Source organism: Diadema antillarum, unplaced genomic scaffold, assembly GCF_040938485.1.
Source record: "Diadema antillarum isolate AM-2024a unplaced genomic scaffold, OU_Dant_1.0 seq00000083_RagTag, whole genome shotgun sequence".
Lineage (NCBI taxonomy): Eukaryota > Metazoa > Echinodermata > Echinoidea > Diadematoida > Diadematidae > Diadema > Diadema antillarum.
In genome coordinates this window covers 35988-108076 of record NW_027271176.1, presented here as the reverse complement: position 1 = coordinate 108076, position 72089 = coordinate 35988, and the positions used below count along the sequence as shown (strand labels likewise).

Below are 72089 nucleotides of genomic sequence, written 5' to 3'. Positions count from 1 at the left end.
ATGTTTGCAATATGTTAATGTACGTTTGTGCCAAATTTGGTGCTTGTATCAGAAAATGCACAAAAGGTTTGCTAAGCTGCCCCACTAATACCATGTTAAAGGTAATTTAATTGGATATCAACCTGGTAGGTCAATAAAACGGCAAAGTTTACGCATGAGTGAACGTAAATGTTCTTCTATTCCAAAGCACAAAAATAAGAAATGTGATAAAATTTGTGATTCATGCGTATGTGCTTTTCCATTATAACAATAACAAAAGACAACACGATTAAAAATACAGATTAATTTGCAAAAATCATCCTATGGTCCCTTTACTGACTTTGTAGCTCCCAAAGATAAAAACGGCGAAAAAGATAATGGAGAAAAAGGAAAAATCTTATGTCAATTTCGAATTCAAATGACATTAAAGAGGCAATATTAAGAACTATGGTAAAATTTTCAAGTGTTATTTCAAATGAAGTGAAGTAAAAATGATATTTTGTTCTCGACTTTGTCTCATGAATTCTTAAATTCCTAAATCAAAAGGAGGAAATAAAGAAACTCTTTCCATTGTATTACCTTTGGGACTTACCCCCTGAGTCATTTGAGGATTGAACCAACAGAAAACTTATTTTTCCACATTAGTTGGCTACTTTGTTTTTGAAGATACAAAGAGATACAAGGGAACGAAAACTCATTTTTGCTATCTCATTCATGTCTCTCATTGTGTTAAATTGGTCTTTAGTTATCATTGCTGTCTTGAAGGGCATTTGCAAATGAATGGCGAAATGCCAGTTTTTGCAATGTTTACTTTTGTGTCTTGGAGGACAAAGATCAATGTGTTCACTCATGCGTAAAATTTCCCTTTAAAATCACCTACCAAGCCGATAGCCAATTAAATAATCTTCAATATGCCATACGGTACACTAATTTTTTTCAAAATCTTCTGTGTCAAATATGTATTTGAAAGAGTGTTTACATTCTTTCTTTTTTTCTTTTTTTTTTTGCTGAGTGTACAATACTTTTCTGATATAAGCATATCTCAGATTACATTATGTTCGTAAAAGACAAGCTTTTGAAAGACCGCGCAACCGCTTTCCAGTGAGAAATACCTTTTGGTGTGTACAAATAATATAAAACAATATGTACACATTACGGTACACACGAGACACTTCGCGCATTAACCCTATTCCCAAGGGGGTGGGGGCATTTTGCCCCCCCCCCCCCCCCGGCGTTTCGCGTAATTATTCCGCAACGCTCTCGCCGCGACATTCTTCTTTATTACTTTTTTCTTTCAAGTATTGCGCAACTTTTGAGAGCAAATTTGTCGCTCGCAGGCATACCGTTTTGAAGCCACGCCCCTTTGAAAAAAAAAAATTAGTCGACCCCAAAATTGCTCAAAAACATGATTTTGTGTGCAAATCCAATGTAAATTGTGTTTTTGCAATTCATTCATATATTTTTTTTTTTACTTTCAATGGCTGATAATGATTTATTTTAGCCTGAATATGCTTTAAAAAGTTTCTGCGACAAAAGCAACAAAAACAATAAGTAAAAAAAAAACAGAAATACATGGGAAATTCAGTAAACAATAAAATACATATAAGTAATTATGAAGCCGAATTTTTGCTTCAATATTATTGTCGAGGATATTGAAAAGAATATTTCTTCATCAAAAATTAGAAGTCTTGGAGCTTTATTTTTTTATTGTTTTCATTTATACAAATAAGAATAAATTGATTAATATAAAATACATAAAGTAATATTTGACAATCTAACTATACTGTCTTGTGGATTACATTGGCCTCTACCTTAGTTTATAGTGAACATTTTCGCGAGGATCGCACGATCCACGATCGAGATCCACCATCTCTCAAAAAACCCGATGGGGTTAGGATTAAAGGACAAAACTTGGGCTTGTGTTATATGCTTCCTTTTATGGCAAACAATCTCATTTTCCTTTCTAGACTATTAAGGTATTTTTCTTTCTTCTTTTTCTGAAAAATATTTTTTTCATGTATAGACGACACAGCCCGTTCAGAGCTGAATTTTGCTTATATGGACCCATTATAGATCTCGCGACTGTTTTCATTCCAGTAACGACTTTGATTATGTCTTGATAAGATAAATTCCCATTACGACGTAATATGGATATGTTATGTATCTTAATTGAATAGGGAACATGACTGTGTGAATTGTAAAGTCTTTTCCAAAGTTGACAAATTTTATTTGTAGCAGTGTAGCGTACGTTAGGATTTTCTGAAAATTCATGAAAGGGAGTTTTGTGTTTGATTCATGTTTACATATTCACATACACCTCCTAACCATTCTATGTACTTAAAATACTATTGACATAAGTATTATAAGTAACACACATTCTCTCAGTTACAATAGAAAGCATTAAGTTAATTCCGATATAAAGCTTTAAATATCAGATTCCAGAGAGAAAGGACAAAGCTATAATATATACCTAACGAAAAGAATACGCCAGTTCCCTGTTATCCAACACATGCACACTTCTGCTAAATATGCATGTAACTGCTTGTCGTTTGTACTTGTCATAGCGTTCATCACTATCGAGGAAGAAATACTCAAACAGCTCCCTTGTAATCAAAGTGATGATCATGATTACATAATAGGATGTACTACAGTTTACTCCTTCGTTAGAGATGCTACATTTGTTTCAAAGAACTGAATAATGAGAGCAAAAATCAAACACAAGTTGACACTGACTATAGAATTCGATTTTGCTTGGAGATATCAAAATATGATGTTTGATTGTACATATATTCCTTTTTTGTTCACGGTGAGCTCCGGAGTACTTGAATTTATTTCCTTGTGGTACAGATGGAAGTAACAGTCAAGTCGGCAGCCGATATTTGAATTGACTTAAATTACACAAATGTTGAATCTTATTCTTTTGAACACGAGCTACACAAAGTCCAAGAATATAGTGTATTTCAGAATAAAAAATAAAAAATATGTGGATATCATAAAGTCAAGTTGACTAAAGTGCACTCTATTCTTGCTTTCTTTTTCATGCCTTGATCAGATGCCCTCGCCATTTCTCGTAAGTTCAATAATAACTATTACCTGAGAGTGAAGTTGTATGTGATTGCTGGGTTTTGTGTTGTGTGAGTGTATGTGTGTGTGTGTATATGTGTGTGGCAATCATGAGGGCATATTTTTTCAGATATTTTTAAAGGAATTATTTTTATCATGTTTGTTTAGTAATACCAAAGTAAATTGATTTTTCTTTTATTATTTGATTGGAAGTGAATAAATGTTTTTTGAAAAAGTATATATACATTTTTATACTTAGGTACAGTTGTATAATGATGACACTTGGTAAATAGCTCATGGAGTGCATGAGGCTATAAAAAAAGGACAGGTAATGTGTAATATACGTTTCGTACAAACATTCATTGAAAGTGACTGGGTGTGAATTCCGTGTCGAAAAAAAAGAGGGAAGGGTACCTGTGCTATTAGATGTCCTAAATTTTGGTATCGATAATCAATAAGGAAATCCTGAAGTGATGAATTTGGTGTTTGTAATAAGAGCAGTAAAATATACGAAAATTGGACGAATTGTCATTTTTCTCGTATCATCTCGTATCACATTTCCAGAGCACTTAAATAGAGCTAGTAAAATTTGATGAGCGCAACAGTGAAAATTTAATCAGATCAGATTTCAAGGTTGTGAAATTGTACATTTTCGCTAACCTTCACAAAGCTCTTCTTGAACAGTCAATATGAATATGCAAGTAAGTGAGCTGATGGTATCATACCCTCACAACTTGCCATATTCGTGTATATTTCAAACACAGAATCTTGAAATTTTTATCTTTGTAACGCAAAAATTGATGATATTAAGCTAATCCGAAAAAGCTGATGTATTTGACCTGACCGATCATTATTGTGACTTTGTTCAACCACGAATAATGTATATTGCACATGTTTGCAGCAGTTCATATTTTGGTCAGTTTTATTCTTTTTGGCACATTTAATATGATAAATGGAATATTGTGAGACGATGATATCATCAGCTCACTCATGAATATTCATTTCAAGTCTTCCAGAACTGTTTTTGCAATAACCAAAAAAAAATCTTTATTGTATATTTTTCAAAATATCGATATTTATCTAATTTTGATAAAATTTTCATTTGCGCTTGTAACATTTACTCTTTCTTTTCAAACTCATCAATACTGATATGACCTTGCATGGCACAGCGACAGGGCAGACAAAAATACCTCTTTTTCATTATTGCTGAATGCAAACTGCCTTATAGTTCTCGAAGGTCAGAGTCCAAAATTTATTTTCAGTTAGTTTTGGTTGTTAGTGGCTGAACTTTTTAATATCCTCCACTCTAGTTAGTCTTATACCTTTTTCTTTTGTCTGAAATATATTTTTATTTATAGTGGGCGTCACCATTCCGGTGGTCGCAATAATATTGATCGTCATCCTGTGGAAAAACAAGTAAGTTCCAATTGACTTCTGATCTCATCTAAGTATCCTCCCTTTATAATCGGCCATGTATTTTGACTGAATTTCTTTTTCCCAAATATAATGCCCTTTTCTTGCGGACCTTTGTTGTTGTTGTTGCTGTTGTTGATTTAGTAATTTCGTGTTAGTACAATTAAGCGTCGCCAGCATTTTCCCCGTTTTTTTGTTGGTAAACTGCGATTGGCGCTGTACTGTCGAATTCATATAATAATGGGCCGCCTAAAATGTAAAATACAATGTATTCCCTCATATCACTCAACTTGAAAGTCTCTTTGAACTTTATGTATGAAACCCAATGCAGTTAAAGGCCTACTGATACAAGCTCATGAAATTTCGTAGAATTCACTGAAAGTATAACGATATTTTGCAAAAAAAACAAAAACAAAAACAAAATGAGATGCTTTTTACATGTAACCTCGCCTTTTTAAAGGACAAGTTCACCTTCATAAACATAAGGATTGAGAAAATGCAACAATATTAGTAGAACACATCAGTGAAAGTTTGAGGAAAATTGGACAATCGATGCAGAAGTTATGAATTTTTTAAATTTTTGTGTTGGAACCGCTGGATGAGGAGACTACTACAGCTTGTGAGTCATATGCGTACAACAGTATAAAGAAAATGTAAAAGAAAATTCAACATATTTTCACTTTTTTCGCATAATAAAAGAGCACTTGACTTGCCTCTTTCTAAAGGCAGGGGGAATAATATTACCCATAACATTTGTCGGTAACGAGTCAGGGGAATGTGTACTTTTTTCAAAAGATGGAATTTTGTGAAATTCTCTTTATATTTTCCTTATATTGTTGTACGCATGTGACATCTAAGTTATTCATACACTGCAGTAGTCTTCTCATCCAGCGGGTACTGCACAAAAACTTCAAAAAATCATAACTTTTGAACGGATTGTCTGATTTTCCTCAAACTTTCAATGATGTGTTCTACTAATATTGCTACATTCTCTCAATCCTTATGTTTATGAAGGTGAACTTGTCCTTTAACTGTACTCAACATACTTCGTATAACATGCATGTGATTTCAGTTAATGCCGTCATTCATTTATACTCTATCTCTAAGAGGGCTTTATTTATCACCGAGAGTGGGAAGAAGACGCAAATACAATTTTAACCACATTGCTTGTGAATTTCCCCCTCAGTAGTCGGTCTATATTACGAAATTGTTACCGAAGGGCGTACCCGCTTCGACACACATATTCGCCGACATGTTGATGACGGGCGTTACGCATGCATCAGAATTCTTCGTCTGAAAATCTATGTGAATTAACTCCAGACACCAAACTCCTGCTCCAAGACTGTGCTCATGAAATAAGATGCACAACTCTAATGGTCGAAAGACCAGTCCTCATTTTAATTTATTGGCCACACCTGCACATTAGCAGGAGAGGAGTATAGAGGCATCGTAGCAGCTCAACCCCGGCATTCGGGCAGACGAAACACTACCCAAGCTTCGGGAGCTGGTAGCAGGCGAAATAGCCCCTGTTCTCTCCTCCTTATTCCAATAAGGCTAGAACAGAAGGATGATTCACGCCTATGTCATGTTTCAAGACAACAGGCATCAAAAAACATCATTACCATACAGTTTCCGACAGGGCCTTGGTTTTGTTTTAACTACTATCTTTGAATTGGCTGTGCATGACTGCATGGTCTTCAGCTCTTCAACATCTTAGCAAATCTGACACTGTCTTCGTATACTTCAAGAAAGCCTTCGACAGACTTCCAAACCAATAACTTCGTGCATGTCAAGCTCCATGACTATGGTATTTTGGAGACACGCACAACAGGATTTCGGTATTCCTTACAGATAGAAAACAGGTAGTGGACGTCGATGGATCTGTCTACTTGAAGATAATTGTCTCGGGAGTAGTGCCGAAAGCATCTGTCGGTTCTCAAACTCTCTTCGTCGTTGATTCTTCATAAAGTGACATAGAAGATAATGGTAGGCCTACACTGCAGTATACATGGAAGATGATAGTAGGCTAACATAACATAAAGTGCTGGCGACTACTGGGGGATGTCATCTATATAGAGATCTTGTCAGATGGAGACCATCACAGCCTGTAGAAAGATCTCATCTTAAAGTTATCATTTGGTCATCTGTCTTATAAATCGAGCTTCAATGTAAAGAAGGAATGCGCCGTCCTCTCAGGTACTATTAAGTGTACATTGTACCCGCAAACGCGCAACTCGCATCTGCCAGTACCACTCACTTAGATGCCCCAGGACAAGAATATCCCTGAGTGATTGTGACATTTGACCTGAGATATAGTTCACGTTGCTGGAACACCGGGCATAAGCATCAGCTATTCTTGGTCTCATCCGTAAAATAAGAGTCACCTTGCTCTGTGGCGGGCAGGGTCAGAGCCTACACTCCCTTAGTCCTTCCGCATCTTGAATATGCCGTTTGAAATTCACACAGTAATATACTCAAAATTAAGGAAATAAAGGTATAGTAATAATCAGCGGCTGTCTTTGTTAAAAAAAAAGTGACTACAGAAAACTGTATCTATCTAAGCCCCGGTCGCGGCCTCGGATGGCATTCCCTACTCTGTGTGTATAGGGAACACCTGTCGGCTTCGGCTCGGTCTGTTGGCTCCCTGCACAATGCTTCTTGCTCAACAAAATTCATCATAAACTCACTTGCATTCTGTTTCTACCATTTATAAGTACTGCAACAATCAGTAACATACATTGGAGGACATGACCACAGTTAAACTGTGCTGAGCCAAAGCTTAGGCTACTATCGATGCCTTCAATACTGCCCGTTGATTTCAAGTCAAATGGGCTATCAGACAATGGATCAGATCACCGGGACCTGTTGTCAATTTCACAAAGCCAACCACATTCAGAAAGGGTGCACCGCATCATATAGATGAATTCAAGTGTATTAAGTACTGTGCAGCGTCCTTCTCGGTCCCATAATGCTGCAGGCCTTACAAGGGATCTGTATCGCAGCCCTGCATGCCATAGCTCACAGCAGGTTGATTCGACCAGGGAGGTGACCTCCCTGATTCGACCATCCCGGTGTAGGTTCGAAAGAGATGCATTTTTGGATCATATCACACAAAAAAGCGATCGTGTTTCTGTAGTTTCACCTTGTTGTTGTCAAAGTTTAATATTCAGCTGTTCAACTGATGATTATCCGTGTGTTATCTACCTCATGTCCTGTCTTTAGTAATTATTTTTTTGGACTCCATGAATGAGCATGTGCGTTCTATTGGTAATGCTGAATATAGGCTAATCACTCGCTCCTGGATTGATGTGCATTTTTAATCTTTCGAACAGTAATAAAGATCTGATAGGTATGATAACTCTCTCTCTCACCCCCCCCTCTCTCTCTCTCTCTCTTTCTATCCAGACACAGGGAAGACAATTCAAGTACAGACAACATAAAAGAAGACCCATACTGTGTAGATTACGATAACGGTGTTTACAACCCTACGAGTCCCGATGACAAGGAAGATATGCTGCGACAGGAGTCGCACATATCACAAGTGCCTTTGGTAGGTCAGGACGAGACTGATTCGAAAAATGTGGCGGGTAGTAAGGGCAGGGAAGCTTGGGACCAGAAAGAACCACCGGATAAGGATTCTTCACCAGCCAAGAGTACAGAGATGCCCGGGGATAAAAATCCCAATGTTCGTACAACTGAACTTTGAGAGGTTCCAGTGCGAAAAAAGTAGTTAATCCACACATGCGAAGAAGTTACAAAATGGTCTGGATGTAAGATTTCATAAGCAAAAACAGAAACAAAAACCAACCAACCAACAACAACAATAAAACCAATGAAACAAAGGGTCTGGCAATCGACTTTACCTGTGGCTTGTGAAGGACTATGGAGAGACTGTGTTCTTCAGGTACTGATGCGATGCAGTTAACAACAACAACAACAAAAACGTTAATTAAAATATCCCTGAGTTTCACAGGAAAGAAATTTACGCATGCTGCAGATATATACATAGTATGGAAGAATTTCGTATTTCAAACAGATGGATTCTGTGGCACTTGAATATCATCTAATTTGATAGATAAATTATGGGTTTAATACCATCTTGAAGAAACGTTAAGCTATCCAAGGTTTGTAGAAAATACATATATACTTGCGTGCTATTATCATACATATTATATATTTACAGAGTAAGCGGAATTCTCCCACTTGATAGTCTCTTTTTTTTGGTGATTTTCCTGTGGGCCTAGATGCAGTGGCGGATCCAGGGAGGACCGCAACCGGCGCACGCCTCCCCCTTTATTTTTTGTTGAAACAAAAGAAATAAAAAGAAAAATGGGGGAGGGGTGCGTACGTCCCCCCTTTAATTTTGTAAACGCGGCCCTCTTTACGTAATTCCTGGATCCGCCCCTGTAGATGCATGTTATGTAGAGCGCACTGGAATGTAGCAAGAAATCACACAACAATCTTTGTGTACAGTGTCCTGCATTTTGAAGTCAAATCATAGACTGATCAATGTATCTTTTTTTTCACCTGGTATTCCACCTTGCTATTGTTTTCGACTCTTTCATGTGTACACAATGTGTGATTATATACACAGTACAAGGTCTTTATACACTGCAGCTTCACAACATATACATTCGTTTTTGTTCGTGTTCAGTAATTACTTTACTTCTCAATAGTAGGTAATAATCATATGATTATACGAATTAAACGATATTCTTAAGGTTATTGAAAACTATGCTTTATTTAATCCACTTATGACGAACGCACTCCCACCTTTCGCGAAAGTTGTATGGAATAACACATCTATGGCATCGTCATTTCAGACACTCTGACAATGATAAAGTCAGAGAAGATATGAGTCAAGAAAAGAGGATTACTCTGGGTGAATGAAGATTATTTGACACGTACACGGCAAAGGGATTATTGATATACAAAGCAATATAGAAGAACCAAAATGATTCATTTAATGACAAAACTTTCGGCGTTTTTTAAAATATAATTAGGGTGAATAACCGGAATAAAATCTTGAAAAAAGAGTTATCAGAACTCGTTTAGTAAAATTGTAATAGTAAAAAATTGTAAATTGTAAAAACATGAATAAGAACTGTAAAATGTTGTCATTGCTTTTTGATAATAAGTTTTTTAAACTCTTAATTGCAAGTGAAAAGATACTTTGGCTAATGTTCTAAATAAAGCCTCAACGTGATTGCATTTTTTGGGGTAATACATCTATAAATGCATGTAACAATTTGCAACTATTACCATTGCCCGACTGTGAATCTAAGTTCAGTGAAATATGTTTTAAAACTACTATGGACATTATGAATATCTATTCAAAGGGAGTGGATGTTGTTGCATAACTCCAAATTTTCTTTCACTGGCTGCGTTTATTTTGATTAACCAGTTGAATATTTATTCAACATTCCATTCTAAACATGTAGCACTTCAAGAGATCAAAAAGCACAAATTACTCAAACACAAGAGAGAATCATAATGATGTTGATGGTCTCAGACCTTGATCTGTGCTATACCTGCCTTTTCCAAGAATTTTAAAAAAGCAATTCATAATCAGTTCTATTCATTTCTTTTCAAATAAGCCGCTTGCAAATTGATTTAGATTTGGATTTAGACCATTTCACTCCACCATTACACTTTTGTCAGAAATTACAAACTGTTATCTATTTGATAATGTAGATCACGGGCAAGTAATCGGGGGATCTTCCTTGATTTACGGCATTTGATCTTATATCGCACAATTTCAATCTTTATCAACCTGTATGATTGTATGACATTGTGCTTGAATATAATATTTGCATGAAAAGCGTATTCAACAATGAAGAAATATGAAAGAAAATGATTTTTATCTTGCCGCTATCGTATACAATGAACTCCCTGTATTATTACAATTTGTCCATTGCTTTAGAATTTTATTTGAATATTGAGCGGAAGGAAACACGCACGTTTGTGTGCACCCAATGACTGCAGATGGGTTTCTTGCCTTCTTTTTAGATACAATATATTTTTTCTGCCTTTGTTGGGTGTACGCAGACATCTGGGTTTCTTCTTGCTTCAAGTATGATATTTCATTTTCCGTCTGACTTTGTATGTGCGTGATACATGTTTAATATAATATTATTTAATTCGCTCTCCATTTGTACATACATACATAACTTCAATTGAGTAACTCATGAAGGCCTACGCATTTTCCACGTACATTGTAGTTTCATAATGTATAAATCAATGTAAAACTGCCGGGCGCCTCCGGAGAACAATTTTGTGTAAACAAACAAACAAATAAATAGATGCAAACATGGTCTTTCGACCTACATTTTTTTTCAAGGATATACATGTCTAATTTAGTAATTCTTTGAGGTAGTACATGTATTCTTAAATTGGATTGCGAATGTGACAGTGTATGTGACGACGGATATGATTGGGTCCGAAGGGGCAAGGAAATCGACGTTGGGATGTGTACAAACGATTTCATCACATAACTTTCGTGATCGAATGCCGAAAATCTGACAGTCTAAAACTGCAAACAAACATTTGTCAACCCAAATAGGATAAGGTCTGTCATTTGATTAGTCAATAAATAATAGGAAAAATACTTTGGGGAATGAACATAAACCAGATTAGAGTGCAATTGTTATCGTGAAATATACTCGAATAAAGAGTAAAATTCTTCAATAAAATTGTTGATAAAGGCCAATAATGTTTAGACAAGTTCATGTAAGCAGTTTTCGTATATTCTGATATTTTCATGTTTCGTGAGTGTGTGTAATGGCATTACAACTTTTTTATGAAAGATGATGCCATTTGTCTTGCAAATTTTGGTGCAGGGGCGGATCCAGGAATTCTGTAAGGGGGGGGCGTAGCTAATATTTTTAGTGCCACTTCCGGGTTACATTTCATTTTTTTTCTTTTTATTTCTCTTGTTTTTAACGAAAAATAAAGGGGGGCGTGCGCCGGTTGCGCCCCCCTCTGGATCCGCCACTGTTGTGTTTTTTTTTTTTTTTTTTTTTTTTTTGTCTACATGCGTTCAGAATGGAAAATCCTTTGGCACGCTTAGCTTGAATCAAGCAAAATCAACGGAAAAGAACAATTACTAATGTTTATCGAATCTAATATCGTACAGGGAATATAAAAGTAAGATTCGGCGTTCGACCCTTCCTTACCGTGAACAGATATCGCGGAACGCGACAGACACAGCTGCCAACAATACAAGCGGGCGCTATTTCGACTTACAGCGCTAGGGCATTGGTCCTGTCAGATTTGATTGGTAATACGAAAACTTGTTTCCAATACCTGTCCAATATAGATTTGCTGCTCATTCTTACATTGTAATAACAATTTGCAGATGGCTTTGATGTTCACTCGGAGTAGGAGCTAGACAGACTACCTAAGCATCCTTATAGGATGTAGAAGTATAGACACGTTTACGAATAAGAACAAGACAAAACATATGCTATCTAAGAGATAGATAGAGAGAGAGAGAGAGAGAGAGAGAGAGAGAGAAGCACACATATGTATTTTTAATTTACTTTCTATGAACAAGAATTAAGTTAGCTGTGTACTCCCCCACCCCCATGCCTGATTTCTTTTTTTATTTCATGTTTCTGTGGTTAGAGCATGTCACAGTGTGTTACACGTGATCTAGCTTATTGGTCTAGATGAGGCAGTTTGATCACCCGAAATGAAATATAAGAAGAGATAAAGTACCGTTGAAATTATGTGTGCATTTATTAAAGTGTAATCAAGTCTTCAAATCATACGTCCGGTCGTACAGTATAATAATCTTCTGACCTCAGAGCTTAAACATATCACGCGGATTAAATGACTGTTATCCCATACATCAAGTACTAACAACCTTCTACAGGGCATACTGGCATGCATCCTTCACATGAAACTCGATTGAGACAAGTTGTCTAAGATGATCTCGGTTCAATCAAAATTAATGTATAAAGGGATGGTGTAGTTTTTGTTGAGGTGGGTGGGTCCCACCTTTTATTAGGACCACTTTGTTTCTGAATACTCAGTAACTCTATTTCAAACCGGTTTTACGCATACAGTCTATAAGCTTAGTAGTCCTCTTAGAACTGTACTTTTTTATATCTTGTTTAGTTGATCATATCTACTTATAAGTATAAAAAAAAAACATTCAGTGACGCATATACAGTACTACTAGTATCTTGAATTCATCATCTTTGACTAAGAATTAAATTTACCATAAACATGTTGCAATTTTACAGAAATGAAAGGCTTATTTACTGTCGTAAAAAGTAATACAACGAGAATTTTTTTTAAAGATTTTAACATGTACAAAGATGTGAGTTCGGAGAAAATACGATTTTCCACCAGAACAATTAACCAATGGCTTCATCTATAATTTCGATATTAACACATAAAAGCTTAATTCCATTTAGCTACGATCTACAATGTATATTCCAACGAACTTTTGTGTGTTATAGTTTCGCCGATAATGCGAGCTTTTCAGCCTATATAGCATATGTCACTGAAAATAGCTACAGACATGACAGAGAACATGCTTAGTTTATCATCTTTTCATTATCTTGTTATCTATCTCCAAAGATAGATTAATATTGGATGACTGAAGATGAAAATAAGGAAAATCACCTGGAATAACATAAGACAACAGAGATCAGTCGCTCAGTGATCAGTGATGGTGGTGTCAGCGGGTGGAATGACACAGGTCGCGATTACGCCCTCTCGCTGACCCTCTTCTTTCGAGATTTTCGGACTCTTCCATTCTCCAGTGGGGAGGGGTGTGTTGTTGCACCATCTTGGGGAAAATGCATAGGTTGGCCTAACTATCATAATGGCTATCTATCTATTCGCCTCTTGCATATCAGGGCAATTAACCCCCGAGGGTAATTACCCCCCCCCCCCCCCCCCGGCTAGATACTGCTTAGTGATACGTTTATAGTAAAGATGAAGGTGATGGTTATATTTTTTGGTAAGAGTTTGGGCTAGGGTTAGGATTAGGTTCAGGATTAGGGTTATAGGGTCATGGGAAGGGTCTGGGGTAACTGCCCAGGGGGTAATTGCCCTAGACTCGTCTTTTGAACTATAAGTACTTAATCGATGCATGTGTATACACACAAAAAAAGAGAAGAGAAAAGAATAGGGGAAGGGAAGATTTTCATCCTTTCGCCATTTTACAGATTGTTGCCAAATCAAGAAATATCCAGTTTTCAAAACACAATTCTACCATGATAAGATGAGGGATGATACTGGCTCCTCACATGTCAGTTTAAATGTGCAAAGCAAGTGAGAAATCTGTGAAATGATGTCAATATTGCATCATTATGAATTGCACGTGTGCTTTGACAGATAATGTTGATAATACGGTTTTATTCATTGTGACAGTATACACTTATTCTATAAAAGGTTAGTCTCTACTTCGCTGCGAAAAGTGTTCATCCGAAGGGCCTTACCGATATCATCAACCCTGCAATTGCCCATTTTTACACGTGGGTCGAGAGGGACATCTTGGGTATGAAAACGTCTCGACTAAATAGCTCAGTAAAGATCACCAAAGCAGTACAAAACTGGACTAATTTGATACGCCTCTTGCAATTTCCCATTTTTATTCATTCTAAATGACGAAATTTGATAAAGAATGACACTGTGTGCAAGTCAATGAGGAGTGTACACAAGTCCAGGATATTATAGTAAGTGTATTGTCTGTCGCTGAATACAATGACAAGCTGTAACAGGCGCAGGATAGCGGGAATTCATGGAAACTGCATCTTGTTATTCAATCTGCACACTGGACTTCCTGAAACCCATTGACGTCTTAACATTTGAATGCACGAACATGGGATGCAAATTAAGCGTGTTAATCATAGACTTGCAACAAAGTTATAAAAATGGACTGAAGGAGGATGTCACAAAGAATTTCTTGTGGAAAATTAGTTTTGATCAGCGATGCTTATGCATTTTGATACCGAAAATGACGTGTATGTAATATTTTGCGATATTTTTGTCGTCTTCGTCAATATTCGTCTTAGAGATACGACGTGAAACAATTATGTAAATCAACAAACGACATTTCATAGAAAATTGCCTTAATCTAGAAGATGAGTTATCACAGATTTTTCTCATAGAATCTTGTTGTTTATATATACATATATCATATATCATATATATTTTATATTATATATATATTATATATATGTATATATTATATATATTTGTTTAATCATGACTTTATTCAAGTTCAAGTAAGTGTGAGAATAACAAATATACAAAAGAACCAGGTCCACCGTTTCATTCAAAACGAATGGCAGGTTTAGACACGTACATGGGGATACAAAACAACAATATTAGAGTTTACATTATTGCAACCCATATCACACATAGAATATCAGATATTACCGGTGATCAATCAATAAAAACAATCAATACATAATACTATTTCTGTGTTACAATAACAGCAGTGATGTAGTTATCATCCGCAGTATTGATACAATAATCCGCATTAAAATATGATATAATAAATTATACAAATACACATATAGGCCTATATATATGCATATACATACATATACACACACACATATATATATATACAAAAAAACCTACATAAACCTTATTGTCATCATCCTCTCATCAAATCTTCACCAACGTTAATCTTTATTTGGCTCTGTGCCCCATACCCCTACCACATATTATATAATTATCAGAACCCATCTTATTTACAACTATCAATCTTTTTCAACCTAAAACCAAAAACTATAAACAAACATTTCTACATTTTTTTTCAATTACCCATTCACCCATAATATTACAGTGCATCAATACTAATCTCATCTCTACTTTCCAAACATATCATTTAACCTCAAATTCCTTTCCTTTCCCAACAAAAAGCAAAACATAAAAAAATGCGAAATCCAAACCAGCCGCAGCGGCAGAATAAACTTTCACCCGCTATCCCCATCTCATACCTGCGGCTACCCTCCTCCTCCCCCCCCCCCCCCCCGGGAAAAAAAGAATCTACAGCCAATACCACATATAAACCGTAAATATCTACGCCTGTATATTATACAAACAATAAATATCTATATCAATAATTATAACATACCTCAAACAGTATTCTACAATTATATCACATACATAACACATGATTACAAACATGTGTCTTACAGACCGGCAAACATATTCCTGTACTTCCGCGTCGGCTTCATAGTGGGTGTGAATATTGCATAACTATTAAGTCATGGATCTAGGTGCCGTACCTCCCCCCAAGCTCTCTCTTTCCTGGCATAAAATATTGAAAAAGAGGAGAGTATGGCGAGTTTAGAGAGCGTCTGGAAAAATTCGTTTGGACGAATCTTTGAACCTGTTGTTCTCAGAATTCGCTTTAAACGGCTTTTGTTCCCCCGGTCTATTAGGCCCCTTGCCCCGACTTCTATCGCGTGGAATGACACTGAGTAGCCCTTATCCTGGATGTCCCGCACAATTGAATTATACTTTTCTACTTTTCTTTGATGTGCATCCTTGAGGTTCATTTCAAAGGGAACAGTTAGTTCAACAATCGTGATATCTTGTTCTTCCTTAAGGATAACTAAATCTGGGCGCAAACTTGTAGTGAGAATATGGGGAGGTATGGTGCCCCCGGCGATTGAAGCTGATTGAGTGCCCCTCTAAGTCAGTGTAAATCGTCCCGTTGGACAGATTTTCAAGAAATGTTTTATACATATACCTCAGCAGGTTGTTATGACGCCACTCGTATCTATCTAGAAAAACTGGGCAGTTTGAAAGTATATGATGCAAAGTGCCAGTGGTGCCCGGGCAGAAGACACATTTATCACTGAGGCGTTTACCCCAGGTGTGCAAGTTTGTGTAGGAGGGCAGAGAATCTATACACGCATTGATAATGAAACTGAGAACTCTTTTGGGGAGGTTATACATGATCGATTTCCATGTTAGATTCTCATTTTCCAGTAACAGTAATGATGTGAATTTCCCCTGCACTAAGAGTGGCGCTACTCAATCAGTCCAGTATTTCACTGTATCCTCCTCTATTACCTGCTTAACCATTTTCTTTACTGCGTTCCATGAGCTTGTCTGCACATTAACTAAATTTTCCACTTTACCATGAGTTACGTTACAATTCACAACAGTGGACTGTTTACGTGCCCAATTTGACTCTCTTTCAATGGCGGAGTCAATCGCTTGGTTAACGACACTATCAGCTTTGACTCTCGATCTGGTGAAAGCTAAAGATTGAGACTGGCGGTAGATGTCAGATAGGCTGGGGATGTTGAGACCATGGGGTAAGTGAACAATGGCTATGTTAGCACCACGAGCGGGAACACCTAACCATTTTTTCAGATATTTGTCGGTCATTACATCGAGTTTATCTAGGTGGGTCTTTTGCAGTGTATGAACTGTAAGCAAAAAACGGATAGAATTTAGCAGGTAACGTGAATAGATGGCAACCTTGAACTCCGGACGGACACATGTTTCTTCAATTCTTTGCATCTTGACCATTATTTCATTGTGAACGAACTCGCATACTTCGGCTGGTTTGCCACTAAAACAAATATGCGAACCCAGAAATTTATGAGACTTTTCTTTGATTGAACGGATACGTTCAGAGCCGATTGAATAGTCAATCTCTTTAGGGACACCACCGCAGATAGAAAGACTGCAGCATTTGGAAGGTTTTAGTTTGAGTCCCATTGACGCTGTGTATGAGTGCAATTGGTCAATTATTTTTTGATGTTGTACTTTGTTGTTCGTGATCAAATTGAAATCGTCTGCGTACGGAGTTGTTATGATTCTGGTGCCATTCAAATCATACCCCAGTCTATCCTTCATCTGTCCGAGATATTCGATAAGGGGGTTGAAACATAACAGAAAAACCATAGGTGAGAGGGGGTCTCCCTGAAACACGCCTTTTTTAAACGTGAAAGGCTGAGACAGCCATTTGTTACCTTTTACACTACCTTGCAATCTCCCGTACAGATTGTCGATGTACACCGATAGATTGGTTGGTACATGAAAACGATGCAAGGAATGGGATATCAACTCGTGGCTAACACTCCCAAAAGCATCCGCCAGATCGAAAAACGTTAGATGCACTGTGCGTTTCTTGGCTTTACTGTGCGCAATTATTTCATGTAAGACTTGATTATGCTCGACACAACCATTAACTCCATTGATGAAAGCCTTCTGCACATTCGGGTCAATGAAACAATTTGTAGTCAGATAACATGCTAGACGGTTTGCGAGTATTTGGTGGAAAATTTTACTTACACAAGAAGTTAACGAAATCATTCTGAAATTTTCCGGTACATTTGTATCCCCGGCCTTATGTATCAGCGTTACTTGGCAACAGGACCAGCTCTCAGGGGGGTCATTTGTTTCAAGAAGTAGTTGAGAAAATAGAGTGGCCAAAAAATGGTGAACACAAGGAGTGTTTCTAAGCAAGCCGTACATAAGGCCATCTGGCCCGGAAGAGGAAGAAGCCTTCTTGGCTTGTAATACTAATTTCACTTGTTTAGGTGTAACCGGGGTTAAATCAAATTCATAATTTCTTTCATCTACGTTTATGTATGGGAACCATTGGAGCTGATTAAAATCAATGTGCTCAGCTCGGGAGTATCTTTGTGGATAATACTCATCTGCCGTTTCTTTCGAGAAGGAAATACTGGGGGTAGCTTTATTAAAGTCTCCGTTACATACTTGTTTTGAGAAGTTCCAGAAGTCTTTTCTGTAGAGATTTTCCTGGTAGGCTGCCGTTTTTCCAGCTTTCCTTTTGTCAGATCGCTTTTTCAGAAATATATATATATATATATATATATAATATATATATATAATATATTATATATATTAATATAATATATTATATGTATTATATATATACAGTATATGTATATATATATATATTATATAACGTTGTGTGTTTATGCATAAATTAACTACATTATGCTCTGCTCAGGCATTTTTACCATGTTGAGAAGAAACAACGAATAGCATGCTTATCCATCGTGAAAATGTCATTCTTTTCATTTACCACTAACAAGTACATTTTTATTGCCCAGAAAACAATCAAGCATGAGAATTCTAAAATCTAGAATGACTTCCCTGATGTTGTCACTGTGAACTCTTACCTCCCCATTTCTAAAGGTATAAGATAAAATCTTGTGTTTTTATAAGGTATACGACAAGGAATCCATTTTTATCTGCTGCATGTGCATAACACCGTCTTTTCATCCTTTAGCGTTCAGGCAAATTGAGATTCAGTTTTATATGTCTATATTCTCTTTTCTCAAACCGCGAATTCAAGAGTTACTTATTAAAATTAAGTAAACGCGGTACTTTTCAACCGCATTTTATCTCTTTCTTTTTCTTTTTGGGTGTTGTTTAATGTAAGCAGAATTTGTACTTTTTTATCCTTTGGATACTTCACTTATAAAGAATTTCGTTGTGTATTCTTTAATTTAAGGACGCACTCAACTGTAGAAACGAACTAGGACAAGCATTGCTTTTGGTTGTCGTATATTGCCATGGACGTAAGCTTTGATTCCGCCATTCAAGTACATGTATAACCTTTGCATCTTCGCATCTACTTTTGTCATCAGTTTCTGCGTTTCGATTTGTATTGTGATGAGGTTGACCCTATTTTGATATGCACATAATTCTGAAATATGAAAAATAAACTCAATTCAATATGTTCAGTTCAATTCAATACGCCTTAGGCTAAAACACAAAAGATTTGCTATTAGTGAGAAGATTTCGCAAAAAGCCCCTTTAGAAATTACGATCACCAAACAATGATAGCTTAATGACATTAATCGACGTCAACTCTGACAAAAGAAACTTAATTTTCTTGAAGAAAACCGTTTTATTTTGTTATTTTACATGTGTAGTGTGTGTCTATGTGTCTGTGTGTGTGCGTTTGTGTGTATGTGTGTGAACGATGTAGATGGTTTTCCGACAGCTCATTTGGAAAATCAATTACCTTGCTGACCGTGTTTTCTCATCGAGACTCTGTCTTTGAAATCCAATGTGTATATAGAATAAGTCCCTTTTTTCGATCGTATATTTAGATGGATCAGGTTTGGCTCAATGTCTGGAGGCTATCAGGGCTATCGATTCTGATGTTTTTATTCCATGATGTGTGTTTCAAGACGAGAAAGATGATCACTCAGCCATATCGTAACCCATCAGTGCAAACCTTTGCTCAGCAGATCACTCGTGATTATCAAAGTGGCATTCTTCATGTTGACCTATAGTTACTGACAGTGTTATACAGTATATAGCTTCAAACAAGACTTAAAAGACCCAAGATGCAATTCAAATACAGATGTTTACGTATATGTTGATTTATGACACCCTTATCATCACTTACGTCGCCGAAGGAAATATCTAATATACGCGCCATAGTTTAACAGTTTTTATAAAAGTTTTTTGTACTACTTTTTTTTTGTTCAGATTACGTGGCTCGCCCACATAAAATCTTCCAAACCAAGATTCTGTCAGTGACATCATCTGTTAATTACTGCTAAACAACCTATATGATTACCAAAAGACGTGGTTTAAGATAACATTCATATAATGATTTATGGCATATGAGGAAAGAGAAAACGGTGAGTAGCTTTGAATTTATTATTCCTCTTACTGTATACCTCTTTTGTGGATATATATATATATATATATATACATATATATATATATATATATATATATATATATATATATGTGTGTGTGTGTGTGTGTGTGTGTGTGTGTGTGTTCATGTATGGAAAAGGACAAAGTCGCATATGCATCATATGTAAAAGACAGGTATAAACACGTCACAATAAAGGCATGAAAATGAATATACCCTGATCTGCTTTTCAAATTTTGAGTGACAATCTAATCAGAGCAGATGCTACGGCGATTAAAATGAAATGAAATGAAATGAGATTTATTTATTTATGAAATGAAATGAGATTTATTTATTTACCAAACAAACAAACAAGCATCGTCGACGAAGTCACAACAATGAATAGTTAAGATATAGTTTTTTTTTCATTTAGTTTATAATGCTATATAATAATAATACCAGTAAGACTATTGTTAATTCTTAGTCTAAACTTCACACCAGCGCTGCTGCGTCCTGAAGGCCTTGAATTGATGCATGAATATTATTAACAAACAGGAATCATTTTTTTTCTTTATATGTTTTATTGATTTCAACTATTGGCATAGGCACGTAATTAACCCGGGCTCAACGATAAACGGCCAGATATTCGAATGACGAAGAAGAACTATTTGGTGCACATGCGGCATTTATGTGCCATCAACAATCGAATGCCATTAACATTGTCCAACACAACGCCGTCCAAAATCACCGCGTGCTAAAACAGTCGTGGGAAGGTTGAAGCTGTGCGGCTGCAAATCTGGGAGCATTCTCAATAGATGTTGGCAGTGATCGATAACCAAAATCGATAAAATCTGATAGAGTAGCGCAGTAGCAAGCTACAAACCCTAGATATTATTTGTCTCGGCAAGTCTCTGGAGGTCTATGGAAAACTATCGAGGATAGGCTGGTCCACGCAGCATTGACGGCAAGCATTACCCACCTGCAGTATTTTTGTTCTGTCAATGACCGTTGGTGGTGCTCTTTACCGTCATTACGGCACAAGGCAATTAGTTCTCGATTCTCGCGCCTTGATTGAAAATAATGTGCAATATGACATGAAAGAAGTGAAAAAAAAGAAAGAAAGAAAATGCAATGACCGACATGAAAAGAGCACAGACAATACCGAAACCATCTGAATATATTGAATAGATATCAACTGAAATGTTAATATCGTTTTCCTGCTTGGTTTCGCTGTCAAAACTATGCAAGTGAGAAAAATGCATTTCTGTTACTGTAAATGATGTAAGCATACACGTCATGTCATACACGTCAGAACGTGAAGGTGTGTGTATGTTTTTCCCCCTCACTCCCCTTTCTCCTTTTCTCTCTTGCAAATTCTTCTCATATACACAAGCTGTGGAGAAAAGAGAAGCTAAATTTTCTTACGGTATTATCATTATAGCCGAGTGGCCCAAAATATTCACTGTGAAGTCAATACATGATTCAGATTTTATGTGTTGTTTGAAACTTTCTTTCTCATGATTCAGATTTCAAGCCAGTGAGTATAATTGGAGACTCACCACCTTTAACCAAATTATGCTAAGGTGTAATATATATATATATATATATATATGTGCATGATATATAAATATCATGATTACGTGTATATGATTTAAAACATACATACAAACATACATACGCACACAAAAACAACAAACACATTTTTATCATATAACACAGGTTTATCATAACTTTATCATACCTGCCAATTTTTACGCGATTACTCGTATCATGGTGTATTTTTTATTCATTTTTTCAGTCTGTTTTGTAAATGTTTTTTTTTTTCAATTTTATGTATGTTTTATATACATATACATATATATATCTGATAAATATATATGGATGCATACATTATAATTATATATATATATATATATATATATATATATATATATATATATTATACATATACATATATATTTATATATTATATACATTGCACAGTACACCTTGGCCTTCGTATACAATGGCTGACTCCACCTTTAAGGAAATCCTTTGCTGACCGTGTTTGCTTGCTTACTCATGCCTGCGGCGTGCTTCACTTACTCATCACATACATCGCACCATCGTTAGAGGAGAGAGGAAAAGCTAGATGAGAGAGAGAGGGATAGAAAGTGGCAGACGACCGAAAGCTCAACCGCGCGCGCAGAGCTCTCTATCCAGCATCCGACGATGGCGCACGCGTGGTGTGTAGACACACTAGTCAATCGCTACGGGTCGTGAAAGGAAGGATGAAAAAGAACCTGGTGTACCAGAAAAGGGGATCCCGCGCCTTGCTTCAAATGAGGCGGTCATCAATTTGGGAAAGAGATCCTCAGTGACACATACGAAGAGTGAGCGAAGGGCAAACGAGTGGAGGGTGAAGATCCATCTCGGCTTCTACTGCTGGAATTAGCCTGTCAATGGAACAACTCGTACACGGGATCATGGTCAAATTGAAAGTACAAATTTGATGAACGGTCTGCTACTGTCTACTTAGCTGTAGATTTTTGCCGTAAGCAGAAGTTTGTTTTCTTGGTGAGGCGACAGCGCGCTCTCGCTTTAGTCGATGGCAGACGATACTTCAAAGGGATGAAAAAATCTTCTTCTGGCCAACAGCTGAAGAATTTCACAAGGAGTACGTGTGAGTATTTCTTTAATTTTCTCCATCTAGATTGACCTTCCCAAAGGAATGAAAGGAATTGGGGCGTGTAAAGCGTGCACATCTCTGTGACACTAATCGCGTATAGCCGAAGTACTGCTGGTAGACAATAATTGCTGGAGTGCTTTAGAAAGAAACCGTGGAAATAAGCCCGCAAAAATTATTTCCCTTTCTCAATCATACGCTTTTTAAGCACGAGTATATAGGTTATGGTGTAACCTAACACGGATAGAGATGCATTCATATCACTCCAGTTATGCAACCTCTTCGGAAAAAGCTTGTTAGACATAATCATTTGTGTATTCACTTCACCACGCTCTACGTTATCAGACGATCTCTCAATACTCCAATACTCTCAATAAAAGTGAGAAGAGGGCGATGTTGTAGGTTACACCATTACTTTTGCTATCATGATTGATATTGTCAGTATTGTTATGAATGCGATATAATGGCGATGAAGGTCATGATTATCATTTATCATTAATACACTATTATCAATTCCATGATAATGAAAGAGGCGCTGTATACAGATTCGCAAGAATATCGTATTGGAGATATCTAAGCCTATCTAGGACCACACACACACACACACACACACACGCACACAACCGGGACAATGCTAATAAGATAATTACTCCAAGTACTTTGTATGTATATATATAAGAGTAGCAAAACAACAGGGGGTGTTTGTCTTGATAAACAGTCAAATAATTTTATAAATGATTTTCTTCTCTCCGAAATTACGCAGTCGGAAACACTACAAGTAATTATATCATCGTTAGGGTAGCTTTGAGTTACCCACGTCGTCCTTCTATACGACTCTATCTGAGTTTACAAACCAGGATTAATTGCCTGAAAGGAATATGTTGTGTGTATGTTGTATTACAATAATGTGTGCATGTACATACGTTCTTCATGACTGTATGAAAATGATTCATTTGATATTCCATGCTGTGTTTATGTGGTCTGTAGTGGTGTCATTTGATTTGACAAAGATTCACTATTTTATCTATACACTGTACATTTTTTTTGCGAAAATCGTATATATCCTAAGACGGTCGCAAGCTCTTTTGTTTGAAATTGGTATCTAGTATATTACCCGTCGAAATATTGCATAAAGATATACACGTTATCTCAAAATCCTTACGAACATGCTACAGTGGTTACAATTAATCTATAAGTGTCTCGTGTGATATGAGATGAACAAAACTAAGTGCGAATTACACGCTCTTCCTGGATAAAGTTTAAATTCGAAAAAACATAATGAAATGAAATTATTTTTTGGTCATATCATGTCTGAGGAAAAGGAACGTGGATCAAAAGAAAAAAGGAGTGTTATACAGAGGTTTCAGCTTAACAAGGAGCGTTGCTAAACCACGTTTATTCTGAGTCAGTGTGTACACGTTAACGTATAGAACGGTTCCGCCTTGTACACCACACACGTTGGAATATTTTGCTTAAACCCGTGTCACGGGCAACTAATGTCACACCAGATACAAAATATGTCCGTAGATATTTTCGCAAGAAACGTTTCCAATATTCGGGTGTAAGTTTATCCATGGGGATTGCAGCCTCAAAGCTCCCCTATATTATTAAAAGGTTATTGCGAGGAAGATAGCATCTCACCTTCCACATCATCCGATGTGTACCCTTCCTGACCCTCCCCTCGGCTGGGTGAGTGTATCAGAAGTGACGAGAGCATGCGTTAGTGGCGTACACATGTTTGCCTCATTTTTGTTTTTCTCTTTCTCCTTCTTCTTCTTCTTCTTCTTCTTCTTCTTCTTATTTTCTTGGTCTTCTTCTTCTTCTTTGATCTTCCGACACTTCCGTATGTCATGGTATTTTTATCTATTTATACGAGTTGGGGCGGCCTTTTCACGTTTACTTTGACGGCCTCTTTCGAAGGCGTTTGTTGTTAATAAATTCTCAAGATTTGGGACTTGACAGGGACCTTCGAGGTTGCCGAAAATGGTCAGCATCGTTTTGTTAAGAATGAGACAGGATTTAAACCGGGAAATGAGAAACTGAGTTGCAAACATGATGTTTTTTATGTATACCCGTGAGGTTGTTCAGACAACCCTGCTGGAAAGAACGAAGTGTCCAACAGTGTGAGAGTCACAGTGTGAACAAGGTGTGAACACAGTGTGAACGCAGTGTGAAATCTCTTCACACTGTTAAATTCGAGTGTTTTAAAGTGTGAATACAATGTGATTCATCAATTCACAGTGTGAAACAAAGCTTTACTATGTGAACACACTATAAATAAACACATTGTGAACACACTGTGGGACAATGTGTTCCTTCTATAGGGAACTATGCACCATGTGTGTCCCAGGCTTTCCCATGGCAACAGCTACTGCATGCAAACTAGTTCCATATCATTGCAATCTATAGGCCTACAATATGTGCAGGCGGGTAGTGGAGATCAATGAATGTGAATACCTTAGAAAACCGACCTAAAGTGATTTAATGGCACCAATTATGTCATGTTGATGCTCCGGCTGGTTGCCTTTCTTATACAGTTATACCACACATCAAGGAGACAAGAACTATTTCACCGAATGTTGTGATGGTTCAATGGGTTGTCTATATTCGTCTACGATCGGTTTCGTTAGCGATCTGTGATGAATAGGCCCTATAATTATATCATAATTATGTCAGGAATGGGGAGTCAGTTTGTATTATCGCTATTGGAACGTTCAGTGCGGTACAATTCGATTGGATCACTATATGTTTGGGGTTTCTTCCTGGTCATGAGACTTGGCTAAAATTGCTTGCTTCATATTCACTCCATCATACCAAAGCAATCGCAAATATTATGTTTGTAAGTCCTCTGATTTTCTATTAACGTTTAACTCAGATTGACTTTTGTTATTATTCCAAAGCACTATCCGCAGTTTTGACAGGGGGTATGAACACAGTTCTCACAATTTGTTGTCATTTTCATTGAGAGCATTAGCTTGCGTGATAATACAGGATGCAATTCATCACTTACTTATGGCTTTAAAACCATCGTTGCCGTGGTATTAACGTACATCTGAGAGCATTAATTGCAAGATGAGATGTCCCTTCATTCTGCCATCAGACCATGAGCCCATATTTTCGAACCCCTTCTTTGAGTTTCATTTACTTTAAAACTAATCCTTAACTTATTGTGTTCAGACAACGTTTTAGTCGACATTAGTATTGTGTTGACAAACGTTATAAGCCATCATTCGATGTCAAATGTAGAACACACACATTGCACCTACTGAATGAATGTATACCTTCGGATGTGTATACGATGTCTGAAACAGAGAATATTATAAGCAAGACATTTTGCTCATCATGGATGCGTCCAGTATCATGCTCAAACTATACTTCTCAAAAACCATGTCATTAGCGGGCTTATTTAAGGATGCTTGATGTGAATGAGACTTGGCAACGTTGCAGGTATTGCCTCATTAATCAAAACGAGTGAAAGGAACAGATTTAGAAAAACAGAACAAAAACAAAAACAAACCCACTGCTCTCTCGGTATTAGGGATTTAATGAATGCATTCCAGAAATTGCACAAATCCCTTTCCTGTGCCGATATATAGTCAGTGCCTAATACCAGTGGTATAATCCCATAAGGACAGAAAAAAAGGTTGAATGAATTTTCTGGATTTCCTGAAAACAAACGCAGATTTTGAGAGTGAAGTCATTCCAGTCGCCTCTCCCTGACTAGCGCATAGATCACTGTCGTCATGCTAACTTAACATATAATTGAACGCATTCTTGAGGAGCAGGCACGATCACCGAGGCACCTAATAACCAAGATGGCCCGCGGCTAATGAGTGACATGCGTAGATTAGATAATGCACCAAGGAACAAATCCACGAGGAAAACTGACCTCGTCACTGGTACGTAGAAGCTAAACAACGACTACTGCAACTTTTCAAAAATTCATTTTTACCCCCATAGAATTGATGACAGTAGATGAAATAATTTACATTAGTATTGTTACTTGTCATAATGGCGCAACAATGATGATATGACCGTCAGTTCTGTACAACAAAATACATATCTCACTCTAATTTGCGACACAGATGACGGTAGATAGTCCTCTTTCTCATAATTTTGCCTGTGTAGCAATTTATTGATCACCAACCCATTTTCAGCTCGCTGGCGAAAACAACAACATCAACAACAAATGTCATCCAATGCTTACCCGCTGCATCCCGATCTAGAATGACGCCTGCAATGGCGGTCGTGAGGGGAAGTCACAATGTTCAGAAAAGGGGAAAAAAAAAACGTCTGTCGCTTTCCTTCTTCACTTTCGAACGGGAAAAACAGGAAACGATCAATAATTGGGCACACTTGATTCTTGACCCAATACCTGTGTTAACTGGTACAGGAAGGACGAGAGCTTTCATACAATGTGTTAAAAAACATCGCGCGCTGTCACCATTCTCCGATGCGTCCCTCCCACTCAACTTACTGTACCCACATGCGCACCAACAACCAACATCTATATCTTTTAACTTCCGTGTCTCTAGTGTAGAAGTACCTTTCTCAGTTCTCAGGGTCTATGTTGAGTGTGATTGGACATAATTGTGCTGCGCATGCAAATCTCGATAAGGTACATACATTTGTACGTGTACATCCGTGGTATATCAACGTAATGACACATAAATTTCCAAAATCTCACTAATTCGGACATTCTTTCAAAGCACAAATATTGTAATCGACAGGTTGTCTACGAATATTAACTGCTTACATTGATCGTCACTTGAAATACGAATCCACGCTTGATGCATCTAGACATATAAACAGAGGCATAACCTGAATGACTTTGTCATGCTTCTTTCTCGTTTGGCATTTATTTCCAAACTACGCATTGGCTCTTTTCCGCTCATCAATAACATGTGACGTAGTTTAACACACCCAACCCCCGCTGCCAAAGTTAATGACAGTCTGCTATATGTTCGTCGATTATGTTGATTCATTCCGTCTACATTTTTGAGAGCTACACCATACCTTTGTACTTCGTATAGGGTCGTCCTTACGGGGCAGTGACCCCCAGCGAAATTCACCCGCAGGGCATTTTACCCGCTGGGCATTTCACCAAAATGAAACGTATATATTTTGTTTTTGTTTACAAGGTCTCTACTACAGTATCTATGTCGAAGTCCGGAGGTGTATAGGCAGTTCTTCGAGCCAAATGTTTGAAAAAGTCAAACTTACACCAGACTCGTGATATCCCCCTCGTGACATTTAAGAAGGCCAAAACAAATCAACGCAATTTGTAGAAGCAGATGTAGAAGGTTGTTTTGTCAGTTGCGTGTATTTCATCAGGACATAAACAGCACTTATAGAATAAAAATATTATGTTAAAAATCAATTTCTCTATGCCTTATAAAAGAAAACCCATCTCTGAATAGCAAGAGCTCTTCATTTTCAGGAATAAGTTTACTGCTGCACTTTTTTTGTGTGTAAAACAGGTATTGTCCATCGCAACGTTTTATGAATCGTGTAAAAGAAAACAACCAAATCATGTCTTTCGTGTTTGGTTTTCAATAGGAACAGTAATACAAAAACGGAATAGATGCTTGTCGAGGTTTGATACAGTGTGATGCGGTCGTTGTTGTTTCATTCAGTTCTTCAGTCTATTTATTTGCCCATAATGTCAGGTTCTCTCATTTATTAGGATACTGACAAAGGAATTTAATCTGAGACGATGATGATAAGGTGGGATGTACTGTATCGAATGGTTATAGATTGAATTTGACAGCCGGGCAGGCAAAACATGCACATGACATAAACTGCAATGACTAATTTCGTCGAATTTGTTTCGTGCACAAACTTACTCTGTTGTAATCCGTATACACTATTTCATGCAACTTTCGACGATATGGAGCTCACACACACACACACACACACACACACACACACACACACACACATACACACACACATACGCACATGCATAGATATATGTAGTATATTATGTATGTAATTATAGATATATGATACAAATAATATGATTATATCATATATTACTATAGTATATAGATATAGATATAGAATGCACAAGTAGTATAGGGATATAATCATTATTGTATATATTTTCCTTAGTGACTGAGAGGAGAAGAGTGTTCTTCCATCCATCTTTCACTACTTCTAGGATGAAGAAATCAACCTGAAACGGGTATATACTCCATACTCTTGGTATTTTGACCTGTGAGTACTCCAAATGTACGAATTCATGCATGACAGTGTATGGTGACTTACACATTTATTTCTGTGCATGTATGTGTGCTTACGTTTTGCTCCTCGTATTATGGGCCTCAAGATGGATAGCGGAGCACATACACGCATCAGAGGCCAGGCTGCGAGACTGATAGTCCCTTTGCTATTCTGTATAGTAAGCTTTTGTCACTACACTCCAGGTTATGTGCAGTGCAATAGAACATTTTGAAGCACCATGCCAATGACTAGACCAACCCCTCCCTACCCCTCCCTCCTTATAAGACTCACTGAAGAGGTATGCGCTTGGTAGCTGCCCTCAGTGCAGGGCGGCAACAACATAGTGTCACGGTCAGAGGTAACGTCAGAAGGCCTAGACACTCGGTCTTGTTTTGTCTTCATTCGTCCAGCCATTAACCGATCTCTCTATACCTATCTATCTCACTTCCACCATCTGTTTGTCGATGATGTGTCTTTCTCTCGTGTAGCTGGTTCATCATTGTCACTCCAGAGCAGATGTTTATATTTTATATCACACACACACACACACACACACACATACACACACACACACACACACACACACACACACACACACACACACACAATATTGCTCCTTCTTTCTTTATGCTATATCCACCCCATTTATTCATTTACCTTTTCTTCTATCCATGCATCTTTCTTTCCATCTATACCATTTTATTCTTCACCTTCCTCCCACTTTCAGATTTTTATTAGTATATTTTTGTCTTCATACTTCTGCGAGGCTGTTGTCATCCCAGTGGCATCTCGCCAAATTCTCTTCATCCCAAAAATTCATTACGTGCGAGGAGGTTGCTATCCTGTTTATGAAAACGTAATATTATCTATGTCAAAGCTGAGATATTGCACGTTATAAAGTGGCGCGAATATCATTATGAAGCCGCGGACGACATTGTGCGAAGAAGAAGGGCATATGAGAGGAAAGCATGAGTGAGGACGTGGCCTAAAAATGGCATTTGTCCTGCTGTCTTTACGGAGCTTTGTCTTTTCAGGAGTATGTTATCTCTGGCTCAGTGCTTAGTGGAGACATGCAGGGATCCTCATTAGTGTGTCAACTGTTCATGCTCCTCCCGCCTGTTATGAGAGCGAGAAATACGCATTCTCTCACTACCTACCGCTTTCACTGCTTCGTTATTACTGTTTATCGCTGCTTGATAGTGAAATGAATTTCACCACACTTCTACTACTTCTGCTGATATTTGTACGTTACTACCAGGATTACTACTACATCCCCATATAAATTCTTCATACTTCCTACTCTCCCGCTATTACTATCTTCTAGTACTACTGATACTACTTTCTCTGATGCAACGGAATGTCATTATAAAATCGCGCTAATTGAATAAGACCAGATGATAAAAGCAATAACGGATAACAATAATAATAGCAATGATGATAATAATAAAAGTATAAGTATCATCACGATTGAATGAAATAACAATCATTATTTTTTGAACGTAAATGTCGCACCACAAGTCTGCATTCCATCTTCGTATAGTCATCATCTATTTTCGTTTCAGATATCCTCGTCATTTTCCTTATTAATGCTTCTTTACTTCCTGCCAAAGTGAAAGTCTTGATTTAACCATACTGTATTTTTGTTTTCGCTTTGAATTCACTTTTTTAAAGGCTTGTTCAAGGGGATACAGTCAAGTTATTAATCAAACTGTAAATCTGTCTGTCACTCATCTTCAATCATTCTGCGATAATCTATCGTCGACTGTGAGAAGAGAAAAAGAAGTTACAGAAAAAAAGGTTAAATTCCCTCGTGCCATGAGTGAACACATTACCACTATAATTGAATCATGGGTATCATCTGCTCAAACGTGAGCTCTGGCGTGATATCCATGATATAGTGATACCGTGGGTGCTATAAGCGGATGTATCATTACTAAGCAGAATGCCTTATGGGGTAGACGATTCGTGTAAAATTTGATCTGTGGTTAACACTTTTTAGAACTGTAGGCTACACCTTGTTCCACATTGAGAAGAGTTGTATGTCGCAGCATAATAGGTAGCTAAACAAACTATGATTTTAATTTTTTTGTAGGAACGTCTGTTACTGCGAGTTAGTGTCAAGCCCAGATACCTTATAGGCCCATATATATGTTTATAGGTTGAAGGCATCAATTTGTCAGTGCCTCACAAACGAAGTCAAAATCACTAGGTGTGTTGTTGGTAGCCTGACATTTCAAAAAAAGGTAGCTTCTGTGCATTCTTGCTGTGGCGTCTGTGTTGCTCCGTAGACTGACGCCAACGAGTCTGAACTCACACTATCCGCCGGAAATCCGGCGATTGATTTGGCGGAAAGCACGCAGTTCTGTGGGTAACGATGGTGTCTTGAAGTTGCCTCGAACTCTTAGCGATTTTTCTGAGATCCCATCATGACAGTCACGAAGGCTACACGCCATAAAGGTGTTCGCTTTCAAGCTGTGCGATCAATCAGTGTGTGCGGGTACACCATCACCTGAGTCCATCTCTGCGCATCTCATCCGGAGTCCTGACTGTCACGCTCGTGATTCGATCGTGACGCCAGCACAAGTGCCATTATACAGAAGCAGGCGTCACACAATCCCGAAATACAGGTTGAGCAAAGATGGACACATAGTGAACGAAAATGTTCAAATTCGGCTCTGATCGTAGAAACATCGGGTCATTCAGAAGGGCATCTTCAGCCGTCATACAGCCGTCGGTGGGGTTTCACAGGCTCCAGCAGCATCTTCGTGAGCGTTCTCGAAATCTCCTTGTATTTGTATCTGTATCCTTCGGGTAAACTTCTTGACAAAGAGTCACATCTTCGTACTGAAGCATTCGTGTGTGGTTCGGGTGAAATCGTGTAAAATGGCCTTCTGTACTTGGCTTGGGTTATGGACTAGCTGTTGACCATGATTGGGACTGACTTCGCACGATATTGAACATTTCATAATTGTATTGCCATCTTATGTCAACTTCGAGACAGTGTGACGCCACCCTAAACAAATGTATAGGACCCGTCCCATAGGGGGTCCATCCTAGAGGCATGATGGTCACCCCACAGGGGTTTCGTTCGCGGTATCCTAACCACAATGCCAGCGGGACCCTGCTGCATCAATGACTCCGAACTCTAATGCTGCCAAGGCAACCGCGTGGTGCATCCAAGGGACATTGATTGTATGATGAAAGGCGATGCGGGGTCCCAGGAGGTCCACCCCAATGGATCAGTAGCTCTTCGCTGTATAACATATTTACTTTTACGCTTCGAAATATCAAATATCCCTAAAAGTCAGGTTTGCCTTGGGTTGGCAAAAGCAATACTATTATACATTATAGTAACTTCACACAGTCAACAGTCTCGGCTGGGAATTGTCTGTATAGCGAAGCCGGATAGCACTGGGCAAAATGGTTTGTCCGCTCCAGGAGTCCCTCTGCCTTACAAAGCAAATAGCGTAGATGCCTCAGAAACTTTGGTCAGCATTCGTCTACACGCTTTAAACCCCACTCTTAGTGTGCCCAAGGAGGTACTAGGCAAGCTTGCCTAGTACCTCCTTGGTGTGCCGTTAGAATTTGATTAAAGCAAAAGGAGTTACCAGACACGAGTCTGATCATTCCTTGGTTAAAGCAAGTCATATTATGTCGGCCTGCCATGAACTCGAGAACTGGTATCCGAGCAATTGTGTTATCGGTGTCACACGTGCGTGTGAATTTACGTTCAGTGCAGTTCAGTTTATTTCTGCATTCCGTTTTCATTACAATGTATAACAAAATTTGACGATATTATGTCATAACCATGAATTGTTCTGGCATAAATACAGATTATCGGTTACGATTGTATAAAGAAAACATATAAGGGAAAATACAATGTCAAATTGAATGTAAAGGAACAGTTCAAATTGGGTGTAAAGAATATATGAATATCATATGAAATTGGAAATGCAGAGCTTGACTAGACAGATGGTCCCAGAATAACTTACAACACAATAGACGAAACTATCTTGAAATACAATTCTATATCTCCATTCATGATATATGTAAAGTAATGTGCTAACTATAGGTGCAAAATAAATACAAGACCAACTCGAAGGATGCTCGCCGCAATTGCTTCTAAACCCTGAATACAATACGAAAAAAAATGAAGCATGTTGGCATATCCAGTGAAATATATTTATGAAGCAAACTCAAAACTGTTCGAAAATACCATCAGCGTATATGAGCGAAAGAGAAATTTCGTCGGTGGCGTGAGCGCAATGTCGTGTTCATAATTACGTGTGTACGTATCCATGCATCAGTAGTACCCCAGTAATATACAGGAGAAATATTCTCTTCAGAAGAATCTCAAGGTTAAACGGTCCCTACTTTTCAGTATAAACATGAGCAAATAGGCCATTTTAGTAACACATTCATCATTTTTTTTAATGCGTTCCTTTGTGACAAAGGTTGCTTGGCAACCAGAAAAGCTTGCCCGAGACTGCCTGACATAGCAACATCTACCGGTAAAACATGTGAATAAGAGTCCATTAGTCAATGAAGTGCATTCGATTTGTACAAATGGATAGAACGGCGTTTTATGCTCAAAGTAAAAAGATCCAAAAAATTGAACATTGATAGGAAATTTGCCTATTGCTAGTCGCCATCTCCGACGTCGTAATTATTCACGATTACATTCATTGCACACGGCGCCTTGGTGGTTATTTATGAGACAAGTAAATATTTGCCAGACCAATTCTGTACTTATATGTTTTACATACAGCTATCACACAGTAGACGGGTAGCTGGAAAAAGCAGAGACGTGTTATAGAATGAACGAAGATCGATATGGGCGTAGTTCCCTCGGTTCAACAGTGAATCCTATACATGCAAACTGTGCTAAACTGTGCGATGCAAATGACCTACCATGGGGCTGTATACCAGTATCAGATGTCATGGCACTGAGGCAGATGTAATTATGCAAGACAAACTCCGCAAATTCTGCTCTCTGGGCGTCAACAACGCCTTCCCCTTCGAATACAAGCGACAGTTTACACTTGGCTTTACCAGCTAGGTTGCCATGGTAACTGAGCCGAATATTATCTACAAAATTTATTTGCGTCACAGTGCGTTGAGTCCCAGTTGGCAATAAAGGTATTGGCACTGCAAGCAGAGTCGTGTCAAATGATTTATCTCTCAGCTGTAAGAAAACAGAGCAGACACATCGTCAGCTAATTAACGCCCAAAGATCGCAGTACTAGTGATCACACATCTCATAAAAACTGATCAGTTTAGAGTGCCACTAGTTTTACTTTATTTGCCTTCATGATTCTGTTTTTAGTAAGCACCACTCCGTCGGTATCTAAAATGAAATTAACTCATTTGATTTAAAAAAGTGTTAATTTCGCTACAAAAATACCAGAAAAGCCCTTAAGACGTCTTAAACGGCTGTTTGGTTCCTAAAGTACAAAAAAGGAATATAGATTTGGTTGACACCACGGATATTATAATTAACGCATCCATTGTGCTCATCAAGTCCATAATGAAGTTATCCATAGTACCAAACAGATTCAACTTTCTTATCATTATGCCAATTTCGCTCGTATTTCCCCGATACTTTACTCTTGCTAAACTATACATTGATTTTGAAAGAGGATCCAAAGTTTTATGACAAAACATATCAAAATATTTTGTTTTGATTAAGTTTTATTTTGCTTGGCTTTGCTTGAATGTTCTTTGCTCTGCGTTCATTTCATTTGTTTTCCTTTTTTCGATCATTTTATTGTTCATTTCTTTTCTTTTTTTCTTTGGGAGGGGGGGGGGGGGATTGTATTCCGACTAATCCGGAAAATGAATTCTTTGTGATAGTCCTACAGAAGTCCGCAGAGTTAAACTTGAATCACTTATTTGATATAAATAGGAATATCATGCTATGACCCTGTACAGGTCTTTCTTGGATGAATACATCATCTCAATTTAGAATAGTTGAAGTGCTTTGCAAAACTTGGAAATAAAACAAAAATTTGCCCACACAGTCAACCCATAAACCAGCAGTTTCTTGTCGCTCTCTGGGTCTCGTCGGTTAAAAATATGTTCATGTCTCATACAGACCCATCGACGAGTTTGCATGACCGGGTGTGTGCTAAATTGAGGTTAAGTGACTCACTGCTATGAACGCAGATGTTCTGTCTCGTGCCTGTCGTGAAACAAACATACCCTCGAACAATCACAATCATGAGTGACGTGTGTGAGGAAAAGGTGATTTGAAGACACAGCTATTTTACGTACATAAATAATGTGCGTAAAATTAATGTATGTGTATAAATACATGTGAATATATATGTATTATGTATATATTTTGTCAATGTGAAAAACCGGAAATGACATTAAAACGCTCCATCCTGCCGGGGAAGCGCATATCTTTAAGAAACAAAACAACAAATAAGGCTAGTATTCGCATTTCTGGGCCCCGTTTTATCAAAAGATCAGGATGCGAAATTGATCTTTAACTTTAAAATCCCGTTTTTTATTTGCAGACATGATACACATAGCTATGTTTGCATTATAATATATATATACACACACACACACACACGCACGCACGCACACACATATTTAGAATGCATATTATGTAATATAAGGATTTCAATCAAATATGAAAGGAAGAGATTGTAATGTATCATTAGCGTCCAGCAACTTTCACTGATTGCACAAAATGTTCAACGCGTCACGTGTCTTCATATATATATATATATATATATATATATATATATATATAGATATATAGATATATAGATATGTAGGACAGAGAGACAGAGGAGAGAGAGAAAAGATATTACGAGTCCAAACAGATCGGCAACAGAAATATATGACGGGCCAATCCAGGCTAAGTGGAGAGATTAACTCCACTCTTTAGAGAGATCAGTTCCATTCTCACGGCACTTGATGTTGACATCGCGAAACCATGTGATTGTGAATCTATTTATTCAAAGATGGCTGTTTGTAAACGTTCGAGTCTTTAACCGTCTTTTCGATCCCTTTAAAAGCATACAAAACGAATGAGAATGAGTGGCAATGAGTAAAAATAAAATCTTCGAAATAATACATTTCAATAGAACAAGTATTCTTGCCTTCGAGATCACGGTCTAACGCTATTGCTGTGCTGTATTTTAAATAATTCTATTTGATTACGGGATTGCAGATTTTCAGACTTTGCAAGATAGCAGCTCTTGCTGTAAAAGTCAGTATACAGTGTGTTTCCCCCCCCCCCCCCCCCAAAAAAAAAAAAATACAATCGGGTTATTGCATTGATAACTTCCAATATGATATACATGCTCTACAAAAATCCTAATTTCCCTTTGACCACTGAAGCAAATCGGATACTGGTTTCTACAAGACGCGGATAATAAGTTATAGTTTCATACCTTGAAATTGTATTTGGATTGATTCACTATTTTTAAAGTTATCATTGCGGACGGATCCGTCGTAATGTTGTTGTTTTTTTTGGGGGGGGGGGAGGACATATGGTATAGTGACAGGGGCATGTCATAATTTGTAGTAAGTATACACATTAAAACAAAAACTCCACGTAGTCATAATTTTAAGTTCTCTGGCTTGGACTTATTGATTGATTACCTGCGTTTCCTCAAACCTCTAATAATTACGAAATTTGATCGGACATTCTTAATTGTTGTCCGCATCTCCATGTCTCCAGTCTCATGCATGACACAATTTCCATCACTTGCTTCGACACCTCATCTTCTCATTTCCTCCTCCATGATAAATTGTCTGCATCTTATTCCCAATAAACAAATTGTTATACCCTTCCATCAGTCTTGACATTTGTCGGGGAACGTTCCGACCAATTCAACGAAATCTCGTTTCACTATGGGGAGTCAACACGTCGTTTAATTTGAGTGGACTTATTACCCTTTCCCCCTCACATTACTTATTCATGGGAGGGACCGCCAAAATGCCATCAGCTATTTCTCTGCAATGAAAGGCCAATCTGTTTTTGCGGTGGAAACGTGTGTCATTTAGTGTATCCGGTTCGGTCTTTCCCCCCGTGCTCGATCCTGAAATGTCGCACTGTTCTTCGTTTTCACAAATTGCTCACATTTCTTCAGACGATGATTTCGTTTGAACGTTAAAGGGTTGCCCATATACGGAGGTATTTCCATCCGATGGACATTAAAGTCAGAATCGCAACGATCAGACATGTTCTGATAAACGTCAAGCTCTGAAACACGGTCTTCAAGAAAGAGCATCTTTTTAGCATGGTATGGCACCATTACCATATTCGTCACTACGGCGATGTTCAAAATGTATTAGAAAAAATATTTCGACGTACATCTAAATTATCTATCTTCTATTCATTTTCATGTTCTGACTACACTCGAAGCATGGCATTGTGTCAATGAATAGTCAAGCAATATTTTGCCTGTATTATCAGTGTAAATGTATTTATTCATAATGAGGTGGAGAGAATATACAAACTGACTTACTCATCACTACAAACGCATAAACATAATGATATGAATAAGTGTGTAAACTCTGTATGTGCACAAATGGAAATAATAAAAAATGTGTGCATATCTGTGTGCGTGTGTGTATTTGTTTGTTTGTTTGTTTATGCGCACGTATCTTTTACAGGCATTTGTATGGGCGGGGTCTTGATGCTTGTCTGCAGATCAAGTGGGTTTCGAGCAAATAATTTATGCTAATCTCGAAGGTGTTGGTAATCACATGTTCCCCGCTCAATTTCCGTTGCTATGTTGACCGCCTCATTTTTTGAGAATCAACCTTGGATCCCATCTGCAAACTTGTAAAGGTCTTTTCCTTTCACGTACCGACGTGACGATAGGGAGTAAAATTTGCGAGACAAGTCTAATCGATGTGTGCCAGAAGAGTTCAGAACTCGTTAGCTGAGATAGATGGTCCGCAAATCGGAGAAGAGAGAACACTATCAAACTTCAAAGTCTCTCTCTCACTCTCCCTCTCTCCACCTCTCCCCCTCCTCTCATCTCATCTCTATCCCACCTATACAATTTCTCTTCCCCCTCTATCTATCTATCTATCTATCTATCTATCTATATATCTATCCATCTATTCATCTATCCATCTATCTATCTATCTATCTATCCAGCTATCTATCTATCTATCTATCCAGCTATCTATCTATCTATCTGACTGTCTATCTATCTATCTATCTATCTATCTATCTATCTATCTATCTATCTATTTATCTAATCCATCTATTTACCTATCTATCTATCTATCTATCTATCCGGCTATCTATCTATCCAGCCATCTATCTACCTATCTATCTATCCAGCTATCTATCTATCTATCTATCTGTCTGTCTATCTATCTATCTATTAATCTATCTATCTATCTATCTATCTGTCTATCTATCTATCTATCTATTTATCTATCTATCTATCTATCTATCTGTCTATCTATCTATCTATCTATTTCTCTATCTATCTATCTAATCCATCTATCTAATCCATCTATCTATCTGTCTGTCTATCTGTCGTTTCATCTTTCCTTCTTACAAGCAAGAACATGAACCATTTCTCCTGACTCTTACTCGAGAAGTAATCGAGAGAAAAACATGGATTTCTTATTATCTGATAATCACATGAGTATGAATAAGGAAGATTCTTGTTGTAACGCAGTGATCCTTTCATTGCATTTCTGCTAGTATCATCTCATACCGATATGTTTCTGTCTCTCTCTCTCTCTCTCTCTCTCTCTCTCTCCCTCTCTTTCTCTCTGTGTGTGTTTGCTCATGTTACACCTTTCCTCTTGACGATAAAATTGCTCGGCAAAGGAAAATAAAAATTGAAAATAATGAGTAGAAATATCTAATATTGCTCTAAGACAATTAACTTACTCTATGATCCATCCCTGATACCTTAGGTCTATATAGAGCTCACTTGTATTCGCCTACTTCTATCAACTTCAATAACATTTTCTTTCATAGAGGTTTGTTTTTCCTTTTACGTTTTAATAATAACTAATGTCAAGACTCTTCGAGGGTTAAATTATGCTCATTATCTGGGCCAATTGACCTCTACGTGGCATACGAGCTTACCAAATTGGATGACATCTTTATTTCTTGAAGTGAAAATCCATTCCATAAAAACTTGACCGGATTGACACGTATCAAAATAAAAGACAAACTGTTACAACAGTCTGTTACTTCATAGGGAATATAAGATAAGAAAGACATGGAACTTTTGCATTTTTTAAAACAGAATTTATACTATTCACAGTCACAAATCCAGAGTTGCAAATTAGATCAGGTAATGATGTCATGGACTCATATCTATAATCCTTTTCAATTGCACAAACAAATTTTCTTTATGATACATGATCCTTGTTAACGTGAATTCAAGGAGGACTTATATCTTCCACATCACATTGCTCGCACATTTTGCGCAGGTGACTTTGCAACAGAAATTCCAGTATAAGACAGCAGTATTATTAAAAGAAAAAGACTACGAGTATTCCATATTTGATCAGCCAACTGGAGGTTCATGTGAGATGACGATATCATGGCCTAATCTAACGAATAATATTACCCCTATCATAATTTTGCCAGTAACAAGTCGATGGAGTATGTACTTTTCATAAAAATGAAATTTCGTGGAATTATCCTTATATTTTCTTCATATTGTTGCTCATCCGTGGCGTCAGGAACCGTAGTAGTCTTCTCATCCAGCAATGACGACACCAAAACTTTAATAATGCAAAATTCTTAATCAATATTGTCTGATTTTCCTAAAATTTTCTCTGATGAATTTTGTTCTACTGATATTGCTGCCTTCACGTAACCCACAATATTTAGGTGATCCGAGTATCCTCTCGGATCATTATGTTTTCGTTCCTTATTCTCCATTTGCTCAGTTACTGATTTATCATTATTGTTATTTTAATATTGATTATCACTTTGTCATAAAATATTATAACGTGTAGGAAGATGATATTAAATGAGTCACAGATACAAGCATGTTGGATGGTGCTCTTCGGACATCATATATTTTAGATAACAATAACTGATGGAAATGCATCTCTCACAAACATTAGAGGCAGAATTTCAAGTACTTCACCATGGATGTGCATAAATTATGACATCATCGACGTCAACCACGCAGACGCTCGTACCATCAAGAAAAAGCAAGCTACAAACAAAAGATTTCTACCCAGAAATTCGATATATTCGTGCATCAAGTTCATCTTCAGATTTGCTTCTTTTTTTCTATTTTTTTGTGTGGTCATATGCTGATAGCCCTATTGGAATCTATGGTAATGGATATTGGCGTCTAGACGCGCTCAGCGCCTCGCAGTAACCATTCACTTGGATGAATAATTCATAAATTGGCAATTCCTCCAAGAACACGTTTAGGGGAAAAGTGACTGCTGCTCCGCTGGAAACAGTTTTCCTGAGTGCGTCGTGAAGTGGCCTGGGAGTAGAATTGTGCAACACTGAGAGATTATTGCTCTCTCAGTTATTTTGTTGTCCGACAATTTGCGATGTAGATCTCCATATTCAGTTTGACGTATGCTCACACTTAAGAAGATGATTTTAAGCGGGGGTCTTTTTTCCTTTCTTTCTTTATTTAGCGTGGAGAGCTCATGAAATTTATGGGTTGTGAATATCAAATATTTACTTATCCCTTCTTTTCACTGCTAAACCCGTTGCCGTATATAATTGTAAGATTCGAAGAGAACCTCGAACAAACAAAACAAATTTAGATGCCAAAACGGGTACATACCACCAATGGTCAATTCGATGCTTAACCCACCCAGTCATCTACAACATCGCATCCATTACATGACTTCTCGCCTAACATTTTCTCCATCTTTGTTTATATGTTTTTGATCCAAAATGTAAAACAAAATATACGCTGCCTAATTTCGAGTTTCTGGTTAAAACTATTGGTGCCTCGGTGCCTCCAAAAGTGCTATTCACTTCTGAGCTGTGCTCCCCAGTGAATAGTATTACTCTGGAGTCACCTCTGACCATAGTTTTAACCAGAAATTCTCAAGGCAAGGTATTTGTATACTATGAATTTTATGTATTTATCCTTACTATAATATGCAAGCATCGTGTGCAGCATCATCAAATCAGTCAAAAGCGTGACTATGTTTTGGCTCTTAATTGGATGTGCAATTATGTGTACGTCAATGTTCTGTTTTAGGTAAAACTGACAAGATATATCTGCAATATCTCTTTCGTTTTCTGTAGATTACATCGGCAGAAAATGGTGTTCAACACTCGGCAAAGATGTTGGCATTTTGACCGATGTGGGGTGGAATCTAACGCCCTTGTGTCTTGTGCCTGCGCAACGGAAGCACCCGACTTCGATGTCCAGCTTCCGGCGTTCATGGACTTTTCGCCAAAGACGATATCGTCGACGTCCACGACCGGTCAGCATAGCATCACTACGGAGAGTCTGTTCACCACTAGACAACATACAGAGTCCTTCAACGCCATCGACGCCGAGATCTCGAAAACGACAACGCTCGCCCCCACATCCGTAAAGTCGTCACTCAGGACGTTTACCATTTCAAATGCAGCTGAAAGCAGTTCAACAATGAAAGGTGCAACGCTCAGAGAGGGTTTTATAGATTATTCTGCTACGGGTAGAGTAACAGATCAATTTCCGCAGACCACTAAATCGGTCGATATTTCGGGAAAGCTAGGTCCTAGCACAGGGTTTAAAGTAAGTGGAGATAGTTTTAGGACTACTAAAAAGGCCATTACCGATAGTAATCCTAGCCTCACAGCGCGGCAAATGCAAATCAACGATTATCATCAGGATGTAAGTCCCAAAGGTAGTATAAAAGGTAGTTGGTTGGGTGGTTACACGAAACATGCTGGAAGAAATCCAGCCGTCTTAATGCACACACGCACAATGCAATCACAGATCAGTGATACGACCCAGGACGCAACGTCTCAACCTCACACAAGTCTTCGCACATCTTCGACGCGGAATGGCTGGACGAACAAAGCAGTGCCTACTTCCCGGACGGCATTAACCCGTAGATCGTCAAGGACCACACCCGTCGATTCGCTGCACCAATTCAACTACCCACAATCCCCAGCTGATTTGCCTGTTCGTCGCCTGCCATCCACCGCTAGCATCACAGTGCTAACAAATAGCACAACCTCATCTCAGCCTGGCCCATCTTCAGCACTGCCTTCCAATGATGCACTGTCTGGTGGTAGATGCCTTCCCACATTGTCTTTGCACAAAGCATGATGACAAAGAGGAGCAGAAAGTTCATCTTCCAAAGATGATTTCCGTACTGCATGAAGAAAGCATGCGCACACACCACAGCACTTACTCATGTCTTGTGCTAGCTTGATCTTATACGGGGATATGCGAAATGCTTAGTGGGAGGTTTGTTGCATGAATATCAATTGAATGCGTATTTTCATTTAAATCGATTGCATACACGTTTTGATAAGATATTGTGTTTCTATTAGAAAGGTATTCCGACCGAGCATGATGGTAATGTCATGCATGCATTCTGCATTATCTTGGACAATCTTTGCAAACACACAAACAAGACTGCAAAACAATTAACAAATCCACAAAAATCAGTTTTGTTTAGTTGACTGCGCGACTCATATGAGGAGCACTTGAGGTCTACAACTGTACTTCCCCCTAGCATGCTCGTTAGGAAGATCAGAAATCAGGTAATATTGTTGATTCAATTTCAGTTGTCATGATAATTATGACAGTGATGACGATAGTGATGATATTATCGATCGCATACTAATACTACTTCTACTTCTACTCATGATAGTAACAATAATAACAAACCGTGAAAAAACTTCTACTCTTCATAATGATTATTACTTGATAGTAATCCGTCTTAATTGGTAATTGGTTGTAAATAATGAACAAGCAATGTTCTGTAAACATTTTACTATGAAACCACAACAGACGAAAGTTGTAACTGAAATGTATTTCGAAAGGAAGGCACTGAAAAGAGATGGAAGAAGAGGGTTTTAAGAATATAGGAGGGACATGTTTACCCAGCTCCACAAATTGATGATGCGCAGGAAGGACCTCGACGTGTTGTGCCCATAGGGTCACAGGTGCCATGCAAGCCTCTCATTAGGTTCTCAGCCTGCAGCAGATTAAACGTGGACTTAGAATTATAACAACTTGATATTCATCGACGCACTGCTCCTATGTGAATATTATTGCCCCAAAATGAGTGCAATTAGCCCGGGGAGTATATACGATCGTGCAGGGCAGATCAACAAGCATATCCAGTCCCACATTGCCGTTGTATTAGACACCATGAAGGATAAAATGTGGCAAACGTGATATAAGGTACAATATCATGTGCATGATGGAGTCTTTGATGACAATATACGAAACGCAGCATGCTCGATAGCTATTGTTTCGAACGGGAGGTTTTCGTACAGAAAGCTGCTATTAATAGTAGTCTGCTCCCAAACATGACCCAATTTCGCAAATTTGACAAATAGCCAATCTGTGATAGACACTGTAATGTTACACATACTGACGTCAGCGATGGTAATGTTGAATATGAATATGTTTTTGCCTGATGTCAATAAAAATCTTTCATAGTTCATTCTCTCCGATGATATTCCAGCTCCTATACAATATCAATATCATATTGCCACTATCCTCTAGACATTGTCGGCGGTATGTAATCTGCAAATTTTGTCTCCATCTCGCACAATATTGACCGCACCTTGATACTCATTGAGTCAATTAGGCTGAGTAATTGCATTTTCTTGCCAGAGTTATCCTCACAAATGAATAGTACCCTTTGTAGCAATTGCAGAAAAATAGCTGTAGAACTTAACAGCCACGATCAAACAAACTGTATACAATGCTCAAAGGTAAGAAGGAATAACTCCAGCTATATTAGGATTAGATATTAGGATATTAGGATTACGAGGGGATTTGATCCTTGCGCTATGTAGGATTAGTCAAAGGGCAAGAAGTAATCCTGATTTCATGAAGATGACTGTACGTTAAAGGGATGGGACAGTATTGGTTGAGGTGAGGATTCAGCTTTTAACGTTTTGCAAGATACTTAGAAACCGCTTTATGAAACGTTAAAGAGCATACATAATTCAGAGGAATTCAAAGTTTAATTGATAATGATCGGTTTTGAAACGGCTGAGATATCCAAAAACAACGTAAAACAAAGCGATTCTAATAAAAAGTTGGACCCACCTTTTATTAGGATCGCTTCGTTTTGGATATCTCAGCCATTTCAAAACCAATTTTCATCAAATAAACTTTGAATTCCTCTTAGAATTATATGCTCTTTCATATTCCATGAGTGGTTTCTCATCATCTCAAAAATTTATCATCAAAAGAAGTTAGAAACCTGAAACCCCATCTCAACCGAAACTGTACCATCCCTTTAAAATTAGCATTACTCATTCATGAGGTACAGTATACTCCATGAAACCATTCTAAATCAACTTGTGAAGATTGCATTTCGTTACCGTTGAATACCTGTCACTTTTACGCAATGGAGATCATATTATATACTACCGCATTCCCTGCGGCTTGAGTGTATACTCATCAGAAGGGAAGATTTTCCCCGCTGAAAATTGTGTCTTCATTGAATTACTTTTAATAGTGAGTATGGTTTCGAAGCTTCTAGTTTATAAAGACGTTTTTTATATTAGTAATTACTGAAATACGATTTGAATCAAAATTCCACCCAGGAGAGCCAGGCGATCCCTCTCATATAGTCTTTGATTCATTTTGCTGGGGTCTCCGTTGATTATGATTGTCGTCGACTACGAGATATCTCTAGCCCTTGGCCATAGACGGAGCCAATGTTGTTCCGAATTCTGCAGTGATAGAGAATGATATATCGTGCCATGGGCAATATAGGAATTATTCATCACCCCGTTGTCGCTTCCCCCATCGCATCCGATCCAATCTTTGTCATATATTCCTGACCCCAGAGTGTGGTATATAGCCCCCCGATAGCATTGTACACATGCTGTGAGATATGAGCATACAGATAGACGCTCATCACAATTTTCAATGAAAACTCATATGGTTTAATATCTCGCAAGAGTTGAGCATGGCCTTGCTGACAAATTGAACCCTATAACATTTGAAAGTGTTGAAGCATCGTCATTAAACGACTGGAAGACACACAATGGCTATAGGGAGTCATTTACATTTTACGATATACCAGAGGATGGTGTCAACTGAATGTGTCACACCACGGAGGTTCCACCTCCCTGATCATACATCACTCTCATATCTAAATGTAAGGTCAGACTCAACCTTGAGTTTCTTTATATTTATGTGTTCATTTCATTTTTTAAGGGGGTGGAGTTGTTGCTAGCAGAAGGGTGTTGCTCTAGTTCTTCAGGCTTGCCAAGACACTCTTTACTCATACATTTGAGCATGTGAAATGTTTTTCTAGGTCTTGACATAAAGAGCGCGCTACAATATTTACGTCATTGCTGGAAGGAAGTCTCTGCTAATATGTCGTCGATTCATAATCCGCTATGAGGGAAATGACGGCAGATTTTTTACTCTTTCCTAATATACTGACGTTTCTGCTACTTATGTGACGGTGTGTGCTATGCTCATTGTTCAACCTTCACGAAACTGCACATTTTATTCCCTCGGCCTTTCGCAGAGAAGTTAAAAAGGGCCTTCAATCAAGCCTTGTCACCGGTCTTGACTTACTGAGAGAATGTTCTAAGAAGACGAACATTAAACCTTCAAAGTGCATTCGACGCCCATTGCCTTGCATTAATCTCGCTCAGACCTGATAAAGTATCCACTACCGTTATTGCTCATTCGCTGTCCATACCTTAGTCATCCGAGGCAAAAGCCGAAGTCCCTTTGCGCCGCCATATAGATCTTTGAATTCCCTTCTTATACCACCAAAGAAACATACGGGCGAGCACAGTGTTTCTCAACGGCCGTATTCTCCGTTCCGCTCAGGGGATAGTCATCAGGCAGTCCCTTGGCTCGAGAGCGCTATGAATTAGATTTACATTCGTAACTTCGTTTTCGTGCGAGAAACAATCAAGAGTGTGAGCGAAGTCAGTTAATGGGGTTGTGATTAGATTAGGACCTCTCGATGTACTCACTTCTCTAAATGATGATTCAGGACCCAGGGTCGGCAACGCTGTTTTTTTGGAGGACCTTTGCATGCATGATTATTCACTGAATACATACGGCGATGGGAAGACCGACGGACGCAATTCATTACATCGAGGTTTAATCAGAAATACGCACATGCATAAAAAGCATTGTAACAGGAACTCCGTAGGGCTGTTTTACATTTATAATGTAACATGTTTTGTAAGGTTGAAAAAAAAAATCAGTTCTGAATGTAAAACGTTTGGCTTGAAAGGCATACATGAGGCGGCATTTTGACCTTGATTTTATAGTGGACAGTCGTTTGTATACTGAGTCAACAGGCACAAGGATTTCGAACCTATACACTGTCAGTAAGATTTTTTTAAATCTAATCTAATCATTGCTTTTATTTTATTTTTGCTAGAGTGGATCAACAATGGGATGAATAAGTAGAATGCTGATTTAGAACAGTAGAGATTAGGTAGCTATTTAGGGGCCAAAACGTAGAGTTATAATGTTTCCATGCACACCCAGCAAAAAAAAAAAAAAAAAAAAGCCAACTTTGATTTAAGATCACCTTGTATACCCAAAAGTAACAGCATTGCACGTAATTTTATGGATTCTGTGATGAAAAAGATGCACTGCGCCAGAATTATTGTTCGATGGGCAAAGCGACACTCGGAATCGGAGCAGAGTCAGGAAGAATCTGGGTGAATCTGTCAGCCATACCTTATCATAGACATGCAATTTACCACCACATCGGGATTGCTACTAGCTTGCACTAGCTATGCCATGGCAACCAAGCACCGTATCCGATTTCTGCTTCTTTAGAGTCAATGTCGGCTTAGTTACGGATAACAGACACCCCAGTCACTTTTATTTGCTCTTCAAACAATTCATTGGCTCTGTATCCATAAAGGGATATGGAATATAAAAGAGGCATTCTCACTTTCACCGCTCATTTGGTCTCCGTCAAATTTGACGACGTGATCTATGTTCGTAAGACTATGATAATCGCAATCACGGGTCGAGATCGTGGCCTGCATGCGCACATAACAGAGCGCGCAGAAATATTGAGATGAATATAAACGAAGGTATATAATAGAAGACAACACATGGGCAATATAGAAGGCGATAAAGCAATTTCAAGAGTAGTTTTTCGTTGTTGTTTTTTTAACGCTGACCCTGCTTCGAAAGGAACCTTTCAAAGATTTATCAAGACCATTATTATCATGTCTTATAAAATGTCAAGATGCATTCGATTCAGCCATCAAACATTCATTTTGTCATCTTTTGGCATCAAGGGCATAATATGGACACTCTTTAATTCCCTGCGCTGTGTCGTGTTTCCGTATATGCGCGTATAATGGTGTAGATAGCGGAAGATACTAAATGCACCTGTCTCTCTCATCAAGGGCGACATTTATCATGAACATCATCCCTCCCCTCCCCCCTCCATTAAAAAATGAACGGAAATTGTGATGGCCTCGAAATATCCATTTGTCATAACACAGCGAGGATTGAATGAGTAAAATGAATCAACAATTAGAATATCTATTCTGGAATATCCCGTCTTCATGCTTGAGAGATCTGTTGCGAAGAGAAAAACAGGACGATAAAAGATGAATCAATCTGGTTGCCCATGGCAACATATTCATTGTATCATCTCGTGGATTTACAGTCGTGATATAAGTCTCGCAAGTGTTCTGAGTAAATAAAGCTCAAGCCACACCCAAGGACGGCCACGGGGTGAGATATTTCAAATGGAGAACAAACGCAAATTTCTAAGCCTGAAAATTTCATCTGCACGACTTCTTACTTTTTTACCTGAGTTTACGCATACACTATTTAAAGCAACGATCGAAAGTTGTTGTTTTTTTTCCCTCACTGAGTGTCTTCTCCTGTTCATTATGTCATTATGGCCGATATCTCAAGTAAGGATATAAATCAGTTTCATTTCACAATGAAGACACATCAAAATAAGGAATATAATACATTCAAAATTCATCGAGCAGAAATACAAATACATTAATTTTGAGGTACTAGAGAAAACAAATAAACTATGATGGCACCTGTATATATATATATATATATATATATATATATATATATATACATCATAACAGGTAAATTTTCGCAATTTTGTAGCCGTATGTTTCGACATGTGTATGTGTGGATGTACGAGGTACAGATAGCATGACAAATGAACACAAACACAGAGTGAATCTTGAAAACTGTGCAAGCCCAAGCTAGTTATTATTATACCAGAGAGGCTAAATATATATAAATAGTTTGTTGTATTTTAGAGAAGAGCTACGTAAACGCGCTCTGTCCTCAAAATGAACACACCCCGCGGGTGAAATTGTAAGCTGGCCGAGTGCCCGTCTATTAGACAGAGCAGGCCTGTCGAGGGGCGATGATAGCCAAATGAATGCAGGGTAATGAGTGAACATTCCTGAGCTAGCGAAGACAACAAGGGGCACTTGACTAACGCCGAATGTGCAGTATCTGGCGCACGAAAAGTCACAGGAAAAAAAAAAGAGTCCTGGGGGGTGTTTCATACAGCTGTTCGTAAAGTTACGAACGACTTACGAGCGACTGGTGATCAGTTCTTGTGCTGAATTATTGAAATTCTGATAAGTATAGCACATCAGAACTGATCACCAGTCGCTCACAAGTTGTTCGTAACTTTACGAACAGCTTTATGAAACAGGGCCCTGGAAAGGGTACTCTTTAGCAGTCATATTCTGTCTTTATCTATTTTACACACACACTTTCTTTTTCCGCTCCATCTTTCTTTCACATCTCCCTTTCCCCCTATACATAAATGATAAAGAGAAAGGGTGAGAGAGTGTGTGTGTGTGTGAGAATGGACGAAAAAAGGGTGAAGGATGAATTGGTGGCGAAGAACAGGACTTGAATTAAAGCAAATAATGATATGAGTTGGTACTACGCGTCTGTTCTTTTCTTTCAGTGAGGTCTTAGACAGAATAAAACACTGTAGAAATGTTCACGGAGAGCATTACCTCCGATTGTGTAAGACAAAGACATGTTCATGTCACCACTCTGTGCGTTCTTTTCTTCTTCTTTTTTTTTTGTCAGAGAAGCAGGACACATTCAAATGGTATGGTTTATTGAGTGATGTTCGTTATTCTGGAGGTTTGTTATTCCGAAGATGAAATAAGATTATTTTTTTCCGAAGGTTCGTTATTCCGAAACACACAAATCCCATATCCTAGTACCTATAGATGCTCGTTAATCCGAAAATGAAAAAGGGCTTGTTAATCAGTGACATTAAGTGGCGCTATTCCCAAGATTCATCATTCCGAATGTTCGTCATTCCGAAAATGAAATGGAGGTGCGTATACTAACGGATTAAACCTTCGGAATTACGAACCTTATTTCATTTTCGGATTTACGAACCTTCGTAATAACGAACCTTGTTTAAAATTCGGATTAAAGAACCTTCGGAATATCAAACGAACCGTCTGAATAACGAGCTGTAACAGGTTCATCAACCCTTCGAGCTGAGGTCTCATATTGGATCTTTTCAATCTGCTGAAATACTGAACCACTAATTTACTCAATCTGAAAATTAATGTTTCGACGATATTTTGTTTATTACGTTGTTGTTGTTTTTCATTTTTCATAGTGTTTTTGTTTTTTTTTTCTAATCAATAGAGCGTAGACGCTTTGACAGCGATACGTGTGAGCTGTGGGATAAGGTTTGGGATACACATATAGGAAAAAGATATTGAAGTCTTGATTCCTCATTTGCATTTGCATGTTGTATGTGTGTTTGTGCTTCTTCGTGCACCGTACTCGTTTGGAGTGTTGGTTCTCCAATATGATGAAATTATCCTAGAATCGACCGCGTCACAGCCTGCTGGGAATAGTTAGGAATGCATGCTAAAGCCATCTGAAGCTGATACCCTCTGAGTAAATGCATGTTTACAGAGCCAAACCAAGCCAGCGAGTACTTGCTTGAGTTTGTTTGCATGTAAATGCTTTCTCCATGTCAGCCTATCCGTGTTTCATGATCGAGCTGCATGCAGCGGGGCCTCCTTGGCAGCGAAGAGCAAGCTCTTATAGGTTTCAGGATATTAGATAACGGAGTTGTTGCGATTTTCATGGCAGAATTTACACCGAACTTGACCACTGGGCAAATTTTGTAGATATTTTAGATGGCAACCGTTGCAAGTTATTCTCCAGTACTCCAACATTACGTGGTGAATCCGAAGATTATATGATATAGTCTGGTTATACTACGCTAATCTTGGTCTTAAAGGTGATAAACATAACTGACTCATATGAACACACGTTTGTTTGTTATTTACGTTCGTCGAATAATATATTACAAGAACTCAGACTCTGGCTTTGCAGTTTGAACGAAAATGAAGTACTATAGTATTTCAATAATTTAGGAATAATTTAATGTAATATTTCGTTTCTTTTCATTTTCTAACCTTGAAAGAATAACCTACTACATAAATCAATGGGTATGTGGATATGCAGACCCAGATGTCCAAATACGGGGGAAAAAAAGGGGGGGGGGGGAGAAAGATCAGATTTAAGAGTCACGCTTCTTGTAATAACACGTTTGTTTCGACAACGGGAATTTCTGCCCGTCTGACACAAAATGTAGGATGGCTTGCAAACACCAGGGAACACTGATCTCTTTTAGGTTCACAGAACTCAAGTTAGCGAATTTGTCATCCAAGAAAAGGTTGATGCACGAATCGGCAGCTGATTGGAAAAATCTGGACATTTTCATGACTAAAGCTCCGATATCACAGCGGAAAACTGCACCGAATCTGATTTCCTGCCGTCACATCATCGGACTGCACCTGTTTATGCTGCTGCTGATGTTCAACCCATGGCTTGACGTATCCCACGTCCGTCTATTTCGATCACGGACTGGAGAATGCCGAGCTTCGCTCAACTTCGCGGCTCGCCGCTCCTTCAAACGGGTTGTTAAAGTTGCATTTAAGCGCGTGTTCACATATCTACAGCGTCCGCCCTTGGAATACCTTAAATGGTGAAGGGGGTTTTACAGGTTCCTTTAAACTTGCCTGAAAGAAGGTGTATAGTGCGAGTTGATCACTCGTACAAAGACTACAAGAATAGACTGTTATGTAAGAAAATGTGCATATTGTTTCATTTGTCAGTTTGGTACGTCAAGGTATCCGCTTGAAACAATATTGATCATAAACATAACATGTCCAGCAAACAATATCTCAAACTGTTGTGAAGATTATTCGTCGATTTGCATGCAGTATGGATGATAGACTAAAAGACAAGAGAGATACGTATAATCTTTCTTTAGTGCTCCTCGACCATAATACAGTAAGCCGTTCAGTGTACACCGTAGATACTCTTAGACATTAATTTTTAGCATTAACATCCCTTCGAAATTCGAACTTCCTAGAGAGGCTAAATGAAACATCCATCTTCATTGCTCTAAGTAATGAAATCGCATTGTTTCAACTAACAACTCTATAGTGGCAAAAAGCCGGGGTTGAAATCGTAAACAAAGGTTTTAGTTTACTTTAACAAAGCAGAGTTTAATAAACATTTTGATGGTGCTTTCGGGAGGACATCACGAACAGGTAAATCAATAATCGCGCCATGCTGGAAAAACTTTGGGAGTTGTTTTTCTTAGAATCCGTTGGATATTTTGGTGACATTTCTCCATCCACGCATCGTGCCATGTTCATCTGAGCGAAGATCCGAGGGCAACATTCATTTCAAGCATGAAAGAATGCTTGCTCCCCGAGTGTACGTATAGTCAAAAGGGAGGTTGTTTGGGCGCATCATTGGTAAGCACAAGGCGTTTACTGCAGTGCCTTGGGTTTCATACGTGTGATTAATCGCCCAGAGGCAACAGGAGGAGGAAAGCTGTAGTCTCATCATACGAAGAATCATGTGGGATCGTGGAGAAGTAACGCCGAGATGGATAGGCAAGAGCTCCCTTTACGCCCAGTTGGCATACCACGCAGTCCGTGTCATTCTATCGCAAAGGTCGGGAGATTTGCTGGTATACATCTGTTAATTTCCACAGTAGGGCCTATATTCAGAGTTCTATTCCTGGCGATCAATGCAAAGAATTGATTAATGACACATGAAGATGCATACTGTGTGTGATCAGACGCACTTGATGTGTGTTACATATAGCATGCCTATCATGGCGATTCTGGGTTTTTTTTTCCACGCATAGGTCGAAAATGAAATGATATACGGTAGAATGAAATACGAGGAGCTTTCTGATACCATTAAGTGGATGGCACACTAAACGAATGAGTCCCTTACCCCCCCATGTGTTTACACTTGACGCAGAACAATCGAATTACTGCACGCCAAGTATCGATGTGTGGGTCCCAGAGAAGTTGACGGGAAGGGGGAAATTTTACGAAAAGTGAGTCTCGTCCCTGTCACGGAATCATCCTTTCCGGAAGAGTCGGATACGTGGCTATCTCACGGTGAACAGGCCATAGAAGAAAATGAAACAATGTGAAATGACACGCCTTGGTTCTTATATATTAGTATAATGGAGCATAATTCTCGCATGATGTGTACTTGATGGATATGAACTGCCTCGTTTGCATCTTGTATGAAAAGATGACGTCAGACTTGTATCTATAAATTCAATTCTCTCTTTCTCTTTCTCTTCACAACCCCCACCCTACCCCACCCCCATCCCCCTCTCTTGATTATTTCCCTCTATCTCCATTGCAGCCAGCAGCCGACTCGTGCTTATAGCCACAACATCAGCTGGGGGCGCCTGCCTTCTCCTCGTATTATTCATCGTCCTCCTTTCTCTCTTTTATTTTGTACGGAAATGGAAATCTTCGAACGGGTAATAATATTTATCTTAATGTGTAATTATTTCATCTCATCTTATGTATGTATGTATGCATGTATTAATGTGCGTATGATTGATATATTTATTCATTCATTCTTTCCTTCAGTCATTTATTCATTGATTTAGTCATTCTTCCACTCATTTGCATTAGGCATCATGCGGTATTCACGTGCACAGCCAGCACGCCAGAAAATTATATTTCAAGCCTTCGATATGCTTGTTCATTTCTTGTGCACACGACCATGGTGTGATAATATTATTTCGGCCTTAAAAAAGTATAAGAACAAAGAAACGGCGTGCGATAGCATAGGCGTGTACAAGGCAAAATCTGAATACATCTTTTATAACCTCCTTTGGTTTTCCGAGATTCTCCCGTATTTCAAGAGCCCACATCACACACAAGATACCGATGGGTCTCGTTACAATGGTGTTACAAATGCTGTTACAATGGCGTTAGAATTGAGGGTTCCCATAGTTTCCAACAGCATTAGGTCGACGTACATGCATGCACGCATAAAACATCTAATCGAAACGTTGATTTGGGGTATGAGGGGGTACGGGGTAGAGGAATTGTGAGGTCTGATGGACAGTTGCTCCGTGTCACTCGCGCCTCGAATAAACTTGAACCGCAAAATCGCTCCAGGGCCATGGGCAATGAACCTGAGCTGCATACTAAATATGATTAAGCTCAGCGTCGACCCCACAAACCATCTTGGCACAGACTTTCTGGCTGGAAAGCACCCCCGATGAGGTCCTAAATTTAACACCGTGAATCACACAGTGATTAGGACTTGAACTGATGACTGATGTCAAATCTAGACTTTAAAGGGAAAGTTTACCCAAACGATGTATTGAGTGAATACAGCTATGTCAGTAGAACACATCACTAAAAGTTTGAGGAAAACTGGATAATCTGTTAAAAAGTTATGAATATTCAAAGTTTTAGTACCACTAGGCTGGATGGGAAGACTACAACAGCTTGTGACATCACACCAGAAAAACGATATAAAGAAGATAACTATACAGAAAAATTCACAAAATCTGGGTTTTTTTTTTTAATGAGAAGTACACGTTTCTTTGACTTGTTGTTGACATATATTAAGGGTAATAGCATTCCCCCTGCTTGCTAAAAAGAGATAACTAAATTGTTCTTTCATTGTGGTAGAAAAATGAAATAGGGTCTATAATACTGTAAAAGTGGAAATTTTCGCGGTGTTCTAATTTTCGCGCATTTCGCGCAACCAGAAACTAGCGCGAAAATAAAAGCACGCGAATATTTTTGCTTGCCATATGTGCCTGTGCGTGATGTCTTGATTCCGCGGAATTAAAAACACGCGAAACTCTTCCGACCCGGCCAAGCGCGAAAAATTAGTCACGCGAAAATATCCACTTTTACAGTATTGTGAGATAATCTCTATATCTTCTTCATATCGTTGTTCTGGTGTGATGTCACAGCTGTTGTAGTCTTCTCATCCAGCCGGAGTGGCACTAAAACGTTAAAAATTCATAACTTTTGAATGCATTATCCAATTTTCCTAAAACTTTCACTGATGTGTTATACAATGTACTTATATTGCTGCATTCACTCAATCCACATGCTTATTTGGGCAAACTTCCCCTTTAAAGAGAATGGTGCAATGATAATCATGGAGATAGGTGTTGCTGTCCTTCATCTAGTCGTGAAGCACGAATTCACCTTGATTTTTTCAGTCTTTTTTTTTATGTAAAGCTTCACAAAAGCCATGCTATCGAACAAAGCACGATTAATTAATAGCATGTACACACATCTATGTGATTAAGGCGCATGAAGCGAGTGACGGGTGACCTTTGAATAAACTATTGAGCTTACTGTGGGTAACGGGTGTTATTGAATGAAAATCCTTTTTCCATTTTTTATAACTTCCACGGCACCAAGGTTAGTATTGAAGTTTAAAAATGACAGTGTATATATATATATATATATATATATATATATATATATATATATATATATATATATATATATATATATCAATATGTACATGTAATATATATAAACTGAAAATTATGGAATGCCGCGCGACATTGAGCGCTACCTTGTTATATCCTAATATGAATGAATATACTCAACTGCGTTGTCGGCAAGACGTAGTGCGACACTATACAGTGTCCTTCACGTTTCCATCAACTGTAATCTGTTGATGGTATCTGGTATCAACGCTGTTCTAGGTCGTCCAACCTCTCTGCGCAGTTATAAAGGAGATACATTGACGTATGTCGAATATTTTCAACAAAAATAGCATGCACATCTATATCTAATTACTTAACAGAGAAATAGAAGAGGACAATGATGGCTTAAAGGGCAACTTCAACCCACAATAAAGTTGACTAGAAATTTAAAGAAAGAGTAAAGTCAAACAAACACGGACGTGAGGGCTTTATGAAAATCGAAATCAAGCACATTTGTTTGTTCAATAGGTATTTTTCACAAAACTGCGGTATCGATCACCAAAACGGAGGTAAATTCAGAAAAGCTGTGCTGTCGTCACCTTGGAATTCTCCGTTGTGTATCTATACCGAACTCCCCTCTTTAAGATTCATTATCAACTGTTGGTTATGCGGTATAATGATTATCAAACAGCTTGCTGCACAGTGTATGTTGGGCATAACGATGAGTTTTGATTCATGCTTCCCGTCAATACTACTGGCGAAAAAATGAATTCCAAAACTCATTCACGAAGGTGGTACAAATGAAACCATGGTTTAAACCATGAACAAAAACCATGGAGAGCCAAGTGTCGCACGGAATATTTCGTTACGAAATCGGTCATTTCGTCGACAAAATTACCCTTTCGTTAACGAAATTATCATTTAGTTACAAAATGTTGTCATTTCGTTACAAAATAATTTCATCGAAGAAATGACTGATTTCGTAACGAAATATTCCATGCGACACTTGGCGCTCCATGGTGTTTGTCCATGGTTTCATTTGTAGGTTCACCTTCGTGAATTCGGGCCAGTTTTAGTGAGATTGAAAAAAAGTCTTTTGGTCCATTTCTTAAAAACATAGGCCCTATATACACATAGGTAAAAATTATTTGTCAAGTGATACGCTTTATTTTTCATATTGAACATTTTACTCATATGAGATTAATGTTTATATTCATAGACTAACGATAAACTCAGTAAAGTTAGATGAATTTTGTACAAGAGCTGGTAATTGCCGTGTCAGACCTACAGCTCAGATTCTTATCAAATTCTACGATTATATGCTATACTGATTATTTCACCTTCGAATGTGATATGGATGAGGGCAGTGGGGATTGCTAGATACGATAATGATGTGAATGTTGAATCCCAACGAAAAGATAAAAAAAAAAAGATGCTCACCTAGCGACCGAAACGCATTTTCAACTTTGCGATAAGGGAAAAAAAAATGATGGATAGAATGGTAATGTACACCTGTTGTCACCAAAAATACCACAATGACCCCAACCATGTGCATCACTACCACCCCCACTTAATTCTGCTCGCTGTACATTTCACTTTCACTTAACATCAAGAACCACAGCAGACTCCACGCTTTCTATGCCAGTAACTAAAGGCTCGAGAATCGCTTCTTTCCCTATCCTTCTACATAATTTGTTTTCATTTTTCGTAACCTCCATTGTGCACATCTGCCATCCACAGGCATTCCTGCCGTATCCACCTTTTCACCATGACAACCCCCATTACATTATTGTATGACTCCCTCGATTTCAATATCATCTTTTTTTTTTTTTATTCAGCCGCCTTTTTCTTGCTCCCTCTCGTATACACAAAGACACACACATACACATACACAGAGACACACACGTTCGCGCTCACTAATTGCAATGTTAAAGGCTAAACAGTTTTTCTGTTCATTCGCCTCCCCACAGGGAACTTGACGTCATCCCCGTCGCAAATTCGGAGGCATCCATGCAGGGCGCATCGCCGGGAGAAGTGAAGAAGAGTGCCGCTGCTTCTGTAGGCAGCAACAACCCCACATTGACAGAATCTCAAGACAGAGGATTGGATAGTTCAACAAAATCGAGTACGAATGCTGCAAACATCATAACGATGAAGGGGAGCAAATTTAAAGGGGACCCTGTATGACGAAGCATGTGTGTATACATAGATAGTAATACTTGCGAAGTTCACGTCAAAGTTCGTGGATACTTGACTTGTGAAGTTGTACTGAATCAGGAATTCGTGATTATGGTTAGCAAAGTGTATGGGTCTTGGTTAAGAGAAAGTCACGGCTACTCGAGATGAAATATATTGGCAAATGGAAAAGAGGCCATAACATCGAAACGAAATGCGAAGACTGCAAAACAAAAGGCGGCTCTGATTTAGGGAGAGGATAAAAGAGAGAGAGAGAGTAAGTAACGGGTTACATTGGCCAAAGAGATGCTATGGCAACCAAACTAAAGGGGAAAGGGGAGCATTGTGATTTGTACTGGAGATCAAAATGTCACGCTACAGCTACTGTCTTGTTTTTGCCACAATGTGCTTGCTTGTTTGATTGTTTTTTCGTGCAAAGGAAATCAAGATAACAAGGAAGAAATATCAGCGATAGAGCTACATACAAATGTCAAAATAAAACATAGAATGTAAGTCAATAACATTGTTACTAACTTCAATCAAGACTTAAGGGCCATGCAATGGAAATACATGTTGACTTGCGCTGATTTATAATACCACGATCATCAGTTATGCGGCAACTATGTGCATGTTTCCATACTACTAATTCAATTAATGGAAGACACTGTATGCAAACGTGCAAGCTACGCTCAGTCCAGGGAGGGTGCATTCGAATTTCTTTTGTTAAATAAGCAATTTAGCAGACATGATTGTTATCGACAGAATCTTGGTTTTGGAAGTGTGTTTTTGCTTTTTGTTGTTGTGAGCGGATCTATGTAAGCTAAAGAAAATGGCAGAAAAATCATTATGAAATGTGTGGGACGCATCCATACTATTCTTTTCGCCACAACAGTGATCATCTGGGTATCATAAATCAACACAAGTCAACATGCATTCGCATTGCATAGGTCCTTTACAGGGGCGGAGCCAGGAATTCCGTAAAGAGGGGGCACCTTTACAACATTGAAGGGGGCGCACGCATCCATCCCCCCCCCCCATTTTTTCTTTTTCTTTTTGTTTTAACAAAAAATAAAGGGGGCGCGCGCCCGGTGCGCTCCCCCTGGATCCGCCACTGCTTTAACATATCCATTCCGATCCAGATAACAGTTATTTCGGAGAAATCCTCTATAATGAGAGCAAACACAGCGATGCACCATTCTACATGACTTGAATTGTTATTCTGATATTTTTACAATTGGATTTAACAAATTCTACATTCATAGGCATGTCCATTTTCCCTTTTGTAAGTTTTGCTAAGACTGACAAGAGCAATTTTAAAGCCTTTTGGCTACGATCTCTTACCTTTCAGAGGCTACAGAACGCAACTTTTTATCTGTCTATTTTTATCACTTATTTTCATTATTACCATATTTGGCAGGGGTCTTATACAATGAGAGGTATGGAAGAACAGAGCCTATTACTCACTGACAGAAAGTTTGCCACATTTTAGCAGTGCAGAACACTGATTTTCATTCCCATGATGCTTCTCTATGAAAAACTTTCATTATTTTCTAAGAGAACATTAAAAACCAAATTCCTGTTTACGAGACTATATGTGTTGTTGGAGCTGTAATGCTAAAACTACAGATGTTCTGCAAACTATGCTCTCATAGATACTAGTAGTACATTCAGCATCTAACCTTGGCTCTTGTACTATTTGCAGAAAGTGACTGCGAACTGGCTTAGCTCATGTCTCAGTGATTAAAACATTGGTATGCATGGTTAAATATCAAGGAATTGTCTAGTCAAATCCAACTTACGAAAGGATGTAAATGGAATGACTTTAGAGGGTCCAAAAAAAAATGCACTGTGTATCGGTTTCTATATGCTCTCATCTTTTAAACCTACACATGACTTAGTTTGCCCATGAGCAGCCAAGTTAATTCTACTGCAGTATGTGGTATCAAGCACTGCCACAGAAGATGTCAATACAGTGGAACCTCACTTTAAAGAGGTCGGATATAACATAAAACCCTCTTATAACAAGGTGATTTCGCAGGCCAAAACTCCTTAAATTTCTTTGTTTTTGTACCCTAAGGTAATTGTCCAGAGTTTATAATGGTCTTCACTATGATATACTTTCATCACACCCTGGTATATGGCTAGTCATTTCTTCTTTCTGTTTAGCTTTGCCTGTATGTCATTCTGTGATTTGCTGTTATTTTTTGTCAAAGATTACGTGAAAAAGGTGTTGTAAAACCAGAAAAAGAGACAAAACTAAAGATGAAGAGAAAAACAAATACGCAGACATCAAAAGCCTTCAACAACCAGTGATGGTTAGGATTGTTTATGTTCATTTTAAAAACATAGATTAAATGTTTCAAGAAACTTAGAAAAGTGATCCATGTAATATGTATACATTTCTCTGTCACTGTGATTGACTCACAAGAAATGGTGTTCTGCTACTTCCCATACACTGACAAGAAGTGCACAACAGCTACTTCAAATTTGCAATTTGATGGTATGCAATGTGGTACCTTCAGCGACTTGTTCAAACGTAATGTATTGTGATGTGCAATTGTGGTTCAGATCAATATGCTTTAAAGTCCGAGTAAAAAATTGTAAAGTATTATTTTTGTGAGTCAAGTAGCAGGTAGTGATTGGATAAATAGAATGCAATAGTGGATCATTTGTTATGTTGTCCATGGGTAAAGTACTTTCATCATGGGAAAACAATTTCATGCAGACAAATGGAAACGTAATGTCAAACGATACAACAGTGATATGAAAAATGCATGCAATGGAAGTTATACTTTCATAAGTTATATAGTATGGAAAACCTGATGGCTTACATAGCTGTGGTAATGATCTCTTTGAACTTCTGAAGTCTGTGGAGAACATGAAGAATGAGTGTAAAACTTCTTACATGTCTATATTGATGTTTTCATCTTTATGACATAAAATGTCTCCCACAAGGTTTTTCCCCCTTTCTTCTACAATGTATTTAATTCATTTTTGACATTTCTAGTCCACATAATCAGGATAATGATAAATGCGCATGCTGGTATAGTCATCCCTCTGAACAAGATATAACCACATTCTTGGCAATTACTTCTAGCATTCAGGATTTTTAAAAAAAAAAAGTTTTCTTTTGAATCCTATGAGTTCTACCATAGACCATGAGAGGAAACTGCAGCATCATATCAATTTATTTCAAGAATTACACTTTGATTTTTTTTTTGCCTGAGATTTACATGGATTTCCATGTTTGTAATCCATTGGTTCTAGTGGTATGCGTGCAGCCTTCAACATACTATCCATATTTTGAAGGGAGGTGACCTGTGTGAAAGTGTCACGATGCCATCCTGCCTCATAACAACAACAAAAACATAGAGAAAACATTTAATATTCTGTGTAAATGTCAGTGAAGAATTTGTGTGTTTGTAAAGTTATCACAGTGTGTAATGTCAGGTATGCAGAAGACTGCATGGAAACACAGTCACAAAGGAATGCAGCAAAGAAAAGGAAAAGTGCAGTATGGAAAAAGAGTATGTACATTTATTTATAAATATTTATTTACAGAGCCAACGGTTATAATTTCCATTGCAAAGAAATAAAATTTGAATGCAACTGGAGAACATGAATGCAGTCTTGGCTGTCTTGTTTTATGTGGAGTGAGTCACGGTATAACTATACATAACTTCATACTTTCTCCTGCGATACAATTTGTAAAACACCCATACATACCATGTTACAAGTACAGTTGTATACTGACACAAAAGTGATTCAACTACAGTCAACCTTGCCTATTAAGTTGAATCTATTTGGACTGCAGTAATAGCTTCAACATAGAGAAAATTTGACCTATGAGGGCTTAAAGGTTCCCTGAAATACAAATTCATGTTAATATGTGTTGATTTATGATACCCTCAACATCACTTTTGCAGTAAAACGAATATCTAGAAACATGCCATATATTTTTAACTAATCTTTCATCTATTTTTCTTCAGATCACTTGGATACGCACACAAAAATCCTTCCAAACCAATATTCCTGTTGTGACCTCATCTGTCAATCATTGCTAAAGTACTGATATGTTTAACAAAAGACATTGGAATGCACCTTACCCTCGATTCAGCATAACTTGCATGTTCCCTCAGCATAACTTGCATGTTCCCTCGCCATGTCTTTTGTTAGTCACATTAATATCACATTAACATGCAAGTTATGCTGAGTCGAGGGTAAGGTGCATTCCAATGTCTTTTGTTAAACATATCAGTACCTTAGCGATGATTGACAGATGAGGTCACAACAGGAATATTGGTTTGGAAGGATTTTTTGTTGGTGTATCCAAGTAATATGAAGAAAAATAGAAGAAAAATTAGTCAAAATATATGGAATGTTTCTAGATATTCATTTCACCGCAAAAGTGATGTTGAGGGTATCATAAATCAACACAGATCAACATGCATTTGTATTTCAGAAAAATCACACTGAAGTTGCCACACAACAGTTGCTACAAAGGAATAACACATGTGTTTAGCAGCTGCTGCCAATGACTTTAACAAGGGAGAAAGGATACCAAGCTTGGTAATAACACAGACATATACATAGTTGTGGAAAGCTGACAAAAACATGTTCAATCTTCCTTCTTGTGTCAGATAATCAGTTGATAAAGGACACACAAATATGTAATACACACACCTTTTTTTTTTTTTTTTTTGCTGATGATCTGATAATAATATTGAAATGGAAATAATAACAAAACAACAACAATAATGATGGTGATAATAATAATAATAATAATAATGATAATAATAACAAAACCAGAACATGTAAATCAATTAAAAAAACCCAGAATGTTTCATATAATTACACACATATTTTCTGTGCTGCAAAAGCTCCTGATAAGCTTAAACAAAACTGAATGGTTAAATGAAGAGATGTGCTTTAAAGTCTTAATTTTAATGATGCTACAGTTGGGGTTTTCCTGATTTCCAAAGGGGCGTTATTCCAGAGACACAATAATGCTCGGTCTCATTATGATAAACTAGAATATGGCAGACAATGAAGGCATAGTGGCAACAAACTATCTTTTGGAGCACGTAAAGGGGAATGAAACCCAATATATTATCATGTGGATTGAGTGAATGCAGAAATATTATTAGAACACATCAGTGAAGTTTGAGGGAAATCAGACAATCCATTCAAAAGTTACACTTTTTTACGGTTCAGTACCACAATCACTGGATAAGAAGACTACAACAATCTGTGATGTCACATCAGGACAAAATACACAAAAAATATGAAGAAAATCCCACAAAATCCATATTCTATGTGAAGTACACATCCCTTCTACTTGTTACTGACATATGTTGAGAATAGCATCATTCCCCATGCCTTCTGGAAGAGGTAAGCCAGGCGCTCTTTCATCATGGTAGAAAAATGACAAAACATTGAATTCTCTTTATATTTTCTTTATAGGCCTATCGTTTAAAGTCTATGTGTGACACCACAATTTGTTGTAGTCTTCTTATCCAGCAATGGCTATAATGAAATTGTAAAGATTCATAACGTTTGAATGAATTGTCCAATTTTCCTCAAACTTTACTTTTAAAATGTCTCCAGTCACCCAATCAACAAATTTATATATTTAAGCATCATTAAATTGACTTTATGACCCACTATATGTGTGAAAATTGTCTGTCTACCTATAGTGTACATGATGCGGAAAATTAACAAATGGCGGTTATGCTACACACACCTGGTTAAGGTTGAGACCAAAGACCAAAGTGCAATATCATACAGGTCCCAAGGGATCCAATTAGATGTGTTGTCAGGGGTGGGAATTCCAGCAGTCCCAGCAAATTTACAGCCGAGATTATTACCTCCCGCCTCATAACACATGCTCCCCTGGCCAGAGAAATTTACAGTGAATAATGAGGGAGCTTCAGACAACAATTTGTGGGGACCTATGACATTATGAGGGGAGAGTTCATCATAATTCAAAGCTTTATGTTATCAGGTATTGCATGAGCTCATAAGCAAAATATCCCCTTGAAGTTGATGTCAAATACACCGTCTGCATATCAAACAAGGGAGAGTAGGTCATTTGAGCAACACCATCCCCCCCCGCAATCTGCTGAGTTCATCCCAAGTAACGAGCCACACGATAGCCACAGCGTTATGTGTGCAAATTTAAGCTCAATCCACCTGCTCATTTAGCTGTGATGGCCTGAAGAGGTTGATGAGTTTTTCTCCCCTTCTTTTGCATCATATTTTCTTGGAAAACTTCGGGTATTTGAATGACTGCTCAAGGATGAGAGAATACATTTTATTTGTGGAACTGGTTGAATTGCAACTTTTGTCAGATGAATCTAATATGGTGTTACATATAACTCAGGCCTTCATTTTCATTTAGCCCAATTCTATTCAGGGCCACTAAAACAGTTTGAAAACAATGGCTGATGTAATTACATGTACGTCTCTTCAACTGCCTCCAGTGAATCAAATGGTCAGTGGAAATGGCCTTGACAATAGGCCCGTTCACAAACAACGAAAATCGAAATTTCAATCGCGATCCAAATTTCGATTTTTTTTCCGACCGTTCATACACAGGGAAAAATCGCACTTCGCAGCAAGGAAAGAACGATCAGTGGCCAAACTGCGCATGCGCGAATCTTGCATGACCGAAGACTGACCCCGCAGTCCCAATAGAGTTTCGCACGCGCTACGAACGATGGGATTAAAAATACCGATTTCCGAATCTCGATCGCGCTCACACACACGACGCTTGGCAAAATAATCGCGATTATTCTGAAAAATCGCACTAATAGTGCGAGTTGGATCGCGATTAGGATCGCGGTAATTAGTGAGATTTTTCTGTCCACACTGGAAAAAATTTCGAAATTTTGATCGCGATAAGAAAATCGATTTTTAAATCGCACTTTTTCCCTTGTGTGTGAACGGGCCTAATATCTGAAAAGGAAATGCCAACCATCATGACATCTACATGCATATCAATACTGTTTCACTCCATGCTATCCTTGACCTTGTTAAAGGTGCAATATCAGACTGAGAGTTTTAACAATGCATGTCAAGTATTATTGTATAAGCCATACATTTCATCAGTATATATTCCATTAATTGGTGCCTGGAAGACAATTTTGTGAGTGGTTAGATTTGCAATTGAGAATCACAGTGACAGAATGAGAAATATTAAAGGGACTGTACAGTACTGGTTGAGGTGGGGATTCATGTTTTGAACATTCCTAAGTTAGATAATGAGAAACCTCCTATGAAATATGAAAGAGCATGTAATTTTAAGAAGGATTCAACGTTTATTTGATGAAAATTGGTTTTCAAATGGCTGAGATCCAAAAAAGTGATGATAATAATAAAAGGCGACAGGCCACGCCTTTTATTAGAATCTCTTTGTTTCACCTTGTTTTTGCATATCTCAGCCATTTCCAAACCGATTTTCATCAAATAAACTTTTGATACCCCTTAGAATTGCATGCTCTTTGACATCTCATAGAGTGGTTTCTGAATATCTCGCAAAACGTTATACACTTAAAAGCTAAATCCTCACCTCAACCAGAACTGTACACACCCTTTAAGGTGGTATTCCTTTTGAAAGTTGGTAATGTCAAACCATGGAGCTAAGGTATACAGCGCATGGTGTTACAGGAGGCGATGTTTTATGTTTTTGCAAATGTTGGTCAACTCACAAAAATCAAAATTCAATCCGCAAAAATATGCAGTGTATACAGTATACCCTCGGCTGAGAACAAGAAGGGCGTTTTCACTTCTTCTGTTTTTTATGGGGGGGGGGGCATTGAGTTATTGGTATCACGATGTAGAGCTTGATTTCCTCTACATTGTGGTGTTGATTTTTAAGTTCTTTCCATTTTCAGTAAAACCACAAGGGCATACCTTACCTGATAATCAGAGAATGCTTACAAATCTACTCACTTTTGATCAAGTAAACTTTTTATTTCTTGAAAATTGATAGATTTGCTTTTATATGTGCTCAAATCCTAGAATGTGATAGCACACTTCTTGTTCTCAGCTTGAGGATATGATCTACATTCATGGGTTTAAAAAAAAATGCACAATACAAACAATACATCCTCACATTGACAGTAGATAGTGCCTGTAACAAGTTTGTAGAAACTAACAATGAGACATCATTGCATTCAGTCGTATAATTTGTCCCTGAGACAATTTCTTTCCCACAGACAAGATTCTCTATTAAAAACGAAGATTGCTACACCTAAGTATTGTCTGCACATGCCAAATGCAATTGCTGCTCATGCTAATGATTCACCTGACAATTTCTCCAGCTCATAGTACTCGAAGCAAGCACTTGACGAAGGGAAGAACTTTGCAACCCGTTGCCATGGCGACATCAGAAACATCTGCACAAAACGATTCTGCCTGTCGAGACGAACTCTCAAGTTCCTCAGGTGTGACGCATCACGAGACGCTCGTGCTCCCCAGGCCATGCTCATGATCGCTGCTCGATTGCATACGTTGGATCGGGGGTGCTCTTATTACTACATGGAGACAGCACTCCTGCGTCTGACATCTTCATCATGGAACAGGGCGGGGTGCTATGCGCTCTCTTCCGCACGGATGATATCACCTCTTCCATAGATAGGCCTGACAGCACGTAGCTCCCCAGATCTCTAAGGGTTTCCACTCTTATTCTTTTGTTGATCAGTTTTCAGTTGTCCTCTTTTTTGTGTGTGTGGGTGTGTTCTGAATTCCATCATTATTACTTTCCAGTAAATCAATTTCAATGTTTGGGACAGGGTAAATTGTTAACAACTTGCATATAATCTCAATTCTCACACTTTTCAGTCCGAATCTGAGTTATCCGTGTCTTTTTCTGGTTCACCCCCTTCTGCATTGTTGGCAAGCGCCGCGAGTACTTCACTCTCCTCAGCACTCTGCAACCGTTCCCCTATACCAAAGATACAAAAAGCATGGCAAAATCAGCGAGAGATTTTACAGCGAAAAGGTATCAGATGATATGATATTTTGTGAAAGTGCAGTTATTGGGTACTGTGAAGGAGATAGAGTAGAGTGTGGCCTCTAATACCTAATTCACATATTTGCCCAGGGCACCATGCTATAAATTTGTCTATAATTTTCTGTCTGGTTTTTGGTGCATCATAGGCAGCTGCGGGATACGCTGTGATGTGTTCACATTGCCTATGAGCATCATGCTATTTCTTGTGTGGACCTGTAGAGGAAGGATTGCGGTTCATCCAAACAAGAGGCTGCACAGAGAGGGGACTGAACTCAAGCAATCTCAGAGCAGATTAAATGCAATGGAGTCTCTGCAGCCTCCTCCACATGGAAACTGCACAAAGCCTGTGTGACTTCCATGTAGAGGCTGCATGGGTACGGTGCAGTGAGCAGCCGCTGTCGATGCACAACCAGCATGTGCCCTTCGTACAGTAACCATGTGAGAACTGTGCAAAGCCATGATAAGAGGTTACGATCTATTTTGTTTTAATACAAATTTGCATAGCCTCCTGCTTTGAAACAAAACAGTAGAGGCTCAAGACGATGTGACTCCACACATTTTTTAAAATGTAAATCATCACCAAAAATGCTACATGTGACTAAATACAAACTTGGCCAAGACAGATTCTTTGTCATATACAGGTATGTATGAACTATCTTTCCATCCATGTTATCTATCATTTAAGTACCTCAATGTACATAATGATCTTCTACCAGTAGGATTAAAGTGTAACAACACCCTGAAATGAAAAGTAACTTGCTAAAATGGATTCCACAAAGTATCCACTTATCCCCCAATCTGGTCAACATCACATCATGCTGCAAAGAAAGAAGAGAGCCAAGGTCAACAACATTCCGCTCCCTGACCTTGGTCATGGACATCATGGGTAAAGGTGTAACTTAAGAGCAAGATTGCCTTCTCGACCAGAAGAACTCCATAACCACATCAAGAAAGACCTGAAGGATATACTATGGGAGCAGAAGGTCAGGGAGACGATCAAGATGAGTCACCAGTGGCCAGCTGATGGTGCAGTATGCCAAGGTTTGGCAAGCAGAAGCAGACTCTCTATTGTTTTCATGTTTTCATTTTGATGCCTATGATAAAATTACAATTACTGCAATCAAAGTCCTGCTTAAAGTGCAAGTATGTCGACATGATTTTGGATTGTCTTCATCTCCTCGAGATGAAGGCCAAGGTCCAAGCCAAGGCAACTCCTGGTGCAGCAGCAGTAGCTTCCCTGTCTGAGTTTGAGTCGATGTCACTGATGATCATCCTCCTGCACCATTGGGGTCCCCAGTCCTGGACTATTAATGACACTTAGGCTCCATGAGCAGAGCAGCATCCCTGGACTCCAAAGACAGTTGCTCAATGAGCCATTCGAGGCTGGGAAGTCATCCCTGCAACACGAGAAGGACACCTTTGCTGACTTTATGCAGGTTACCTACACATATGCACCACTCCTCACACCCCAATGTGGCTGAAGTTCCAGATTGGAGTCAACAGCCTGTCGCAGGAGCACCAGTTTACCTACGAGTTTCATCTCCCACTCCCACTCAGCAGCAGCAGCAGCAGTAGCAGCAGCAGGATAAGTTCCATAGACCCCTACCCTTCTGCACCTATCCAAGGACCCTGCATGCAGCAGCATCCTTCAGTGAACTGGCAGCCTCATCTATCACACTGGCTAGCACAGGTCCACTGACCCAATTCTGTCTGGGGCTCCAAGGAGGCCAGCTGGGTGCAGCAACAGTTGCAGCAACAGCTTCCTGTCAGACCACAGTTTACTCCATCCACCTACTCCCCACCCACCTACCCCACTGCCACAGCCTTCATCAACACCCTTCCAGAGCCAGGACATGATGGGGAATTTCAGCTGCTTAGTGGCTTCAGCAGTGGTTCCTACAATTTAACAGCTTCACCAAGCTTCTCAACACCAACCATATAAGGCAGCCATTCAGGAGTGTTCTGACTGCATTCAAAGCAAATTAGCAGAGATTTTGACACATCCTACAACCTGAATTTGGGCAGTATTCAGGCTGCAGACGAAACTGCACTCATGGTCTGGAGCATTCTGGTTCGCTCTGGCAAAATGCTCTCTCTCACAGTCCATTCTGTTTGGAAAACTGAACTCAGGCTCACATTTTAAGCTACTCTGAGAGGCCCTTCACTCAAAGGTTTTTCAAAAATATGTAGAACTTATTACCTCAAGTCCTAAATTTTCTTTAGCCCCCCCCCCCCTTCATCTCAATTGTATTCATAGCCCTAGATATTATATTTGAAACTAGGGTTGCTGTTCTTGCTCGCTAAGTGCACCGCATAGAGTGTTTTAAATATTCATGTACCTAGCACTCTGTAGAGCAGGATATTGAAGGTAACAAGTGCTTACTCACCTGGTGGAGTGAGAGAGGAGATGAATATTCATTATGATGGCTACATCTGTCACCATTAACCACACTATTTTTAGACTTCGCACTGCTAATGTAGTGCTAATCTAATCACGTTGATGTAATTGTTTTTGCCTGACAATCCATGCGGTTAGCCAGCCTTTTTTTCTCAAATCCAGTGACAAATTGGGCTAAATTTTCAAGCTCAGAAAAACAGGTTGGGCTGAAGGGAGTGGGGTAGGGAATGGGGCAGAAGATGAGGTGGAGGGAGAGGGTGGGTCTGGCCAAACTTTGCCAGTGAGAAAAACCCAAGAGAGAGGGAGAGAGAGGAGCATTCCTGTCTCCAACTGCCACATGAGAGGACATTTACTAGTTCTACTCATGGCAGAGTGACATGTCCTAATGATTCCATTCAGTTTTCATTCTGATCTATCTCTAAATTTGTGGAGGACGAAATTCGGCATTTCAGCGGTGTCACATCTTATTCATCACACCCTTTTCAATCTCACAAAGTGATACAAATTTTACAAAGTGCCTGAACATAAAACAAACTTGCTTTTTTTATTTCCAGCTCATCCACCAAGGTATACCATGAATTCAAAACAATCAAATCAAACATATATGTGCACCTTTATTCTTTACAAACTTCATACTGGATAGCAGTTGTGTATCTACAGCACACAAATTTTGGCAATTACACTCTAACTGCTTCTGACATTTGGCCAAGCCCCAGGCTTTGCCTCCCAGATTAGCTCTACTCGAGATAGACTACCATCCTTCAATGCAGTTTCAAAGAAGATGACCTCTATGTGAAAATGTTAAGACATGAAGCACACACACAACATTAACGGATGCTACCACACTATGATTTATAACAACAGTTCATATAGATGTCCCCATAGGCGCAGGGTGGGGCATTCAAATTGACCTCATTACCTTAGGGCTTGTATGATGCATGTGATACAATAGTATTCAAACAAGTCTGTGCAAGTCACTTTATACTCACATCAAAGATTAAAAAACCTTGAACCACACTATTGCTTTTAACATTCATCTGCTGCATAGTACTCTGTTCATCGTTAAACAACAAACACATTTATACCCTTATAGCAAAACAAAACAAAAAATGTTCCTGGTACAATTTAACAGAGCTATACTCTACGCGTAAATGAAAACTCACCGACAAAACAGCAATGGTAACTTTGAAATATATTTCATATATTTCTATACATGTTTGAATATATTCTAAAGAAGCATTTAACCAGTGAATAACCAAAATATATATACAGTGCACTCAATATCTCTGTAGTCATTCCAGAAGATTCAATCCTTCACGGAATCCTTGATTTCCAGTAGCAAGTTGACTTGATCCCACGCTAAGCATGCTGTTTCCTGTTTTGGCAGTCACGCTGTTCAGCGTTGTAGCCACAACGACAGTACCTGTGCATGCTGCAGGCAATAGTGAAAGCTTGTGTTTGCCATCAACTGCTAATTGCTGAAGTTGACGAAATTCTGTTGGTACATTGCAGCAAAGTTTCAGTATTTGACTGTTATGGAATAAAGACCCAAGTTCTGTGGCTTCACTCTTCAACTCTGGTCTTTTCAACAGACTGATGAAAGTTTGAGACAAATTTAAGGTATTTTTTTTTTAAAGAGAGAAAAAGAATGTACTTACCAGTTTCACAGTTATCTGAAACTACATTGGGATACCCAGAAAGAATTCTATAGTTTCCAACTAGGAAATTGCTTGCAATTTATAGATTTTTTTTTCAATGAATATAAGTCATAGCACATTTTGTCAAAAGATATAATTTCCTCATGTCCTTAAAGTATTACATCAAGAATCATTTGTGTTTTAAATACACATATTCCCAGGTAAGAGATGCTCATTTCTTCATGCACATACACTGTAGTTGTTTTTGTTCACAGCATATGAAAACCTCAGTACAAGATATGTCGTACAAAAGAGTGTACTCGATTCGAAGAGATATTTCAAAGTGCCTCCAAAGGACATCACGTCACATGGTTAATTACCACAATTCAAAATACAGTTCTTCCCTGATTTCAATCAAATTTAAGTGCAGCTGCTGGCCACTGCTTTGATTTCATATTTCTTCACTCAAGATGATATATATATATATATATATATATATATATATATATATATATATATATATATGTTTTTAATTGAGCATGTATCATGCAGCTAACAAAAGTCCCACCTTATCTGTCTAATTTCAGACACATATAAACAATTCACACTTAACACCTGGCCAACAGTACATGTGAATTGCTAATGATAAGTGACTGACTCAGGAAGGCACGGGTTGAGTTGATATTGCCTCACTCACATGATGCCTGAACAAGCAAGATGTGCCTATTGTCATGTCTGCACAAATTGTTCCATTGTTTCTTGACCTCTTGGGCACAGAGAGGATGGAGCCAGCCCATGAAATTTAAAGGCAGGGAATCCCATTTGCACGCCTTAAAATGAAGAGCTGTATAAATACAGTGGTATGTTGAAGAGAGCATCATTTTAGAAACTCCCATAAAGTACTGAAAATGAGAGGTAACATTTAGTACATTTTTTTGACCGTTAGATTTTGAATTGAATTGTTTTCGGGACTCACCGTAAATTCCAGTACATTACTAGGCTACCTTTGCAGACCCATGTACTGCATGTGTGTCCATCATGTATATTTTGTGAAGAAAGTTCATCAACATTTACAAACATTTCTATATACATTCTTGCCACACACTCTATATGTTATTACATCAGCTCTTGTAGTTTTAGATTTGTGTTTATAGATCACAAATACAGATGAATGCAACAAAAAGGCTTAAGTGTGGCTGACACACAGAACTACTGAGTAGTTGAGTTTTGTGCATTATTTAAATTTTAGATAACTGTTGACTTCCAAATTTCTAAGCAGTGGCCTAAGCAAGTCCCCTGAGGTTCATATTTAATGTTTTGCTGCATTTTGGGAGGTCTGTAAAAGGTATCCCCTACCTTTAAGGTGCAGTAAGGCAGGCAGGGGAAACACCAGAGGAAAGCATTACTACCAAACACATTTTATGACAATATTGTGTAGCTTCAACAGTTGAACAGCACACCATGGTCTTGTGCAACAAGTGTCATAGTGGAGTCATAGTGGAGAAAGACTGTAAATACAGTAGTATCGACCGGTATTAAATGTACTCCATAAGACCATTTCCTGTGTCGAGAACATGATAGGATCAGAGCAATCAATTGTTATATAAAGCGTAAATAATTATGACGGCAGGTTGAGACCTCAGTTACTGAGTTCTACCAAAGGGAAAGACTGACAAGTCTAAAGGAACAGAACTTATGTACTATACACGTACGTATGTACATACTGCTTGAGTTTGGAAGCCCCATTTACACTGCAGTCACCAGATTGAGTGATTTTTTTTTTTTTTTTAAATTTCAAAAGCCCCAGGTGTGGAACACGATGCATTTTGGCATGCAATCATGAGTGAGACTTTCCGTTTGTACTCTGAGACCTTCTTGACACTGAGTGACAGTGGAGGGGTGTAGACTCCACATTTAACCTCTGGAGGTTCCCCCTTCTTCATGCAAAATGGTCTGTCATGATCTCCATCTTGCTTTCGACAGAAGATTGT

General features: G+C 38.4%; 1 protein-coding gene across 1 annotated transcript; it reads left to right on the top strand.

Annotated features, from left to right (window-relative positions):
* Positions 1 to 22344: 22344 nt before the first annotated feature.
* Positions 22345 to 57417, top strand: LOC139726432 (uncharacterized). Its single transcript, XM_071637391.1, has 4 exons — positions 22345 to 22736; positions 41206 to 41561; positions 52817 to 52937; positions 56843 to 57417. The coding sequence occupies exons 2-4, from the start codon at positions 41222 to 41224 to the stop codon at positions 57057 to 57059; spliced, it is 678 nt and encodes a 225-aa protein (XP_071493492.1). The 5' UTR covers positions 22345 to 22736; positions 41206 to 41221; the 3' UTR covers positions 57060 to 57417.
* The last annotated feature ends 14672 nt before the right edge of the window (positions 57418 to 72089 follow it).

What these genes read in the sequence shown, in the direction of transcription:
- LOC139726432 (XM_071637391.1), top strand. Translation starts at nt 41,222, where the DNA reads ATGGTGTTCAACACTCGGCAAAGATGTTGGCATTTTGACCGATGTGGG. An exon ending in AAGCAGTTCAACAATGAAAG is followed by an intron (nt 41,562 to 52,816) that starts GTGCAACGCTCA and finishes TCTCCATTGCAG; the next exon opens with CCAGCAGCCGACTCGTGCTT. An exon ending in AAATGGAAATCTTCGAACGG is followed by an intron (nt 52,938 to 56,842) that starts GTAATAATATTT and finishes GCCTCCCCACAG; the next exon opens with GGAACTTGACGTCATCCCCG.